We start from the raw sequence: 70,919 nt of genomic DNA, 5'->3' as shown, positions 1-70,919 counted from the left end.
TTTATGTCCCATTCAAAGAAGCTATGGTATAAGTTGCACTTAGTCTTAGATTTCCACTCTTTTCCCAGGGGCGGGAGCAGGTAATGAGCCCCGGAGCCCTAATGCACTCAGAGCTGCTGCTGCGTTTGGCAGGGAGGCTCTGCTGTTCTTCTGGAGCTAATCTGGGGTTTGGGGATGTGGCATTTAAGGGACAGTCAGAACAGCCGGGTCCTCAACCAGGGTGGCACAAATGCCAGGGAGCCAAAGGATGGACAAGGTGAGGAGAGCCTAACAGCCCTTCATCTCACACCACTGATGGGCAAACGGAGCTGAGTCAGGCGTGGATAGCAGAGACATCAGTGCTTTGGGGAAACTGACCAGAAATTCGTAAATAATGAAATCGTCGTGTTCCACCTGTTTTTCCATCTGCAACGTGCATTGTGTGTGGTTTTCATGAATACATTAATTAGGGGCTATGAGTCTCTGAACAATATTAACAAATCATCACTATGCATTTATCCATACTTCCTCTAAACGTTCAGTATTTGAAAATCTGATTAGGATTGGTTAATTTTAATCAGACAGCCAAGGAACACGGTATACCTCTCATTCCTAGCTGGCTGAGTGATGCAGGCACACGTGCTTGAATTCAAATTCAGCTCTCCATAGCCATTTCCTGGAAACTCATAAGAATTGGGGTGTGAACTTGGGCTCACCAGACCATCTCCCAGGAAGGGAGAAGGGAGAAGTTCATCCCAGGGAGAAGTTTTGGAGGCATTCAGTTCATGCTGGTCTTGAGTGGCAAGCGACGAAAAAGGAGACTAAGACAACAAACAGGAGGATAAAGTCCTCTCCCAGGCAGTGAGTCAGATGTAGCCGATGATCTAATGTGAGCCGGTGTCTCCAACAAACAGCTCCAGCGACAGGGAGAGGTTTCCCACCGTGTGCCTTCTATAGGTGTTTTTGCAAATGGCCTTTATCTCGAATGGCATCGCAGAGTCCATCTGACGAGATACAAGCACCCTGATCCAGACCAGATTTTTTACTTCACCTCTCCTGCCTGAAAATATGCTACTACCAAAGTGTCAGACAGGGAAGAGACTCCCTTTTGTCTCTTCATTCACCGGGAAGAATCCATCATCCAACAGTTTTCACCTGCCTCAGTCGCAGGTAAATCCCACACCAGATTTTTTTACACTCAAACCCTTCACGCTTCCTCTCACCTCCCGCAATGGGACAAATAAAGCCCAATAATATGCAAAACCCCTGATTTCTCGAATTCCTTCCACTCCAAGATGTCTTTTGGCAAGGAGCCCCCCGCAGAAGGGATGAGCCCCGTCTGTGCCAAAATGCAACTCAACCCCTCGCTTTCAGCTCTGTGTCGGATTTTTATCATAACTTCGCTTTGAATACATATATGCATTTAAAAAAAAAAAAAAAAAAAAAAAAAGAGGACATTCAATTTAAAAACAACAGCTTTGAAATGTGAGCTGGGCTTGGGCACCGCACCGCGGGCTGCTGCCGAGCGGCCTCGCCGGGCTCCCCGTGTCCCCCCCGGCCGCCGCCGGCCCCGCTGCCCCGCCGAGAAAGCCTTTTGTCTTCCCAGCACGCCGGGGCTGAGCGACGGAGGGCTGCTTCCCAGAGAGAAGGCAGCTTGTTTGCAAGAAAAAGGGGAGTTTTCTTTGGGTTTTTTGAAAAATAATCTGCTTTTATTTTTTTTTTTTTTTAATCTGCATAAATGCTGCAATTCTTTGTGGGATTTTTTTTTCCTCTCTCCGCTAACAAATGCTTCAGTGTCTTTACCAGGATAAAAGGGTGGGGGAGGGAGAGGCACAACCCCCTCCTCCCCAAACCAAACCAGCAACATATTTGCACTATTTAATTTAATAGGGAATTAATACCATTAGCGGATTAAATATGCCAGCAGCCTTAGCACTCAGCATTCATTCCAGCGAAGCAGACGGGTATGTGCATATCTATCACACGCTGACAATAAAGTGGGAACGAGCCAGGCTGGGCAACGTGACACGCACTGCCATGGCGGAGCCCGGTGTCCTCCTGCAACCCTGCCTTGTGCAAGGGTGCATGTGGCCCAGGGACAAGGTCAAACCAGTAGGCTGGTGCCCTACCAAAGGTGGCTGTGGGGCAGAGGCTGGATGGAGAGTCGGGAGATATGGCTTTGGGTGCATTGCTTTTGCCAAGCCTCAGTTTCCTCATCTGTAAGATGGGCACAAAGATACTGGTCCAGCATCTGCTGAAATCTCCTGATGAGAACCACTCCCGGAGAGCAAGATAGCAATGATGTTATCTGTAAGAGCTCACCAGTCACTGGGCACGTGCTGGAAGAGGGGACTGGGGAGGAACGAGGGGACTCGCACTCCCAATTAACACTCTTGGCGTTGATGCCCCATCCAGGTGACCGTGCAGCAGCATGACCGTGCCTCAGTGATGCGACTGCATGTCTCCCAGGCAGCGAGAAGTGGCTTTTTCTCCAGTTGCTGCCTTCACTGACCCTTACCACTCATTTTCTCATGATGAGCTCAAGTTTGTGACAACCTGTCCCCCCATCACTGGTGGGAAACACGGCTGCTTGCTCTCCTCTGCTCACTTCTTCTCAGAGCTATAGCCAAGTGTGGGGCATATTCTCACCTTGCTGGCCCCTGTGGCAGGTTTTCCCCTTTGCCCTTGCAGCAGCAAAGGGCTCTCAGCCCCTGCCTCCAGCAACTCCCATGCCAGACCGGAGGAACGGGAGGAACCAGAGGCTGGGCAGGAAGGGGCAGGGGTTTCGGGTGAGATGCTCTAAGAAAGACGTCATCGGGAGAATTGGGATTGCATGGAAAAAGTAGCAAAAGGGTAATTCTGCACATCGAGAAATGCCTCTGTGTGCAGGTGCTGCTCAGGGGCTGCATCAGGGAGAGATGGGGCACAGCATAAGACAAGAGGACCTGGGAGAGATGGGGAGGCTGCAGAAGAAGGATGAGCAGGAGGTGACGTGAAAGCAGTGTAGCGTGAGCAGGCGACTTTGAAGCAGAGGGAGAGAGAAAGGAAGGGAAAGAGGCCAACAGAAGCATCACTGGGGCTGGTCAAACATTTCATTTTTGGCAGCTGTGCTCCAAAATGTTCAAGGAGCCAAAAGAAAAAGAAATAAAGAGAAACCACTTCAATAAACACTAAAAATTACAAGAACCTTTTATTTTAATATGATTTGCACAGTATTTTTGTTAGCGATTGACAGGATTCCCTCCCTCTCTGGCGAGGCACCTGGGAGGAGAGGAGGGATGAATAGAGGAAGGACTAAATGAACAATGGGGAGACGCTGGCCCACGCCGCTGGCAGCGCTCCACCAGCTCCAGTGGGCTGAGCCGGCAGAGGATTTGGCCCATTGCTGACAGTCTGTGGAGAGATGAAGGAGCAGAGCAGAGCATGGGGGGTATTTGGGGAAGAATCCCTTTGCTGTGTCCGTTGTGACACCTCCGCAATCCCAATCCCATTTCATGGCCTCTTAGTGTGATGCTGGGGAAAGAGCACCCTCTGGTCCTGGGACATCACTCTTGGTTTCCATCTAAATGTGGAAGACAGGGATGAAACTGTCTTGCCTCCACCAGACATGGTGATGCATTGCCTCATTTCATGGGCTATGGTGGTGCCTGGCACCCTTAGGCCACCCACAGCCGGGACGTGGGGCTTGGGGGTGTCTCCCCATAGAGCCACCAGCCCACCAAAGCCCTTGCCCTCAAGGGGGTGATGATGGTAGTGAAACACTGGCACAGGTTGCCCAGAGAGGTGGTGGATGCCCCATCCCTGGAAACATTCAAGGTCAGGTTGGACGGGGCTCTGAACAACCTGATCTAGTTGAAGATGTCCCTGCTTATTGCAGGGGGGGTGGACTAGGTGGTTTTTAAAGGTCTCTTCTGACACAAACCATTCTATGCTTTTATGAAAGCTGCCCAGTAACCAAATTCCTGCTGGCATCAGTGAGCGCCCAGACCTGCAGATCCTGACTACGAGAGACGTTTCATTCCTGGATGCTTCCCTCCAGGATGGCTTGCTCCCCCTCCTCAGGAGGGGCGCAGAAAGCCGGGCGATGGGTGCTGAGGACAGAGGGCTCAGCATGGCCAACAGCACCCTGACACCTCCGGCGTTGCAGCCGGGCACCACGTGCACCTCTCCCGCCTGCATCCCCCTTCCTGGAGTACTCAGCCATCCTGGTTTACATTACGTGCTTTAACTTTTGGACTCTTAATCCCCTCCATTGAATAAATCACTCCTGCTAGCCTGATAACTTTTCTTCCCCTTAAGCTATCATCCTGGTCTTTCATTCCGTGCAGGATTTGAGACTCTCCCTGCTGTCTGCAATCAAGCTGCATTCTTTCAGCAATTATTTTGTGTCGCTGCTCTCCCCTCTAAAATTTCTGGGGCTAGCATCTTTTTTCGCTTGCAGGCTTCCTGTTGCCGCTTATCTCCAGCGTCTCCAGCCAAGAGGTCCTTTCATTCCACCTCCACTGTCTGACACTAGCCCTGGATATGGAACTTGGTCAAAAATGCTTTCTCAACACATGTTTGTCAGAACGGAGAGCTTGCATCTGTGCTTGGCGGTGCAGTGTCATGTTCCCTGTCAGCGGGGGGACATCGGGGGAGCGGGGCTGAGCTAATGGACTGGATCAGGTTCTCTTTGCTGACAAAGATAACAGAAGGAAGCTGTACGTGTGTGAGAGAGTAAGGGGGGGGGGCAGAAAGGAGAGGGGCTGAGTGCTGGGGGAATTCAATAGGGGAAGGGCAAAGATGCACAAAGGAGCCCTTGCTTCCCCGGGCTGTGGGGCCAAGGGCAAACTTGCTGCGATCCCTTTGAACTGTGTCCTGCCGTGGTGAGCCACCGCACCATGCAGTTCAACCCCGCGCCGGGGTACCCGATGCTTGCATGGCGTGCAGCGTCGGACATAACCGCCTTTCCTCTCCTAATGGAGAAGAGTCAGGAGGAGAGAGGACCGCAGCCCCCTCTCCCTGACCCAGCTGACAGGTGGAGGGATGCCATAAGTGTGGTTATGCGGGAGGCTCCGCTGGCGTGACAGCCGGGTTGGGTGATGGAGACCTGGAACGTGCTGGCTGCATGGCTTCTGGAAAGCAGACCGCAGTAGGAGTGATCAGATGTCGTGATACAGAGAATAAGGTGATTTACTGAGAGGTCAGGGAAGAGGTCATCCTCCACACTGCATGATTTATCTATTTATTTATTGCATGCTTCTAAGTGCTGGGCAAGGCTTCCACGGGGCCTCGGCAGGAGCTGATGGGGCCGGGGGGCCGATGTGAAGGGGCAGAGCCTGTGCCCGCTCGGCCCATCCATCCCCTCTGCGATGTGCCTGTCAGCATGGCACTCGCCCAGCGACTCTCCGTGGCCAGGGATCCCGAATACGACGCTGGTTTAAAAAACAATAAACTCAAAGGACAAAATCTTCCATTTTCCTTTGTTGTTGTTTTGGGGTTGGATCCGTCCCCTCTCTCTGAAGGAATTTTGATAGTAATCATCTTCATAAGCCACCCACGGTGCTGGTTCCCCTGCCACAGCCCTTTCCACGCAGACGCTCGCAGCGAGAAGGACCCTCTCAAGCACATGCACTGCAGCTACTCAAACAGCAACACTGGCTTGGGGTTGGATTTTTTGCTCTCCCAGGTGGTGGTGAAGGAAAAGGCAGGCTAATTTTACACTGATTTGTTATTTTGAATATTGGGTGAATGGTTAGATACCAATGGGGATGAGGGACATCAGTAGATGCGGGCAGCTTGTAGCATGCAGGTAGGTCTTGTTTCTACTGCTGGGATGGTCTGGAGGGACCATCCCATGATGTTAGCAGCTGTCTTGCAAGGATTAACCATACAGTGAACTTCACTGTACCTCCAGGAACTGGGACAGAGAGGAGGGAGCTGATGGGGGGGATGGAGAGATGTCTCAGGGAGGGCTGCAGGGGCACCAGCAGCCCCCCAGCCCTGTGCACCAGCTGCTACTCCCAGGAGCAGGGCTAAGGCACCTTGAACTTGGGGCTGGAGCAAGATGCTGCAGTGTGAAACAGAGAAGGCCAAGTGCAATGAAGATGTCCTGATGACTAGAACCAGATGATTAGTCTCTAGGCTCATACTACATTTCCCAAGGAAGGATTTCTAGGGAAAAGAACCCTGCAGCTACAAACCTGAAGGGGTTTTGGCCGGTCCTGAGCAGCCCCGTGCAGTGCAGCCTGGCGGACACCAGCAGCCATCCAGCTTGGGAAGCACAAAGAGTTATGGATGCTACGCAGGAGCGAGGAGCTGAAGTTCAGGTCCTGACGGGCAGGCAGGAGACCGAGTGGGAACAAGAAGGTGCTGGACTCTGCCCACCTCACGGCTGTGGCTCGTTAAAGGATAAACTGAGATTTATGCCTCCTTCCAAAAAGGGCAGGGGGTCTCACCCCAACTCGGGGCTCACTCAGTAAAGGCTGCGGTTAAAACAGGAAGGGTTTGCCTGCGCAGGGTGCAGCGGTGCCCGGGGTATGCCACGCTGTGCCGGGGCTGTGTGGCACCTGCCAGGGTCCTGCAGCCCCCGCTGAGCTTGCTGCAAGGAGCCCAGGCTTGGCACAACCCCCCCTTAAATCAGTCCCGGGGGATTAGCACTGCAGTGATTAGCAGGCTCGGTGCTTGAATAAATCTGTCTCTCCCCAAACTACAGGGAGCAGGAGTTAAATGCAGGAGGAAGAAAATCTCTTTTGGAAGAGGCACCTGGCAGTGGAGCGAGCCCACTCTCCGGCAGATTTACTCTGCGCAGTGGTTATTTGTTTAAGATGTGTCCTGAGTGCTCCCCCCATATTGTGAAGCCCACTTAAGTAAACACTTCACCTGAAGCAGTAAGTGGTTACCACCGTGAGCAGTATTTCCTGGGCGAGCGTCCCTGCCGCTCGGCAGCCCCCGCTCCCCTTCCCGCTCACGCACACCGGCACACGCGCACGGCCGGGTAATGCATCCATTAAATTCAGCCACATTCCTGAGACTACAAAGATAACACGAAGTATGAAAAAAGGAGCCCTTTTGTTCAGCCATTTCTCCGCTGCCGTGTGTGAATAAAACCATCTCAGGCAAGCGCCTGACAGAAGAATTAAACGTGAAAGGAGGAAAAACATTTCCTGTGAGCTCCCAGTCTCCCAGTTTTGTGCCTTGACAAACACTGTGTGACGCCAGTGCCGGGTGCTCTGGTGCCTCTGCTGCTCTTGGGCAGCCATCTGCTGTCACGACGTGTGTTGACGTCCCAGGTCCCTGCCTCTCCGGAGGGGTATGGATGGGGCCAAGAGATTGTTAGAAGCTGCAGAGCTGTCCTGTCCGGGCATGTCATGCCTGCGAGGATCTCCAAGCCCTGTGCTGGCTCCAGGGTCTGCAGAAAGCCGCTGCGCTGGGGTAATTAGGTGAGGCGAGTATGTGACACAAATTTGGTTCTGTCTCATCAAGTTAAGGGAAACTTTTCAGCTCAGCTGGTGGGGGTTTGGCCTTTGACCCAAAGCTCTTCCCTGGAGCCCCAGCCCTGGGACATTGACGATGCAGTGGAGCTGGAGCCATACCTCCATCCCCGTGGGGCCGACCCGCTGCTCTCCCCATCACCCACCACCCCGTGGCAGCGTGGCCAGGCAGGACTTGTCTGGGTGCTAGAGCCACTGTTGTTCAGCCATCCCTGGAACCGGGGAGGAATTTGGCCACCACAGCCTTCACCTGGTGGCTTTCATCTGCCCGCTGTGTGCAGCGGGTCCAGCGGCTGCACTGCAGGAGCTGCCTGCCTGCCAGGAAATATTTAGGATGCTCTGAAGGAGGCAGGAGCTGCAGATGATCCTCCTCTGTCCTGCTGCCAGCCCCAGTCCAAGCCACTGCGCCAGCTCCTGGGATGCTGCTGTGGAGCTGGGGACGTTAAAATAACTCAGTGAAGTGCTTTTACTGGGATTTGCAGCCCCAGGACCTGGCAGGGGGCGGTTTGGGGTGATGCGGCACCCCTTCACACCCGCCGAGGGATGGCATGGGTGCCCACTGTGGGCTCACCCTCCTGCTCCCAGTACCAGTGCAGGCACCGCGCTCCCATCGCAAGTCCTCTCGAGTCCACAGCGAGCCGGCGACCCAGGCTTTCAGCAGCCAGCCCCCAGCCAAACCGTGCTGACACCGTCTACGCTGTTCGTTACGGTAATGGTGCAGAAAACCCCTACAGAAAGCAGGTAAGATATGAGCTTTCCCTACTGGACTTTTAAATAAACAACTGCAAGGAGCCAGGGCCAGGAATAGGAACAAAAGTAAAGGGAAGTTGGAATGAAATCCTCCTCTTCTCTCCATCCCTCTCTGCTTTTTTTCACTGATGACATTTACTCTGCTTAATAAAAGGAGAATTTATGTTTGACTCCCATAATGGTGCCTTTTAATCTCTGAGACCTCGATACTTCAGGACTGCGTGTGCGCGTGTGCGCCCAAAAAAGCGAGTTTCAGTCCCAGGCAGGGGGAGGATTCGGCAGGAGGGTCTGGGGGGATTTGGGCTGTGAAGCTCAGCATTGCGAATGGCTTTAGGAACTTTGTTAACCCCTTGCAGCCGGTGTCCCTCTCTGCTAATTGCAAAGGGCTGGGAGGGCTCAGCACATCTTGGGGATCTGTGCGTTTGAGCAACGCAGATGGCTTCAGAGATCTGCTACTGGTGAGGGATGTCTGGGGCCACCCCGCAGCCTCTCTGCAAACCGGTTATCGCTTCTGGAAGGAGGAAGTGACAGAAGCCCCTGGAAATAAACCATCGAAGTTTCCATTAGTGACATCTCTGAGTTAGCCAGTGCTGATCGGCTCCAGATGGGATGTCAAGCTCCAATTATTGCTTCTCGCCCAGGGGAGAGCGAGAGGCTGGGGGGCTGTGCTGAAGATGGTCTCTGGGTTTGCGGGGAGTCTGGGCTGGGCCCGTGGATGAAGGGGCGCTGCAGGTGTAGGGCAGGCAGATGGTGGTGGGACGGTAAGGTGGTGGGACAACGAGCTGGTGGGATGGTGGGGACAGTGGGGTAGTGGGATGGTAGAGTGGTGGGACAGTGGGATGGCGGGGTGGTGGGATGGTGACGTGGTGGGTAGGGGGCCCATTTGCAGCCCCCAGGGTGCCGGCATAGGCCGGGTGATGGGACAGAGGAGAGGAAGGGCAAAGCCAGGTGGCAGAGCAGCCTGCCAGCTCTCCCACGGGGCTCTCCACAGCTTTGTCAAAAGAAAAAATAAAGCAGCCCCCAATTTACTGATGATGCCAGTCCCAGGGATGCAAATCCATCCTGTTTTAAAGGCGAAGAAATAGGGCAAGAAGGGGATTACCAGCCTGTGATCACACTGTGATGCAAGATGAGCCTGCAACGGCTGCCGGCACCTCCCCGTTCCCACCAGCCCGTCCCCTGCACCGAGGTCTCTGCAGAGGCACTTTCAGCCCGAGACTTGATCTCCTCCCAGCTTGCCCCGGACAAGGCTGTGCCCCGCCGGCTAGTGGGGCTGTGGGGTGGGCTGGTGGCCGCCAGTACTGAGGGGGTCCCGCTTCCAGGGGCGCCGGGACACGTCCCTGTGGGACCCGTATGGCTCCGGGGCTCCCCGCTCCCCCGCTGATTAATGGCTCCTTAAGCAGAGCCGGAGCTCCCCGTGGAAAAGAGAGTTTCCTTTTACCCAATTAGAGCTAAAGACATTATCTCATTTATTCTGGAGGCGGCAACATGTAAGAATTAATTTTTCGGGGTATTTCCCGGGACATTTTTCTCCCAAGGCTGCTTTTGGAGCTGCTCTTGTCAGCCAGGACATATGGTCTCCGGCGCACACTGCTTTCAGGGCGAGCGAGCAGGTCTGGCATCTCTTGTGTAGGTCCCACGCATGGTGTTTTCTTTGGCTCTGCAAACCGTCCCTTTCAAGTGGATCACGGCTGAAGAATGACGGGAGGCCAGTGACAAATTTTAAACATTATTTAGAAATCAGGGCAGAAAGCAAAGAGGTCAGACCCTAATGCCGGCGATGAGGGAAGCAGCGAGGGGGGGCTGCGCGTGTTTCTTCTCACATGTGCTCAGGGGCTGAAAACTGGGAAGAAAAATCGCACCCAAGTTCCTCAGCTCCCTCCAGAGCCTCTAATGGGGTAAATTAATGAGCTGGAACGTCACGGCGGAGACGGGCGCGGGGGGACCCGACAGGGCTGGCGTCTGCGGAGTGATGAGTTGTGGTCACCTCGAGAGATGGGCTGGCATCGGGGACGTGGGGGTGTACAAGTGCCGTATGTGCCCAGCTCTGTGCGTGGTGCCAAGGGGATTTTTCTGGCTCCTGCTTTCTCCCCCTGCCCGACCTGCTCTGCCTGGCTGCCAGGGGGCTCTGAGGTGGGCAGGAAAGGGGTGAAGGGGTGGCTGCTGATGCTGCAAACCTGCCTGCGGGTGAGAGATGGGAAGGAGCACGAAGTCTGATCACACAAGGAACAGCTCGGCTCCGCAGCCTCCGCTGGGTTTCACTTCAGCTGTTTTTCCCACAGCCTACCCCAACTTTTGGGGCTTCTCGTGGCATACCCTGGCTGGCAGCATCCCCCTGGCAGGGCTGCCCTGCCCTGCTTCGGCTCCACCGCCTGGCACTGGGTACAGCCGTGCAAAGGAGCACTCAGCCCAGGATACCAGCACCCATCCTGACCCTCAGCACCCTCTATGTGCTTTAAACAACCCCAATGGCCAGGGATGTGCAACTCCAAAAAATAACCCCGCTAGCTGGGGATATGCAACCCCATCAGACGCCTGGTCAGAGACAGAGCACACATTGCACATCACTTTCGCACAGGGTGCGAGTGCTCCGTGGCTGGAAGCAGGACCATGAAGGTGACCCATCGTCCCCGGTCTGCTGCATCCGCACGAGTGGCTGAATCAGCAGAAAGGGTGTGGGGAGGCACAGGCAGCGGTGCAGCGTGGCACGGCGCGGGGTGCGCACCATCGGCCGCTCAGCGCAGGGCATGTCGACAGGGCTGCCGCACCGTCGCGAAAGGGTCAGAGGAGTTTGGAGGGTGTTATCGGCCAAATAAAAAATAAATCAGTCTGGATCGCTATCAAATTTTTGTTTTCTTCATGCTTGGTGTTTTCCAGTTATTTCATCCTTTTAAATTGTTTTTCTTCCTTCTGAGATGTGCCCTGAAATTTTACTGAAAAACGCAACCTGCAAAGCAGTGTCAGAGAGTTCGCTCTGCCCGTGCAAGGCAAAAACTTCCAGGCTTTCTGAAATGCAGGACTTTTTTCGGAAAGGGCAAGTTAAGCTGTCGGGACTTTTATTTCCACTCTCATCTTTTGTTGTTGTTTTTCTGGACATAGTCCCCTCTCGAAACTCCAGTTTCCGGCTGATTTTCCGTTCATTAAATTTCAAACGCACCGGCTCTGCCCTTGCCTTCAGCAGGTGCCAGATCTGCTGAGCTGGCAGCGCGAGCATCGCTCTGCCGGGCACAGCTCCCTGCCAGCAGCCTGCCTCGCTCCGCTGAGATGGTCCCCGCAGCGGGAGGTGTCCCTGGAGCGTGGCCGTTCCCCCTCGCAGGAGCGTGCATCCTGAAGGACCCCTGGGGACATGCATCCTCCCGGGGGACGAGAGTGACCTTCTGCGCCGCAGCAGGCGGGCGCTTCCCAGCCGGCACAGCGCAGCCGGGGTGCCGACCCCAGGCTCCCCTTGTGCCGTGGGGTGTCACATCGGCGTCACCGTTGCCAGGACTCGACTGGCAGCAGCCGGGCAGGGTTCACCTTTGAAAGGGTTGCTAATAAATAACCAGCCCCAGCCTCCGCTCAGCCTCTTCGGAAAGCTGAAACAAACTTTGTGGTGCTGGGTGAACTAATTCCCCCTCTCGCAAACACGAGCTGCCCTCCCTGCTGCATTCACCCACTTTTCTGCTTTTCGTGACATGCCCCTCTTCCAACCAACAAAACAAAGCAGGTCCTCCAAGAACTCCTCCCAAATCTAATGAACCGGTCTGCATCCAAGCGCCATGGGTTAGATTCACCTGTGTTTCCATCCCTTTTGGCTTTATCTCTCTTTCTACCCACCAGCTCCTAGCTGAGCTGTCTCCTCTTCCAGTTCACCTCACCCTGGACCAGGGAGGGTTGTGCTTTACCTCCAGCACTGGTAATCAGGATTAAAAATGTTTTCCTTGTCACCTTTAATTCAAGGCACACAGGCAAAGCCAGTCTGATGAGCCCAGATGAGGTATTCAAGAGGGATCTGAAGACCCCAGCGAAAACACTGTGCTGTCCCCCTCCTCCTCCCTGCACCCCGAACCTCACCGGCTTCCTGCAGCTCATGTCTGATGGGGAAAACCCCGTCAGACCTGACAGTGATTTCTAGGTGCTGGTGGCGTGGTGATTTGATCAGGGGGAATGAATGGCTTGGCAAAAGGTCACTTTAGACACTCAGGCTGTTTTCCATCATGTGCACCAGGTGAGCATCCTCCCGTGCTGCCGGGACACGAGCTGTGCCCACCCGCGGCAGCCTGGCGGGATGCAGCTGCCCTGCAGTGGTACCCCAGGAGGTACCCCCGGGACAGGAGCGAGCATCCACTCATAGCCACAGCAGCGCGGGTAAATGCGCGGAGAAACGAACACGCAGAACAAACCGGCAGCACGTCTGCACGCACAAATGCTTCCACAGACACATTTCTAGGTAATAATCCTCCCCCCCCCCCCTCCCCCCCCCGCTGTTTTCTTTCCTTGATCAAAGCCCAGACGTGAGGGAAGTCCATCTGTGAAAGATTGAGCCATGCGTTTTTCGCGAAGGTATATGGGCTGGCAGCGAAATTTCTCTGACAAGTCCAACAGGGAAAAATGGAGAAATGAAAGCCTTTAAGATGTGTGCATTTCCCAGATGACTGGTGATGTGTGTGGGTAACATATGGGCAGTCTGTGCCCACTGTCCCACAAAACATGCTGATTTTACACTTGGATTTCTCAGATTCCCTGACAGCTTTGCAGACTGACTCCGACAGCCTGATATTAAATGCCATTCGGTTATATTGCTGCCTGTGCCTGGCGCAGCGCTGGCGATGGGCAAGGGATGCCCATAGCAGTGGGGCTGCAGCCGCAGCCGGTGCACGGTGCGCGCTCTGGCCAGGCGTCCGGCTTTCCAAGAGGTGTGGGAACGGGTGAGCACCGTGGCCAGCCACAGGCGTCAAACCCAGGCTTGAAACAGCTTGCGGGAATGCGAGTTTTGCCTCTTGCTGTCAAGTATTTCTATTTTTCATGAATTTTGCAGCTCTTGCTGTGACTGAAATAGCACAAAAGTTGCTGCTTTCCCTCCGACTGCCAGCCCGGCTCTGTGGGCTGCCAGTCAGCTTCAGGACCAGAGGGGTTTGTTCTGTGGCGTGCGGCTCCCAGTCCCACCCGGGTGATCGGTGCTGGGTGGGCTGGGGAGTAAAGATATTACCACATAGTGGGAAGTGGATCTCTTTTTGTCACCTGCTGGGTGGCTGGGAAGCAGCCCTGACGTGCCCCAGGAACACCTCCATCCATCGTGCCTTGCTTTTTCTTCTTCCAGGATGACAAGACCCAGAAAACACTGTTGCTGGGTCAGTCCATGGGTCCCCTTCGCCCACCCCAACCTGTCACAGAGCCCAAGGGTCGATTCTGAGATAACACAGCAATCAGACAGAATGGGATGAGCTTCGCTCTTTCACCTTCTGATCTATGGGCTCCCTGAGCAGAGAGAACATCCAGGCTGACACACCTAACAGCCTGGGAGGGACTTCTCTTCCATGAGTTTGTCTAGCACCTATCTGAGCCTATTTGTAGCCGTGCCACTGCTAAACCCTGTGGCAATAAATCCCAGAGGATAATCTTACCTGTGCGAGAAAAGCCAATTTATTAACCTTAATGGACTCCAGGGAAACCTGGGGCCTCCAGCTCAGTCCTGACAGCGGGAAAAGGTGAGTTTTGTGCAGCTCTCTCATTGTCCCCACGCCACAGCTTCTTCCTCTGCAAAACGAAGTTGCTTCTAACCCAGGCAAGGCAAACTAGAGAAACAGGGCAGGTGGGTTTTGCCCCGCTCCCTAAACTAGTTCTGTACAGAGAACCACAGAAAATACCTATGTAGAAACAGAGCTCTTTGGTTACCCACGGGGAAGGGAGGCAAAGTAAAATGAAATAAATTGCCCAAACTTATATTCCGGCTCAGGGACTAAGCCAGGCTGAGCTCCCCGCAGCTGGCTCTGGCCCTAGGAAGAGCCAGTCAGAGCGAGCACTCGCCCAGTGCCTCCGTGCCTGCTTGCTTTTAAAGCCTTGGAGATTTGATTCACGGTGTCTGAAGGGACTCGAGTGACAGATCACAGCGTCTCTCTGTTTAGCGATGCTCCTCGGTTGATGGGGTTTGTGATCTTCACCTCTGTGACCATAAAACATGCAGGTCCTGGAGGTGTGAAGCAGTCCTGCCTGGTGATATCAAAGTTTGGCATGATCAAGGGAAGTGCTGATTCTCCTCCAATTGCTTGGGAGCACAGAAGCAAAAACCTTACTGTCAAATTACTACGAAAGTGTCTTACTGAGACACTCTGAAAGGGTTCCCTTGAGTGCATCCATCAAAGGATGAAAATTTTGAGAATGGGGAAATTATAGTTGCATGCTCTATTCTTACATTAACTCACTAATTCTGGGTATTTGCGGAGCCCTAGGTGGAATTAATGCATGTTCTCCCTATATTTATTATTATCTGCATTGTTAAAGTGTGTACACTAATCCTGTGAGTAAGCCTAATTGGGGCTGGCTTTGAAAAGGTTCTGCTCAGCTGCAAGTCTCATTTGCTTGTGCAGTCGCCGTGATGGAGTGAGCAAACCAGGTAAAGCAGAGGGTGAACGCAGCCGAGAGACCTCTCAAGTGCACGTTTCTCCACTTACGCACCCAAGTGCCGTCAGTGGGCTTACAAATTTAACTTGTGGCTACCCACAGCTTGGTCTAGAAGGTCAGCGCTCCCATGGTTCAGTCTCCAAGGGAAGAGCCTTAAACCGTCCTGTAGCAGTCCTGGACTCTACATCTGGGGACGGAACGGATGGACGTGGCTGAGCGGTGTCACCTGCTTCCAGAAAGCTTCTCCCACTCCGCATCCCTCACCTGCCTGAGCTGCCGGTGGAGATGCTGCGTCTGGGAGAAGAGATGCTGCATTTCTGCGGGGAAGCAGTGACTGCACGCAATGTGAACATATGAAGAGTGCTTTGGGATCCTCCTGATGGGAAACGCAGCAGAAATGCAAACTGTTGCTATTAGTGTGATAGGAAGCTGGACATTTTCTCGGTGATCACCATACAATGTGTGTGGTGCAGCCCCATACTGTGTATTCAAACTCTATTTCTATATAGAAATATGTTTTTAATACTCCAATGATGGCATCTAATATTCAATAATTATTGTGGCTCAGTTTTTAAGATGCACTTTAGATTTCCCAGACCAGTTATTGAATGTGAGTGAGATGCAAATTAAACATTAAAAACATATTTATGGAGGGGTTAGCAGCGGCTACATAATGTTACATACAGAGCAGGCCGCAAGAATCAACTAGCCATCTGGGAGACCTCGGGGAGGATTTGTTGTAAAAGCAATTGGCACATCATTAGCCTAGAATGCAAATCCTGTTAGATGTGAAGGAAGTCCATGATCAGGCAGATTCTTCCCATGCTGGATCCTAAGGGCAGGTGCCATCTCTGAGCAGGACACGTGAAGCTGGTGCTGAGAAGGGGGACTGAGCTGTTGGCTGCCCTCTTGGTACATGCAGAGGCAGGTCAAACCTCGTTGGAGGGTCTGGTGGAGTTACTTAGCCCTGATGTGTCACCTTTGCCTCCAAGCTGCAATGTGCGAAGGCAGTGGGTGTAAGCTGGTGCATGAGGGAATCTGAATAATTCTGGTCTTCACAGAGCTCAGCAGGTAGAACTGAACAGGTAGAATTTGGAAATTGAGGCCTAAATTTTGTGTCTGGAGCCCACTGTTGAGCCATAAAGCCAAAACACGCATCAGCTGTGCTGGACAGGAGAGCAGAGGCACAGCACAAGCCACGAGGGCATGTATCGCTCGACCTCTCTCCCTAAAACCTTTCTTTCTCGTGGCCCCAGAGCTGTGCTCAGCTGCCCTGGGACCGCAACTTCTTGGAAGGCACCCAGCATATCTGCCAATGCACTGGTTTCTCTGTTGGGGTTGTCTTTGAACACACTGGTTCCTCTCCTGGAGTTATCTGCCAATGCACTGGTTCCCCTGCTGGAGCGTAAAACTGTTGGGGTAGGAAGGGGAAGGCAAGTGGCACCAGAAGATCGGTCTGAGCTCTTGGCTCAGGGCAGCTCTGGGGGCTCAGGGTCACCTCCACAGGGACACAGAGCAAGGCACAGCCCACCATACTCAGTACAGACATCCTGAAGGGCCATTCTTACCCATGTGGCAGGAGGAGGAACAGTTCAGTGAGGACAAACCTGCACAGTTGTCCTTCCAACAGCCTCACTATAGATTTGGAGGAGCCTTTGGAGAGCAGTGGAGGATGCAGTGGAGGCGAGCTGTACCATCTGGTGGTTGCCCTCATCTCCCTGAGATGCAGGCTTACAACAGACTTGGCATTCCCACCTCCTGGTCTGCCAACAGGATCCTGTCCCTTTGTGCAACATGACAGAGCTCTCTTCTTCCCTGGTCCCGCTCATTGCCTCTGGTCACTGGCCTGACTGAAAACCGGTGTGGAGAAAAGACCTGAGGATGGACCAGCCCATCCCTGCTGGGACCAGGAGCCTCTGGGGCTCAGCAGATCACGACTCATGGTGGAAATTGGAAAGATGCCTTCCCCAGGGGCTGAACACCGGCTGCAGCATGGCAGTAGGGCACTGCTCGGGGTTTCCTTTCACAAGTGGGAACCTTTCCTCAGGGCCACCTTCTCAGCAGTGATGTATGCCAGAGCTTCTGAAATCTGCTGAGCGGGCACAGCTGGGAGGCCACGCTGGGTAGGGAACAACCTCTCATCTGGTAGTGCTTGTGCCTCAGGTGTGAGCTGAAGTCCTATTGATTTCTAATCAGTGAGCTCATATCCCCCGTGGCTGCAGTGGGAGAGGGTCAGCAGCGGAGAGGAGAGTGGAGGAAATCAGCAGTTCGGGTGGTCCCGGGGTGGGACTGATGGAGCCGCTGACAGAGGCTGAGTTATGGCTCCGCATGCGCAGTGCTCAGGAGATGGTTTCGGAGGGCTTGCGGAGCCTCGCTTATTATCTGGCTGAGTCCCGTTCTGGGGAAACCACCGAGAGAAGAACGCGTGAGCCATAAAACATGTTGTTGTCTTTTAATGAAGGAGACTCACAGGGGACTAGGACTATTTTTTACTCCATCGTTATTCTTTCCTCAGCTCAGAGAAAGTTGCTGAGTGTTGTGTCTGCCAACTGCAGGCCAGACGCTACAGCAGACCCAGGCAGTCCTGTCCTGTCCAGCCTGGCCCGGACCAGCCTTGCCATGAAGTTCCCATCTGCTCCTACCCTGCCTCAGACCCACCAGTCAGGGCTGTGGTCACACAGATGCAGGCAATGGCAAGACCAGCCATCGGGGCTTTGATGTTCAAGAGATGTTCTCAGGAGAGCTGGGCTGTAACATGCCCTGGCCCCATGAGGAACCCCATTAATGCTACTGCTGAAGGAAAAGCAGTAATTAATCCTGAAACCCAAGCTTTGGAGGTTTTTACAAGAAAAGCCAGTATGTGCTCACTTTCCTGAATGTGGGGAAAGTGAATCACACAGAAAGTGTGGGGATGTCATTGTTGTCTTCTTCATGCAAAGCTGATCTGAAAGACCCATCTTGGGTGCCTGTGGCAATAGGTACCTCACTAATGACTCTGGGACTCAAGCACAGGAGGTGCAGGACCTTTCTTTAGGACGTGAAGAGCTCATACGACCCTTCTCATACCTCTCCCTTCAGTGACAGGGACCTGCTCCAGAGCTTGAGGATGCCATGAGAAAATATGGAGGGAAAAAAAAAAGACCTGAATTAACACCTGGGACCTAAATGACCCCATAAATGTTTGCTGAAGTCCAATTCCAGACTAACTACCCTTTGAGTAGAGGCAGATGTGACGGCACACCTTCATTCTGTTTTTTGTAGGACAGTATGACAGGGATGATGCAGCCATTGCATCTGAAGTCTCTTCTCCTTCACTTTAGCTGCTGCAAAGCCCTTCTGGAGTTAGAAGTGTCCCCTGAGGTGTGCTGGCTGGGACTGGGGTCTGAGCCCACGCTGCTGGGGAGGTTTCCTCTTTGGGGGGGAAGGTGCCTGGAAGTCACCAAAGGGTGACTGCTGGATGATGGTGCTGTGTTGAATGGGACTATTCAGTGCTCTGACTACTCCCCATCGCCCACAGCAAAACCAGGGGCACTCGGGGCGCTTGCGGGGGGCACAGCATCAGTGGTGTGGAAGGGCTTTAGCATGGTGACTACTGGGATTTTCTGGGGATGCCCAGGGTGGAGGGGATGCCACCACTGCCCCCACCAGCCTCGTCCCCTGCAGCGGGAACGTGGTTCATCCCTGCTCGTGGCTCCTCTGAGCATCAATAGGTCCTACTCTCCATCTTGTCCCTTTTCTTTGACATCAGAAAACCCAGCTGAGCTGCACCTGTGGCCGGCAGGGATCAAGGGATGTGCAGGGCCCCTTCTCTGCCCGGCAGTGGGGACCTAAATCATACCGCTCCGTCCCCTCGACAGAGACAAATGACATTTTACAGCACAGGTGCTTTAAAAAAGAACAATAAATTGGAAGCTCTTTGCTGAGCTCAGCCACAGGGCTAGGATCCCCTTTCAGAGTGTATTTTAGGACTGAAGGCACCACAGCTGTTTGTGGGCTAATCCCTCTGGCCTCCCCATCAACCTCGAAAAGGGCCTTCGCAGACCCACTTCAACCGCAAATAAATCAGGAAATGGCACTTTGTCCTGTCCAGAAATAGGCTCTCCTCAACCCTTTGAAACCGGCACCCGAGCCCAGCATCTGCTTAGGGGAAGACCCCGCTGCAGTCAGGCTGTTTGGCTCTCGGGGACCCGTGGGACACATACCGTCCCTGAACTTCCAAGGACATGGTGAGAGACCAGCGGCAAAACCTCCATTGGCAAAACCCCCATTGGCAAAACCTCTGCTTGGCTTATTGGGGTCAGAGCTGGGCTCCAGCAGGCTGGAACATTGGCTCCTCGCTGCAAGAAGGGGCTGTTAGTCGAAATCGGGGTGCAGAGCTGGCAGCGGGGATGGGGAGCAGCAGCAGAGGAGGAATGGGATACAGCCGAGGTGAGGGGCTCAACCACTGCGCAGCAGAGGATTTACATCTCCTGCCCAAGTGAATCGGAGCAGCTCTCTCCAAGGCTCATAGCCCCGACGTGGGCTGCCCGCACAGAAATGAGTGAGAGCATGAGGAGACCCTGGGTGTTACCCCAGGGATTTAATACAGGCTGTTATTAGCTGGGCCTGGACTTTGTGGTGGTCCAGGGCTGAGACCCAGGACAAGAGATGCCGCTGGAGTCCCCAGGCTGCAGCTGCTCTCTGAATCCCTGGTGCCAGGACCCATTTGCTGCTGGTATTTTTTCTGCCCCTGATTACGGGCCTCTTTTTCCAGCTCGGGACCCCAGCGGGGTGTGAATGGGAATAAAACGAGAACCAAAACTCTGTGACTGACACAAAACAATCCGGGGTAAGGAGCTGCTGGTGGGAGGAGGAGATGCCATGCACTGCTCTCCTTCGCAGAACGGTATTTCCAGCTTATTTTAAGCATCATTAAACAGATAATTAAACATTTCCTTGCAGTTTAATATTTCTCAAATATATGACCCAGCGTTACCTCATTTAAGGGGTGCTGGTGTTTTGTGTATAACGAGGGGGGTGATGCCCGGCGTGGTGGGATGCTCAGGGGCAGCAGCGGCTGTGGCTGCCTCGGTCCAGGCATCACCTCGCACCTTGGTGCTCCTCCTCACCTGATGTCTGAAAGGATTTCTTGGGCTGATCTGCTGCCCACTGCTCCTCTTACTGGTGTCACTCCCCCAGCCGAGGCTCTGCAGGGCATTGGGAAGGTTTTGAACTCAGCTGCAGCCCCCACAGTGCTCCCCAGCCCACCCTGCGCCCTGCGGCCGATGGTGCCCGATTTTGGCAAATGTCCTCACGATCAAGCCCTGGGATGGCTGCCCCGCCACGGCAAAGCCTCTGCTGTGACACACACCGAGCTGTTCATTTTTACGTGCTTTTAAGGAGCCCGAGTGAGGTGCGAGGTGCTGCCAGGGCTGACGCTGTGGCGGGGGCTCAGGGTGCACAGAAGTGCTCGGGCTGTGGGTCCGGGAGCCTCCACGGGCAGAGGGGATATCCCGGCAGCCGGAGGGGCTTCGGCAGGGTTTGCTACAGCTCTGCAAGTCACGGAGCTAATTGAATCCAAGTGTGGAGGCAAGGCTCTGCCCTCGCCGATGCGGCGGGCAGGGGGAGAGCGTTTTATTTCTCTTCTGTTCCCTGGTTGCTTTGAGTTTTCTCCCTTTGAAAAGTGAGGCCTCTCGTCTGTATTCACATAAAATGTGGCTTTTCTAAGTTTAAAAGCCTTTTGGTCTCTTCAGGGAGCGCTCTGCAGGAGGCTGGGCACGGCTCGGGCTGGCTTGCCCCCCCCCCTCCCCTTCCCCCCCCCCCAGCCTCCCTCCTTGCGGGCAGCAGCAGCGGAGAGATGCACCAGCCTGGAGCTGCCGGTCGCTGCCTGTCCCGCCAAGGACCCCCAGAGACAAAGTCAAAACTGCACCTGGAGGGATCGCCCCTCCTTCCCTGCCTGGCCCTGCGTGCCCAGGACACCCCCGTGGGCACCGCAGGGCTTTCCAGGGCTGGAGGTTGAGGGATGCCGCTCCGAGGAGGGCATGGGGCAGCTCTGGGCAGGACACGGCGGTGCCGGGAGCAGAGAGGGCACAGTCCAGCGACAAATGGCAAAACAGAGCCTGGGTAGCATGCTGGGTTTAAGGCAGAGCAGTGGATTCCCTGGCAATGCTGATCTAGCACAGAGCGGACCCAACACAGAACCTCTCCAGTCCCTCAGCCCTTTTTGTGATGTTCCTGCTCATTTTTCCACTTGAGACTTTGTCATCTTTGCAGAGGACCCGGCTGGTGCGGCACCAGACCTGAGCTCACCAGTTAAAGGCAGTGAGTGAGCATCATTTTGATTCGTTCTCCCACCGCTATTGACATAAGTAGGGATTTATAGCCAGCTATTGGCAGGAAGGACAGGCTGTCTCCCAGAGACGTTTGCAAGTCCAAGCAAACTGGTTAGCCCCGGTGATGACTGCGGCTGCCAGGCACGGTAATTAAGGGGCAATAACAGGGAGCCACGCAAAAAGACCCTCAGTCACGGGGGGGAAGCGTTTGCTCCGGCGCTGTCGGAGTGATGAGGTTCCTGCACACCTCGGGTGCCTTGTTTCAAACCTGCTGGAGCTGCAGTTCTTTAAGTGTGTCCCCGCTTCTACAAAACGTTGCTTGTTACAGGAGGGTTTGTAACCGCTGGCTAATGAGGCCCCAACCTGTGTCATGGCAGAGGTACCTGCCTGGCTGGAGCGGGAGCTCTCCGGATGCCCTCAGCCCTCCAATTATCCCGGGAGCCTTGCTGAGAGCATCCGAGGGGAGAGCGAGGGGGAGAGATCTGAGAGCCGAGGCGCAGGCTGGGAAGGCGACACGACCATGTCTCTGTGGGGATTTGAGGAATTAAAAGTGAAATTACAGCCTTAATCTATCAAAATATATATATTTTTTTGCTGGCATTTTAATGAAAACTCTTGTAAACAGGAGAAGGCCTATCTCAGTCCTGCATTCCCAGGCTCATGCTCTCCGAGGTTATTTATTGGGTTGCTACACAAGCTGGTTTTTTTCCTTCCCTTTTCTTTTCTCTTCCTTTTCTTCTCTGCTTTTGCAAATTGAATTATTTAAATGCATTGTTTGGCAGCCTTAAACCCAGGCGTTTCACTCTCTTTCCCCCTCGGCTGCCATTTCTTTCTCTCCTTTTTGCTCTTGTATTTTCAGGATCATTTACCGCGTTGTTCCAGTGGCATTTATTGAAATTTGCACAAAAAAAGATCTTTCTTCAATGACACGATTTCAGCCCATGCAAAAGATTTATGGGTGCAGGAAGACATCCGTGGCAGGGAGTCTTCGCTGGCAGAAAGAAAGGAAGGAGGGAAAGGAAAGGAAACATTCCGGAAAAGCAAAGGGTACCCCGAGCCACGAGTGGAGAGCAGCAAGGCATGACAGAGGCGAATCGCTGAGGATTGGGCTGGGCTGGGAGCCAACCTTGCTTCTCTGTGTGATAGCACATGCGTTCACATGGGTATGGATGCGTGCGCGGGCATGGAAAGCTTTCGGTCCCAGTGGCGTGTGGGCAGAAATGCATGCACGTGGAGGGAGCACAGACACCCCTGTGGGCCTTCAAACACCAGTGGCCTGGTGGGCATGTCCCAGAGAGGTGCTGGGGTTGCTTCGACACGCTTGGTGCACGCTCGCTGCGTGCTTGGAGCCCGTCCCCGGCTGTGGGCAGCCCAGCGCTGCTGCTGGGCTCCGGCTCCTGCTGGGAGAGACGCGGAGAAGTGGCACTTGGAGGACGTTTGAACACGCTCTGCAAGAAGCGTCACTCTTGATTCTCACTCCTATCTCTAATCCTGCTTCAAAGCCCGTTCCTTTTATTTACATATTGACGTATGATTCATTTAATTGACTTTCTCGCCTTGGAATTGTACTTACTTAATTAATCTGATTACATTTCTCCTTCTAGTTAAAGAGTTTCTGTGTTCCAGCCCAGAGGTGACTACGTTTCTGCGAAATGATGTGGCTCTGGTCGATCTAACCAGCAGATAGAGTCTGCAAAGCATTTTGGGATCCTTTGGTAGGGGAAGACAGGCAAAAGAAATGGAAAGTGCCGCAGCAATTTCCATTTTCACACACGCAGCATCTTTACTTGTGGCAGAAGTAAGACACATTCCTAGTCAGTGGGATTGAATTATCTCCATAAATTCATTACATTTTTAAAAATATGATAATCAGCACGAAATGAACATCCCGAGGGAGACAGAACATGTACATCTCAAGTATTGCTAATAATAAGCCTTTAATTTACAAACGCCCAAGGCTGGCTCAAAGCCTATGCATCCCGTGGCAGAGGGGCTGGTGCTACGTCCATGCCCGGACCTGCTGGGGAGACCATCCCCACTGCCCCCCCGCCCACTGGTCACCCGTCCCAGGGTGGTGGACAAGCCATGGTTGGGATGCGGGATGGGCAGTCTCCATCATTTCCCGGTGCTTCGAATGTGGCCCCGGGAGCTCTCTGCCCTGCTCTGCCCTGCAGGGTGCAGGGAGGGATGGAGGGTCCCCAGCGGGTGGTGGCCCTTGGTGGCCTCTGCATGGTGGCACGGCTTCTCCTGAGCCACCTCTCCTGGCCCCCGCTTGCAAATACCACCCTGCAAATATCAATATTTATGAAATGATTAGTGCCTGTTTAATACACAATTGAAGCAATTAGCAAGCATGCGGCAGCAAATGCTGTATCCATTTGTAATCATAAAGTATTCATGGGGGCTCGGCGGCGGGGTGGCCGGGGAGAGGGGCTGGCAGCGTGTCCTGGTTTAACTGCTTACGTGGAGGCGGCTCTTGGAGTAACGCAGAGCATCTCGCTTTCGGTGCCCTCGGTCAGGGCAAGGCTGACCAGGTCGCGAGGGGTCCCAGAGCAGCCTGGGGGGTGGCAGGGATGAGTCGGGGACAACGGGCTCCCACAGCCCTTTTTGCAGTAGTTCATCTCACAGCCTCAGAGTCCAAGAAAGCCAAAAAAAAAAAAAAAAAAATTTGGACGGCATCATTGTAAACTTTTTCTCTTTATTATTCCATTTTGGTGGCAGACAAGCTGCTCTTCTGCTCTCCGTTTGTTAAATACTAATTAATTATTAAATTATCCATTAACTATTAATAGCTGATTTCATGAGTGTTAACGACAGCCATGTGCAAAGAGATCTGTGTCTATGGCAAACCTCCTAAACCTCAGGGAATAAATCCTCAATAATCAATATGGCATCCACCCCATTTGCAATTCTTGTCTCATTCACTCTGCATTTAGGATGCACTTAAGTGTATTTTATACAAACGTAAAAGCAAATTTTACTGCTGGTGGAAATTACCAGCTCGCGGTGACAATGGCAGAGCCCTTCGCTTATCTTCAGTGCTGGAGGGGCTCAATGATGCAAGTTCTGCTTCTGCAAAGGGCCCACAGAAGTTACCTGAGCTGTGACCTTTCAGCACATCCCAAGTCCCCACTAGACCGCGGGCTGCTCCTGGTCCGGGGACACTTTCTCAGGAAAGCCTGAGCTCGGCAGCATGGATTTCAGAGCATCGATCTGATCGCAGCAGCCTACAGCACAACCCACCCCGGCCGGGGCTAAACCAGCAGCCTTTGGGCAAAAACATCTCTGCAGAGCATTTGTAGCCCCCTGAGGCAGGCAGCTCCTGGTTCACCAGCGTGCGAAGTGCTACCAACTTAATCACAAGCAAAGCCTAATGAGAAACACATTGAGGTTGGAAACAGGGAGAAGGGGGTGATGGGCTGGGAGGGGTGGAAAAGGAATGGGCCAACGGCCACGCTGCAGCTAATCCGCACAGAGGCGGCTGTCCTGTGGCTCTTGCTCCCACTCTTGGCCATGGATGCACACGGAGCCAGTTCCAGCCCTTGGTTCCTGCAGACTCCCTGGGGGCAGGTGTCCACGCTACTGGGAAGCCATTGGCTTCCTCACCCATCCTCTTCCTCCCGAGAGGAGGGAGCCTGGCCCCCCGTGGACCCCACCCCAGCGGCAGGGTGACAGGCTCGCAGGCAAACCCACATCGGGCACTCCAACCACACGTGCTCCTCTTGGGGCCCTCATGCTCTTTCGATATAGTTTTGGGGATCTACTAATATGTTGGTGGGAAGAAAGGAGGGAAGATTTATTTTTCCTGTAAAATGCCTCTGTTGCTTTTGCACCAGTAAGATAAGGCTGTTTCTAAGAATAACAAACTCCGGGCAGCCAACAAACAAGCAAGCGCCTTGCGAAACCTCCCGCGGGCTGATCCCCAGCTGTGCTGCCCCCCTTGTCCCCAAACTCCCCCAGTCCCTCCCTCCCTCCCTCTGTCACCATCACAGACAGCATTTCTTCCCCTTTCCCTCTCCCTTGGGACCTTCCCAGTGACTTCCAGGGTGTCACAACCTGGGCAGCGCAGGGCGGAGGTGACAGTGAGCCTCTTGCTGTCCCCAGGACGATGCCTGGGCACCTCCGCAGGTGCCATAGGGCAGGTGGGTGGTGGGCAGAGAGCTGCCGGCAGCATCCACACGCGGGGGATGTTCACCAGGGATGCTCTCGGGGGATGCTTACCGGGGAGGCTCACTGCAGAGCCGCTTTGGAGGCAGGGTGGAAGGGCAGCGGGATCCTGCACCCACCCAGAGGGATGGGCGAGCGAGCGGAGGGGACATGGGTGCCAGCAGGAGCAGGAAGGGGAGCGGAAAGGAACACGCGGCTGATGGGCTGGAGCCAGCCCACAGCGAGTCTGAAAAACAAGCGGCCACAGGCATCTCCGGAGCAAGTCTTTTGAAGCCGATGGCCTTGCCCCAGGGAAGAGTTTTGGCCCAGGGAGCGTTATTTTGACTGATGCATTTGCACAGTCCCCAAAAAGCAGTGCTGCTTTTCAAGACGCCCTGTGAGGAGAACCATTGCTGCTCGAGAGAGAAACAGGCTTGGATTATTTTCTCATGTCAATTAACGGTGCTTTCCAAAGGAAACCCGGGCTCCTCTGAATCCAGAGCACGGGACCCCGGCCAGGCTGCTCCCCCCGAATAGCTGGAGTTGGAGGGAGAAATCAAGGCTCTTTGGCCAGCGAGCTGCTGGGCTGAAGCCAGCAAATAAAATAGTCATAACGAGGCCTTTTGAGATAAGTTTGGAGGCTTGGGTTGCTTTTTTTTATTATTCTTTTTTTTTTTTTCTGTTAGAGAAACCACTTTGCCCGGGGGAAGCAGCAGCAGATTCAACATCAGTATCACCACTGGGCTCACCACAAAGTGCATTTTCTGCCCCAGAGCTGCCTGCTCTCCTGGTGAGGTTCATGCCAGGCTGGTGTGCCGGCACCTTGCCCAGACATCACACCATGGCCATGTTGGGTCCCAGCAAGGCTGAAGTGCCGGGGAGGGTCCGAGCTCCTTCCATGGATGATGAGGAGGAGATGCCCTGCCAGCAGCCACCTGCGCTGCTGTTTGCATGCGGGGCTGTGTCAAGTGCCACCAGTGTGGCACGGCGAACCCATTATGGGGAGAGGAGAGCAAGAGTGAACCCTTTGCATCAGGGCGCCTGAGTTGCCATGGGCTGGTGCTGCCGGTTGATAACAGGAGGAACTCAAGCCAAGGAAAACGAGGAGGTTGTCCGTTGTGGGGTGGGTTGGGGCTGGGAATTCAGTGCATTGGCACGAAGCTCTGCAATTTTTAGTCTTCCCTCTAAATGCTCACCCCCTCCTTACACCTGTGGAGGGCTCTGTGCCAGCAGAAGCGTGAGCCTTTTGCCCTGCTCGGCACAGCAAAGGCGGGTTTGCATCTGCTCGCGGCGCGCCGGGACCGTGGGGCCAGGAGAAGCACGGATGCTGTTTGAAGTCTGCAGCCCCCGGTTCAGCTGTGGGTTCAGGCATGGGTTACCTCCTGCCCCTTCCCTGGCTCCAGCTATTTTCCCAGAGCAATCTGGGAGCCCTCCAGTGGCGGGATGAGCATGGAGGGCCACGGTCCCGGGCTGGCTGCACCCGGGCTGGCTGCACCCAGGCTGGGGAAATTCCCAGGGGCTTCCCTGGGGATGCACTGAAATCCCTCAGGGGTGGTGATTTCTCAAATAGTCCCTCCTCGGACGGAGGCTGTGAGGTTCGCAGGGCCTTGCCATACAAGCAAGGCTCACAGAGCTGTACAAGCTGCCCACAAGGAGAGCACTTTTCCATTCTCAGTGACTTGGGACCACCTATAGATGTTGTTGGGAAGATGCTTTTTAAGAGGGAAGCAGGTGCCAGCTGGCACGGCACCCGGCAGTGCAGAGGGTGGCCATGGGCAGGGATCTCTGGTTCCCTTCTGCTCTTTGGGAAGGAAAGCAGGATGTTTTCCATGTCCACCGTCTCAGAGAGCCAGGGTTCCTGTACCGAAAGAGCAACTGCCCCCGCCATACCCCCCTCATCAGCTCTTCATGTTTCAAAGGCTCTCCCGCTCCCATCGCTCTCCCCAGCTGCTTCCCGAACACCCCGCTCCTTTGGGGTGGGCTGGGACACCGCTGCCTGCCAAGCTGCCAAACAGCAGGAACAGATGAGGCCGCCCAGGAGAGTGGCTCAGAAGAAGCGGGACGGGTCCCCCCCAGCCCTCACACCACCCCTGCCCCCCCCTCACACCATCCCCCCAGCTGTGCCGGGGGGGAAGCAGAGATGCTCCAAAGCGCTGGAGATGAGAGGGGCCACGGGAGGGCTGCGAACCCACCCACGTCGCTGGGACCGCCGCAGCTGACGCTGGTCCTCCGGGTGAGCTTGGGTGGGGAGCAAACCCCCCCCAACGGTGAATAAAGGCCTTGGGAAGAGGTGTGAAATCCTCCCACCCTTCCTGCTGAGGCTGCGTCCTCGCCGTCTCGCGAGACGCGGCAGATCCCGGGGGGGGTTGTGGGAGGGTCTGCAGGCAGGGGCTGAGCTGGAACCCCTCCGTCACCCGGGGACTTGCATGGGCTTCTCATAATGGGGAGCAAGCCCTGGTCAGCAGAAGGCTTTTCTGACTCAGTGCCACTTTCTTTCTCCCCGCTCTGTGGAATGCAGCACCAGGATAAGAAGAAAGGCATCGTGGTCGGCAGCAGAAATACTCACTTGAAAGATGACCCGGTTTAGGGTTTCAGACCAAATGGAGCAACAGATCAGCTCAACTCGGACCCCCCGAACCCTCTTCCTGCCACTGCCCCCGCTCCCAGCAAAACCTCTGATCTCTCTCCAACTCTGCATAGCTCTTGGGGCTTTTGTGGGTCTGAGCCGGGACTGTGAAGCTGGAGATGTCTATGGGGGCGGCAGGGCTTTGGAGCCTCCTGCCCGCCTCCGCTCGAGGCTTGCCAAAGTCCGTGACCTATTCGGATCAGGCTGCGCGGTTCCATAGCATCCTCACCAGACGAGCCGTGCTTGCTGGGGTGAGCAGCGCTGTGCAGGTGGCCCGGAGGTGCCCAGGAGATGGGTGCTGAGCTGGGATGCCCTGTACGCACCAGGAAAGGGGAAAGCGCAGGGTTTGACCCCGTGCATCGCCATCCCTTGTGAAGCACGGGCAAACCCCTCTCCCGCCTCAGGCAGGATGCCGGTGGCCGGGCAGAGGCGAGGGCAGAACAGCCTTTCTCCTCTCGCACCCATGGGCAGCAGAAGTTGGGGGCCGCTATTGGAAGCAGGTGTGCTGCTCTGCCAGGCGATGGGAGCCATTAAAGAGAAAGCCTCTAAATAAAATTTATGTCTGTCTCTCCTCACCCCTCTCTCCTGAAACAAATTACGCTGCGGTCCTGCCCCGTTCAGGGAGACCCACTCGGGTTCGGCCCCCCCGGGGTCTGCCGGCCCCTGGGACGTCCCAGCCCTCTGCTAGCAAAGCGGGGGCAAGCGGGATGAAAAATAGCCAGGCTTTTCTGGCGGCCCCCTAATTCATCTCCCTGTGAGTCCATCGGAAGGGATCCCGCAGCACCTGGGCTGCTGCCCCTCTCCCCTCCCCGCCGCCCTGCTTGGCAGCTACCCACTTGTTTGAAGCGGGGAGCGAGGGGGGGGACACACACAAATCGACCCCCCCCCTCCATCACCAGCGCTTACCCCGAGGTTTATTATTACACAAATGTGAATTCCAGAACCGGCATCTGGGGAGCAGCTGCTGGGAGTTAACCCCTTCGCCTGCCGCAGGCAAGCCGAGCCGGAGGAGCGGGTGCCTGGCCGGAGGGTGGCCACGCTCGGGGAGGACCTGGGCATGGGGACGTGGCTGGGACACCCCTCCTTGCACTGCAAGGTGGCCATCTGGCAGGTGCAAATGGCTTTTGCTGTGTAGGGGCACGTCTGTGAGCACGGACGGGAGGCAGGTTCCTCTCTCTCTTTCTTTCTTTTTTTTCTCTCTTTTTTCTTTTTTTTTCCTTTTTTTAATAACACGCACTTCTGTTTCCATTCAGAGGTTTTATGGGGATTTGCTCGGCCTCCTAGGCAAGGTCTGAATTTCCAGTTTGCTTTGGGACACAGCTCCAATGGATGCTGCACTTGGCTTTTGATGAGCGGCCTGGAGATACGGGGTGAGAGCGGGAGGCTGTCCTCCTGCTTAAAAGGAAGGGCTTGACTGCAAACGGTTGATCTGGACAGCACGTTTTTGCTGTAAGATGGGTGTTTGGGGAAGAAGGCAGGTCCTCACAACCTCCTCCTCTCCCTCTACCCTTTACAGCATCTTTGTGAGGCTTTAGGGTTTGGTCAAAAGACCAACTTTTCTTCCACCCAGAGTCCCCCTGACTCACTAAGCTCTTCCCAGGATCAAGAGCCTTGTGGCCCCACAGCAGGTCAGGGATGCTCAGGTGGTGCGTGACCAGGAGAAGCCTCTCCCTCTTCGGCTTCTTTGGGAAGTGATGCCCAGGCTGGCCCTGCAGCCCCTTCCCCAGGTGGCACGGGTGCATCCAGACCCTCCCCAGCCCTCTCCCGTGAATGCCAGCCCCATCCCAGCGCCCACACAGTGAGGATTCGGCCATCGCTCAAGTCTGCCACTGCTCACGGCTGTGCTTACTTCCAGGTGATGGAAATCTTCCAGGGGGTGATTCACTGGTGGCAGCTTTCCCCATGAGCCTGGAAGACTCCAGCTGCAGCCTTTCCAGTCCTGGGCAGGAAATGGCTCCTCTCCACCAGCCCTGAGAGGGCTCCGCAGGTCACAACCAACTCCTGAAATTCAACCTTGGAGTCTAATAGGAAGCCAGTGCTAACGGGGACAGAGACACCACATCTTCAGTGCAGGGCAGCTCGCTGCACCTCCAGGAGTTTCCAAATTTCTGCAGCCCCTGACCCCAGGGCAGGTGTCGAGAGGCAAGGCAAGGCAGAGGGGTGGCTGTCGGGAGGCAATAGCTGCCAGGCAGGGATGGAAAGAAGTTTTGCAAATCACGACTGCGAGACAGCCTGAGGCTGGTGGGGATGACGAAGCAGCTCCTTCTGGAGCAGCAGGCTCCGAGCTCGGCTGTCAGGGCTGTCCTCCCCGAGGAGGGCCACCACGGCAGGGTGTCCCATGGCTGCACACATCAGCACAGCCTTCGGTAAGCTGGGGAACACCCAGCAGCCGTGGGGGACGCTGGGTGCTTTTGAGCTATTTACAGTCATCCTTCCCCAGATTAGCATTGAGGATTTGAAATAAATGACCAACAACTGCAGTGATACCAGAGCTCCGCTGCCGGCCTGGTGGGTGACAGGGGAAGCAGCGTGTCACCTGCCCCAGCATGGGGTCCAACCTGGGAGGGACCTTCTGCTCTGCAGGAGAGGTGTGCAGGGGCCGTAGGGCGTTTTGGGGGAGAAAACACAATGAATGAGCAGACAGTCAGTGGGGGCTCCCCAGCAGGATGCCCACCAGGCAGCGGGGCTGCCCCTTGTCTGCAGGGGTCTGAAGCCCACCCAGCTCTCAGCCTGTGCCATGCTCTCCTCTTCCCCGTGCAGCCTCCTCTGGCAGCCAAACCCCGGCTCCCGGTGCTTGACTGGCAGCCAGAGGTGATTTCCCAGGACAGGAGGTTTGAGCGAGTTTAGCAGCCGATGGAGGCAGGCATCGACGTGCTCGCTCGGCGCTGGCAGCTCGACACGCGGCGCGATGTCGGCAGGCAAAGGTCATGAGCAGGCAGGTGACAGGTTCTGTCAAACACGGCCGAGCCTCCCGCCTGCACGCCGGCTGCCAGATACCACAGTGATGGGCAGAGCCGAGGCAGCAACAAGTGTCGTAAAGGCCAGGAAAGATTTCGGAGGAGGTTTCAGTGCCTGGATGAAAACCAGCTGTGAGTTTTGCTCCTGGGCTGACACAGGCACTGCCGCGGCTGCTCAGCCTGTGCTGGGAGAAGGGAGAGATGGGAGGTGGGGGGGCTCCGGCGGTGGCGTGGGCTCCGGGGGAGGCTTGAGATGGCCTCGGGACAGGTCACAGCGTAGAGCTGGGCTTGGGCAGGTGGACTCGCTCCCCTGGTCAACAGGTTTTCACTGCCTCCAGCTCACCCAGCTGGCTGACCCGCTAGGACTGGTGCAAGCATGGAAATCATCCCCTTGACTCCTCAGGAGGGGACCAGGGCACGATGGGATAACTCATCAGGCTGGGTCCCTCCTTAATTGCAGGCCTCCTGCTCCCTGCTGCTGCTTTGCCCGCAGACTCCCTCCAAGCCTGAACCGTACTGCTCCTGACACCAAAGTGGAGCTGACAGGGCGACTCGACAGACAAAATAACAGCAGCCAGAGCAATCACTGTCTCCTGAGGAGGTGTTTATAATGCGAGGAACCCCTGAAGGGATCTGAGCAGGAATGGGAACAGAAGCTCCTTTGCTTGGGCTTGAACTCCTGCCCGTAAGCCAGCGCGTGGAGCCCAGCCAGCGCAGCCGCCTGGATCCTCTGCCTGCAAAGCCCGTCTCCAGGCTCTTACCCCGAGCAGGAAGAGCAAGAAATAGAGCTGACAGGAGCTCCTGCAGCACCGGGAGCTCGGCAGCCCCCCACAGACTGCCATGCCATGCCAGAAAAGCCCTCTCTCCCCTTGTCAGCCAATGCCTTGCCTCTGCGAAGCCGGCTCCAACTTCTCTCGGCGTCTGCTCCTGCCCATAGCCCTCAGCCTCTTCCTTCCCTCCCCTCCTACCCCGACACTCACGCAGTTTGTTTTTCTCAGCTGGCAAAATCTTTGGGGCAGGGAATGAGCCTCCCACCAGGTTTCACGAACCAACCCCTCGGTGCGAGGGGGTTTGAGCTGTAATGAATCCCAGCGTGGGTCTGGCTGGGCTGGGCCGCCCCTGAGCACTGCGTCTCTGCCGGCTGCTCCGCTGGCAGCGCACACGGCGGTGAACGGGCTTCGCTTTCTCCCGCAGCAAGCTGAATCCCACTAGGCAGCAGGGGTAGGATGACAAATTGTTCTGACTAATAGTCTAAACAATGTGGAACAATGGAAGTCAGGGAGCAGCATATAAAATATGCAGCATGCAGGGGGCTTGGCTATTTTATTTGATTATCAGATGGATATTCCAGTGGCCGGGATCCATCAGGAATAGAACAACACATGTCAAACTCAATAAGGGCTCTCGAGGGGTGGTGGCGGGGGGCTTGAGAAGCTCCTTCTCTGGGGTGCAGCTGGGAAGCCTAACTTCGAGTCAACTGCTTGTGAAAATGAGACAGCTCTCCCTGCCCAACACACGGGAGCATCCACCACATCTTCACCGGGGGAGGCTGGGGCTTCGAAAGTGCCTGACCCTGGCCCAGGCCCACCGAAGAGCGGTAGGAACGCTGGGCAGACGGGAAGAGGCGTGGGAAGACTGCCCGGCTGATGTGGTTGAGCAGACGGGGGAAGCTTTCTGTCTTCTCTTAGAAATTCCTTTGCGTTCAGAGTCATTTTGAAAGTCAAAAGCTGTTAGATTCCCCAGGACTCCCAGGGAGGGATATTGACTGGGTTTGCTCTGACGATATTTCCCTGCACAGCTGTTTGTGCCATCAGCAGTAGGGTTTCTCTTTAAAAAGAAGATATTTTATCCATTAAAAAGAAATCCATAAATGATGAATATGTATTCAGTCTAAGACTGAGTGATGAAATCCTCTCAAAGGTGCAAAGATCCAGCTATCTGTCTGCTAGCCCTGCGAGGGACCGGTGGTGGGTTCCCTCGGAGACTCCTCAGCTCTTTGAAAGCCTTGGGGTTGGGAAGGCTGCGCAGGGCTCTCTGGCCAGGAAGTTTTCTCTCCAGAGACTCCTTTCACTTCCCGTGTCTGAGCAGGGCAGGAATGCTGCGAGAACAACCCATCAGAAGTTGTTTCAGGACCTCCAGCTGGAACAGAAAATGCAGGAGCAGCAGAAGGGGAAGGGGGGAAGCTATATGTGGGGAGGAGGGAGAAAGAGAGTTCTCCTCTCTGCCCTCTGCAAGGGGCCCCACTCCCCAACGTGCCCACCCAGGAGCAGATTACTGTGTGGGCTACTGCATGTCTGTGTTTTTCTGGGCGAGTCCTTATGTGGGACCTGCCTGGGGGATGCTGACCCAAGATTTCTGATGACCTGCAGCATGCTCAGAGAGTGGGACACCTGGGTCGCCTACACCCGTGGTGGTGCCGGCGGCCCGCAGGGACACGGTGATTCTGCTCCCAGCACGTCGGGGCTCTGCGCGTCTCCAGGTTGGCAGCACCTGAAGGACGCAGGAGGTCTGATGCTGTGCACAGGCACAGGGGCTTTTTTCTGATGCCCATCACTCCTCTATCTCAGCATTTCCTGGACACTCTTCGTGGGATCTAATAACTTCCCCATCCAAAATGGTGCTGGTTTATTCCCATTGCCGTAACACAGCTTCTAAAAGTCTGATGCTTCCTTCACGGGATGAATGCAAGTGACTTGGACCTTGTATACATGGTTGGCATGTGCCACCTCCTTCCTTATTTTACACTTCTCGAGTTCTCATTTATTTTTGCATTAGGTCATTTATTTTGTATGGAAAGACATTCCCTGGAGCTGGCAGAAGTGCTCGCTGTACTCTGCATGCCCTGCTGTGCCAGAGCCGATGGTGGCAAGGGCAACTGAAGTAATTTGGTTTGACCAGCATCCCCTCCTGCTTCCGCTTCCTAAGAGACAGATTAAATGTGAGCACCACTGCTCCCCCGGCTCCTCCTCCCTCCAGAGCGTGGTGGTGTGGATCGGCACCCCTGGTCATTCAGGTCGGGCAGGAACACCATGCCATGTGGCAGGTAAAATACCTGCTACCTGTCACCCCGGGTGCAATCCCATTTCCAGGCAGCGTCCGCACCTGCAATACCTGTATACCTGCCCCAGCCGATGGCATCTGCTGGAAGATGCGATCACATGCATCGGAGCCGGCTGCATCGCCGGGAGCAGAGGACTGAGCTGTGGCTGAGAGGGTCCTGCCTGAGAGACCCTTCTGGAGCACCTTTCCCCCGTCTTGAGCTTACAGTCCTTCCTACATAGACAACTTGGCTTTTTTTTTTTTTCTTCTTGGTCTTGCAAGTGTGTACACGGCCAGGGCGATAGGGTGAGAAGGCAGAGAACAAGGTGGACCTGGAGAGAAGCAGGCAGAGAGAGCAGCACGCCGAATCACCAAGGCAGGAGGGAAATTTCTCAGCTGAAATTAGGAACAACGGCTCAAAGTATGTCACTGTCTGCACCTGATGCAAATCCGTTTGCCAGGGGATGTTGGGAGCAAAGAGCAGAACATTCCTGATTTCACAGGTTTGTGTTGCGCACTGGAAGATCCCAGACAGGGAGAGAGATCGGAAGAAAAATAAAAAGGAGAAAAAACGACCAAAACAAAATGATGCAAACGTCGGCAGTCTTGGAGGGGGAGCACTCCCCTGAAAGGAGCGGGGCAGGCAGCACGGCCCAGCCAAAATGCTTTAAAAGCCTCCCTTTTATATGGCATTTGTTCTTCAAAGACATTAGGGCTTGTAAAAAACCCCTGCCATTTACCTCTGCCTCTGACATGTTAATGGTTGTATTTTTGAATCATTAAAAATTGAAATGCGTAACACTTTCAGCAGCTGCCAAACCTCTCCGCAGCCCGGCTCTCCCCCTTCTGCTCTCCTCCATCAGCCTTCTCCCCTCTGTTTTCTCCATGCGCTCTCTCCTCTGGCGTTCCCCCCTCCATCCTCTTTTTCCCTCCTTTGCCTCCCTCCCTCGCTCCCCCGGTCTTCTCCCCGCTCTGCAGTTTACCCCCCAGCCTCCCTCCCTGTTATTGCTGCGCTGGAGTCTCAATTCACGGGAAGCGCTCGATAATCTGCAGCTTTAATATTCTCACCTTGCCATTCTCCTATTCGGTGGGACTTGGAGAATTAGAAAATGTATTTATCTAGGTACACTGGAGAGCAAGAGAAACAAAGAAACCAGCAGGGCTTTTCTAACGAGGAATGACTAATTTGACCCAGGAGAGCCCGTCCTCTTCCAAGCACTCAATTTTCCCCAGGTTTCGCATCCAAAGATAACATTGGCAATGCCAGTGGCGACGATGGGGCACCTGCCAGCCCGCAGCTACCGCGGGTGCTGTGCTCCCCGCAGGGGCGGCCGCCAGCTGCAGAGCGCGGCAGTGTTTGCTTTACCTGCTCGCTCAGATGTGACATAACCTGCTGCAGCCAGAGCAAGCAGCGCAGAGCCAGCAGACCGGCAGGATTTGAAGAAGCTGCTCTTCGTCTGCTGACCGCCCTGCTAGGGGCTCCTGAGCTCTGAGAAGTTCAGGTCCCGAAGAGCATCCTTCCTGAGACCGGGCTGGAATGGGGACGGGGTCTCTGCAGATTTCCCATGGCGTCGAGCAGCTTCTGACAGCTCGGGGAGCGGAAAGGAAACACCTAGGGGTTGTCTCAGGTCTGTGCCCGTGACAAATGCCTCGGCACGGCCTCTGCAAGTGCTCTCAGCAGTCATTACATGCTCTGGGCGCAGACAGCTCTCAGCTGGGGTTGGAAGCCTTGGGAGATGTATCTTGGCCAGGACTTAGTTGCAGAGGGCTTCTATGAACAGCCCCAAGAGGGTGGAGAGAAGAAGACTGTTGTGGACTTGCATCCCTGTGCTATGGGAGGTCCCTAACATGCTGCTGTGTTACCAGAGCCTTGGGCTCAGAGGAGTGTGGGATCATCCTCAGGTTCTCGGGAAGGGGGGGGTTGCTGGAAAGCACCCTTAGGGAGACAAGCAATGGTGCCATCACCCTCCTGACTCCCCAGACGCCGGTGGGAGTGCTGGGGATGCAGGCAAGGAGCACTGGGAGTGGGGGGGAGATGCAGAGGGTACCCCAGGGGCAGTGCCGGGGGGACGACAGCCATCCATGGCACCACCGCAACCTGGCGCTGCCTCCCTGGCTGACCCCGGCCAGGTGAGGCAGGCAGGGGTGTCTGGTCCTTCACAGCACTCCGAAATAAATGCCAGCCTCATCCCCTGCCTTGGCTGGTGTGAGCTGCACAGTTTCTGCCACCTTCCTGTGTCCTGGGAGACAGCACCCATCCTCCTCGTGCTGCTGCAATGGCCATTGCCCAGCTCCTCATCCAAGCCCACACAGCAGGGCCTTAGAATCATAGAATCAAGGAATCATAGAATAGTTTGAGTTGGAAGGGACATTTAAAGGCCACCTAGTCCAAGCCCATGCAACGAGCAGGGATATCTTCAATTAGATCAGGTTGCTCAGAACCTCGTCCAACCTGACCTTGAATGTTTCCAGGGATGGGGCATCCACCACCTCTCTGGGCAACCTGGGCCAGTGTTTCCCCACCCTCATTGTAAAAAATTTCTTCCTTATGTCCAACCTAAATCTACCCTCATTCAGTTTAAAAACAATACCCCTTGTCCTATCACTACAGGCCCTACTAAAGAGTCTGTCCCCGTCTTTCTTATAAGCCCCCTTTAAATACTGAAAGGCCACAATAAGGTCTCCCCGGAGATTTCTCTTCTCCAGGCTGAACCACCCCGACTCTCTCAGCCTGTCCTCGTAGGAGAGGTGTTCCCTTCCAAGAGAGCCTTTCTTCTGCTGGGCCTGGCTACTCCAACGTGGATGGGCTAAATGCCTGCTCAACCCGATGACCTTACTGGAAACAGGCTCTCTGCCTTCTGGTTGGTCTGTTCAGTTCTCATCTTACTCTGAATGGGCTTGAAAAGGATAGTGGATATCCTGGTTTGCTGGTTAGAAAAGAGTACTTAGGCCAACGGGTTTGGGATTTTTACTGAAAACAAGGAGGCGGGATGAGACTTACTGATTTGAGGCTGACACAAGTCATCTGTGGATTTTTTTCCTAAATAGAGGAGCAAACGTGGTTTAGTGGGCACAGTCAGGGCAACAGGTTCTGAAAGAGTTTTGCTTGTGTAGTACAGAAACAAAACAGAGGCTGTTTATGATTGCTGCCTATAAATACATTGGAGAGGAAACACCCAGGAATGCAAGGAACTCTGTAAGTGGAAGGACACTGTTGGCATAAGCATAAATTGGTAGAAACCTGTCGTGAATAAACGTCAGCTAAAAATTGAAGGAGGTTTCTCCTAATCATCAGATGAAGGAGTTTATAAAATAGCTTTCCAGCAGGGTAATTGAGGGAAGAAACATAACGAGTTCAAGATGGGAGTCTGACAAATTTCTGAATTTCATTTTAGGATGGGGCTGAATTTGACAGTCTAGCCCCTCTCGACTAACTCCCGCCTCAGCCCAAGGCTCTCTGCACTTGCGTGAGGTGGAGAGCCCTTCTGCTCCCTTCACATCCCGCTCACCTCCTCCTCCCGGCCCCGTCGCACAGGCACAGGCCACGTGCAGCCCTGCACTGCGCACACACACACACACACACACACACACACCTCACCTGTCCCTGACACAGAAGCTTTTCAGCTGGTTAATAAGCCGTGACATGCCAGACATAGAAAGTATGAAAATTGGCCAATTTTTTAATGTTTTAAGCCCCATCACATATATTTTGCTGGTCTGAGCAAAGCGCTTTATGATGCCTTAGCAAGGAAATGGAAACTATCATTTTGTATAATCTGCCTGAGCTGGATTGACCCCCTGATCCCTGCCGGACCCCTCCTCCTCCCAGCAGCCACCTCCCCCTGCCCCCACCTCTGCTGCCCAGATGGGGAAAGTACCCAGAGAACGGCCACCATCGCTAACACGGAGGATGGTGGCAGCAAACCGGCTGATGTCCTGCCTGGCAGGATGAGGGCCAGAGGAAGGGACGGGCAGGAAACATGGGAGCCAGGGGAAAGCCTGAGCAAGGAGCAGGGAGTCTCTTTCTTTTCTCCTTTGGTGACCTGCCCCTCTGGACCTGTGCGCGCTGCAGAAACCGGGGCAGTAAGTGCTGCTTGTGCAGAGACAAATGGTGCAGTAGATGCACAAAGTTGTAAGCAGTGGGAAAATCCTGTCTTCATCACGTCTTTTGGTGCAGTCCCTTTGGGAATAGCTGAAGGGGTACCAGGAAAGGAAGGCGGGAGCTCCCTGTTTCTCCCCCACCCACTTGTCCCCCTGTCCGGGTAACCTGGCACCTGGGCTCGTCCAGCGGGTGCTGCGGCGTGGTGGCCTCACCGGCTGAGCAGCGGCTATTGGAGCTGCTCATGATGAGGTGTCTGATTTGCAGCCTGTGAGCACAGCTTGCTTTCATTTCTCTGTAACGAGAAAAAGCGGTCGCTTCCTGGGAGGACTTCTATAATAGGGTGTAAAAGAGACTGGAGAGGGGGCTGAAAATGCTGTAAGGTGCCCCTGTGCTCCTTGGAAATGGTCTTCGGGCAAAGATGGCTGCGGGGTCCCCTTGCCTTCAGTGTATGGAGGATCAGCAGGGTGAATATCCCACAGTTTTAAGAGACCTCTGTGTCTCAGGAATGGGGGAAGAAGGGAAACATCTGACTACCTGGAGAGACGGGGGGAGAAAGAGGGACAGAAAAGCAGATGTCTCTGGGCAGCCTTTTGCACCGTGCTCACTGCATCCATCCTCCCATTCTCGTGTCAGCATCTTTCCAGAGTGGTTCCCCCCTCGGAGGGGCTGTGATTTAAGCAGGTTGATGTGCAGAAGCAGGATGGGGAGAGGATGCTGGGCAGAGGATGTGGAGCCGGAGCACTGCTCCGCCTCTCAGCTCCCCCTCCAGCAGTGCCTGCACGCTGCTGCCCCATCCCAGGCCACACTGGGAAGGGCTGAGCGAGATACGGGCTTCTGCACGGGCTCCTTTCTTAATTTAAATCAGGGAAAGGTATTTTTTCTTCTCCCTTTTATTCCGCTCTGAGTGTTGTGCGTTTCCACTGACAAAGGAGCAGGAATTCCGTGCATTTCTTTGGCTGTTTAGCAGAGCTGCTGCCCTACTCTCCCCTGTCAGACACTAATCTCTCCTAATATTTAACAGTCCCAGTAGGCAGCAGGATTTATCCTCTGGCCTTTCTACCTGTCATTTCATCCCTTCTCACTAAGGAGCCCTTTGATTCTCTTCCGAAAAGAGGTGCCAGGACCAGCGTGATGGATTGGCTCATGCTGGCAGTTAGAGAACCAGCTCCATTTTTCTCTGTTCCAGCTGTCGGGTATTTATCTGGGGCAGCTCCGTACAGCTGGGGAAGGTCCTTGTGCCTCCGCGCAGGGAGACATGCGGATGGGCAGGCTTACCGAGTGGGAAGGTGGTGTGGGTGTTAATGCTCCAGCTCCTACAGGGCCCGGCTCCAAACCGCAGACTTGAGCTGTGGACGTTTTAGCTCCTGGGTTGATCTGGATCTAATACCATCATCCATTTCAGGGAGGAATTCCTCCCCCACCACTCCGCAGACATCTTCATCCCTTCCCATTGCTCAGCCTCCACGTTTTCCCCTTCCTCAGCATCCCAGCTGCCATTTCCTTGGATGCACAACCCAGAGGACAAACAGCATCAGATGGGAATAAGGACCCACGCACTGTGCCGTGGGGCTGCTGCCAGCAGAGCTGTCCTCTCGGTCCCTGTCCCGCAGCAGTCTGTTCCTGCGAGATGCATGGCTGGTGGCAGGGTGGAGGCAGCCCGCATCCCAACAAGGATGCTCTGTTGTTGAGCAGGGATGCTGCATCCCACTAACAGGACCAGGAGAGACCCAGTGCCTGCGAGCCAGTGCCGTACCAAAGCCTCTCCTCGCTCCCCAGGCAGGTGGTTAAGCAGTTCAAGAGCTGAAGGTGTCAGGGCAGCACAGTAGCTCTTTATATCAGTAACAAGCCCTTTGATTGCTGTTTCCTTAGTCCGGGAGTTGGAAGTCATTAGGCTCCAACCTGTCCTCCTGCCTGGGCTCCGGTTACAGGGCTGGGCTGGTGTTTGGTGGCGGTGAGGGCTGCTCTGCAGGGCATTTCTCCGTCAGGGGACCATGAGAAGGGCAGAAACCCTACTCCCTCGCTAATGACCCTTCCCATTGTCACCTGCCACGCCAGGCTGCCGATCCCGGCCCCGATAAGCAGCAGCAGGGTCCGGGTAAGGGGCAGCCTGTGCGAAGGCGGCGGAGGCAGGGTCCTGTGCTTCCTCCGGCTGCCGCCTCTCCGCTCCTTTGCTCACTTTGTTTCTTCCCCTCGTGCCTAAATTGTGGCAACTTCAGAGCTCTGCAGGGCACCATTAAAAGACAGATGATACTGCCAGAGCACAGCTGTCCGAGGCCGTGGAAAACAGGCTCCATATAATCTTTCTGAAGGGGCATGTGTTTAACATTGACCTGGCGAGGCAGCCCGCAGCCGGGCCTCTCCCATATGCACATGCCATTTCAGACAGAAACAGCGGGGCTAAATTCGGCAGCCGGAGTGCTGACTCGGCTGCCTCCCTGCCGGCCAGGCCGTATCTCCTGCTGCCTCCATCTGAGGTGGAGCGAAGAAGAAGAGGAGCAGGGGCAGGATGAACTCTGCTTGCTGGGAATCTCCTGGTTTAAAGAGCAGCCAGACAACAACCACCGTCAGTAACCTCCAGGTGCTAATACCACGCACATGACAGCACAGGCTGTCAGGGTGTGAAGGACTCGCTGATTGTCCCCTGGGAGGAAGAAGCCCAGGTCCCACCGAGATGCTCCTGCGATGCTCCTCCCTGAGCAGCCTCAGCACAGGACAGCGCTTCCCCCCAAATGCTGTGTGCACTTGAACATGTCCTGACCCAGGTGCTCACACACCTCTCCACCACCTCCTACACACATGCACGCTCCCGGGGCCAGCCCTGGCTCCGGATAGTCTGGCCACGTGTGCGTGATCCCTGTGGAAGCCTCTGGGGCAGCACAGGTAGGAGTCACCCCTCCGTCCGTCTGTGCAGGGGCAAGGTTGTGCCTGGGGTTGGAGATGACCCACAGGGCATCAGATGAAGATGCCTGCCTTTGGGTGTGGGGCTTAAATGCTCAAAGGGTGAGGAGCAGATATTAGAGAGTCATGCTCGACTTGTCTTGCTCTTCTCGCAGAATAGGAGGAAGTTTCGAGTAAAAATACGGCTGGACCAAGAAAAGCTCGAGGACTTGGCTGTTTCATGTTTGGAAATAACCAAGAACAACTATAGGTGACAGCCTTCCAAGCCCTCATAGCTCAAACATCAATACTGAAGTGCAAAAATGAGTCCCAGCTGGGGATGAACCACTGTTCCCAGCCGGAGCAGCTGACCACCATCCCCAGCCCAGCCCAGTCCTGAGTGGCTGTGACTCCCCAGAGTCAGGAGGAACACCAAAAGCTGATCATTTTTCCTGATTTTTTTTGTTGGGGAAAGCAGAACACCCTAAATTCTGGGTTTGGCCCCATTTCAGGTGCTTTATGTAGAGCTCTGTGCATGCTGGATCTTTGGGTAAGTGTTGGACCCACAGCATTTGGGGTCTGACACAGCCCCAGAGTGCAGGGGTAAGTGGAGGCATGCTGAGCAGGAGGTGGGACCAGGTGACCCCTGGGGTCCCTTTCTACCCGACCTTGTCCCGTAATCCTGTGCAGGGGTGATGTGATTTCCCAGGGACAAAGGCAGAGCCAGGGACAAGGACTCGGATCATCCTGCGGGAGGGAGATGCTCTGCGCATGGTCCCAGCTATTAAGGATTTCTCTGCTTTCCCCAAACAGGGTAAAGGCAGGTGCTGGCAGGACAGACATCCCCATCGCCCTCTTCTGCCCTGCTGCACATCTCTGTCCTGGCCTAACGCAGCCACCGCTCGTGCTAATATTTTGGTTGCAGCTCGGTGTGATGAGAATATATCCACGGAGGAAAGAGTTTGCAACATCAGCGCCCATGTGCAGCTATGTCACAGACAGTGCCAGCGGGGACGGGCAGCACGGTGCCCGGGCGGCAGCAGCACCATGGCCGGGAAGCCTTTGGACACAGCCGGCTTTGTCGGGAGGAAGGGAATAATCATGACTTTTGTCCGAAGCCCAGCGCCGGAGCTGCCGCTGTTCCACGCCGATCAGATTTAAATCCGCGTGCAGACAGCTGGCAAGCCACACCGCGCACACTAAATCCGACACTGACTTAACAGCCTGAGAGGGCCCCTTCTAAAAAGTCATTAGTGAGGCTTTCGGGGAAGGAGCGTGCACCATTGTGCCGAGGCACTGAGCTTGTTTAAACAGAGCCGGTGCGAAAGGAAAAGCTCCCCGGGGGCCGCGTGGGAACGTTTCCGGGAAGCTGAGGGAGGTTCGTTTGCTCCAAGCTTTGGCTCTGTCTTCGGCGTGCTCTTGGTGATGCGCTCCCTGTCCTGCCCCCACGAGAAGTTGCACCAGGGGGTTGCACCCCTCGCCTTTGTGTTGGTGCCGCAGGAGAGCCCCGGAATGGGTTAGTGAGCTGTAGGACGGTGAGGGGCTGTCGCTCCTTCCCCTCTGGCAGCACCATCTCCGGCTCAGGGATGAGAGGCAGGACCCCCGTCTCTCCTCCAGCACGGGGAGCACCATTGCCTTCCTCGCACAAGCGCTGGGGTTGCGCCTGGGCTGGGCTCAGCCCGGCATCGCTCAGCCCGGACCCTTTGTGCCCCCACCCTGTGCTCCCCCAGGGCTCGGCTGAGGTGGGACCCCCCCATGTGCTCCGGCTGCAGCGGGGAGCCGGGAACCAGCCCACTCCTCGGCACCGCCGGCACCGTCCCGGTGAGGCGCAGACAGCGCTGAGAGAGCGGAAACGTTGCTGAAAGACATTAAACTTTTATGAATCTCCAAGCAGGCTTGGCGTGAACTCGACTTTGTGGGGTTAAGCCCAACATGATTGGATGCAAACCAGCATGTTTTCCACTAAAAATAAACTCCTGGCCTATGGAACGGGGCTATCCCTACGTACAGCTTGTACACCCAGAACGCGGTGCCGTAGGTGCCGTGCGGGGGCTGTTGGCGGCCCCGGGGAGGTCAGGGAGGCTGAACGGCGGTTGCTGGAGGACAGCCGGGTCACCCGGCCCGGGACAGCAGCTCGGGCTCTGCTCCCCATTCCTGCAGGTGCTGGTGGGTGAGTCAGACCTCAGCCTTGTGCCTCAGTTTCCCCATCTGAAAATTAAGGATAAAAGAAATATTGGAAAGGTAGTGATTCGAATTAATTGCTGTTTGTAAAGTGCTTTGAGGCCCTTGGGTGAAAGACTCCAGAGGAGCATGATTGCGATGGTGCTGTGCAATCTGCCTGGAGGGCTTTGGTGTGTCGGGTAGCAAGGGATTATTTACTCGAGTTAACAACAGATGTATGCTCGCACGTGGATGTTTATTACGCAGTTACGCATCCTCGCTGAGTTTGCAGTAATCACTTGGAATGTATTTTGTCTGCCCTAACTACGCAGTTAGTTGCAGGTTCCACCTGCCATGGACACTCAGATGCCAATGCTTCCCTTCTCCTCCTCCATGTCCTGTATACAGGGTCCCACAGCATGGGAGGTGAGAAGCCCATGGAGACTTCTGAGTCCACGAGAGATCAATCTTTGACCCACTGCCCAGGCAACCCCCAAATTTCTTTGCCCAGCTTCCATCAAACCCAAGCCTGAGGTGTTACATCCCTCTCCATCCCCATCAGCATCCTTCCCCATCCCCATCAGCATCCTTCCCCATCCCGCTGCTGGGCTTCCCCGCCGGCTGCCGCCTGCCACTCCCCCGCCGCTGCCCAGACCCACGCCGTGATGGATGTGATTAATATATGCTTGGAGAGCAGTCGATCCTTCCGTGCTTGCTTTGAACCTCTGATCATTAATGTCTCCATATGGGCACCATTTTTCCTTGTCACGCCGCAGCTGTATCTGGAGAGAGAGGGAAGAGAGTCAGCTTCCCAGTGGCAAAACCCCCAAGAGCCACAGCTCCGGAGGTTTACCCACCTTTGGGAAAGGTCACAAATATAAATAGCTGTTGCCAGGAGGTCCTCAGGCGCAGAGCGGGAATGGAGATCACTGCTTGGCTGCTGCTCGGGTCCAGTGGGGAGGCTTTAATAGCCTTTTTCTGCCTGTTTTTGAACTCTCTTGCTGCTCTCTGCTCCTTTCCCCTCCGTCGCTCACTCCCTCCCTGCCTCCCCCCGGCTCATTTCATTTTTTTGAAGGGCCGCAATTTCTTTTCAGTTTTATTTCTCATTAAAAATAAATACCGTTGCTATAATTTACAGTGAGTTTAATTAGAAATGAGTTACGTGATCTAAGCATTAGGATTTAATTGCTCGTTCCTAAAACAATTTTCTCATCTGAAATGTCCCCAGTTAATGATCATTCATTAAATAGGATTTGAGTCTCTTAAGTGGAGTTAGAAGGGCTGCAGATTTCCTCTGATAGCTGCTGTGACTAGCCCAGCACCGGGCACGGAGGCCCCTCCATCCCCTGGACCTGGGGGACAGCCGGGGTGAAGGGGAGCTGGCTGGGCAGGGTGCAGGCGAGAGCCGCTGTGGGGCATCTCCCCGAATTCCCCACTGTGCTTCTCTGCTGGGACTGACCATTAAACTTTCCCTTTGCAAATAACTAATTTGAATTGGGTCTCTGTTGCCCACGCTGTGGCAGCTCCCACTCCTCCAAGCACGGGGGGATGCAAGGCATTGATGGGCTGTGGTCAGAGATGCCGTGAGGTTGTATTTCACTGGACAAAAGCCGTGTGCTGACACCCACACCTTCCTTTTGGGAGGTTAAACCCATCACCTTGCTTTGCGGTGAGGGCAATCTTCACCAGCTCTAACTGGTTTTTTTTTTGGGGGGGGGACACGACAGGAGATGATTTTCAAGAGGAATGTTGATTAATCAAAACAAAAACATTTACAGGAAGCATAGAGCGATGTCAGTGAGACTGTTTTGTGCTTTACTTGCTCATTTTTATTCCAAAAATTTCTAATCAAAACCACATCTGGAGAGAGCAACCCTTCTCCTGCCCCCAGCCCCGTGCTCAGACAGCCAGGCTCCCGGCAGAGCCCACAGGGCACTGGCCCGGGCAAGACTTGTCCTTGCTGCCCCCGATCTGTGCCCCCCTGGGGCTGGAAGCTCAAAGTGGGGGGGCACAGCTGGCAGGGCAGCAGGGATGGGATGGGATGGGATGGGATGGGATGGGACGGGATGGGATGGAATGGGATGGGATGGGATGGGATGGGATGGGATGGGATGGGATGGGATGGGACAGGATGGGATGGGATGGAATGGGACGGGACGGGACGGGACGGGATGGGATGGGACGGGACGGGACGGGACGGGACGGGATGGGATGGGATGGGATGGGACGGGATGGGAGAGGATGGGACAGGATAGGATGGGATGGGACAGGATGGGATGGGATGGAATGGAACGGGACGGGATGGGACAGGATGGGATGGGATGGGATGGGATGGGATGGGATGGGATGGGATGGGATGGGATGGGATGGGATGGGATGGGACGGGACAGGATGGGACGGGACAGGATGGGATGGGATGGGATGGGACGGGATGGGATGGGACAGGATGGGATGGGATGGGATGGGATGGGATGGGATGGGATGGGATGGGATGGGAGAGGATGGGATGGGACGGGACGGGATGGGATGGGACGGGATGGGATGGGATGGGATGGGACGGGACGGGACGGGACAGGATGGGACGGGATGGGATGGGATGGGACAGGACAGAAGTGTTCTCTTGCTTCTCAGTTTTGAGCAGCAACTCCTGAAAAGAGTTAAGCCGAAACTAGCACATTCCTGTAAAAATACTTTGTTTTGACTCATCAGCATTTTTCCAGGGGAAAAAAAAAAGACACAACAAAACCAACCCCAAACTCTCTTCATTCAGTTGGAAAAGTGCGGCCCATCTCCTGCTCTGAGGTTCCCTGCTCTGCTCTGCTTTCCCGGGAGCAGCAGGAGGCAGCGACTGGGCTGGGCTGGGCTGGGCTGACCTGCCGGGACGGATGCGGCAGCGTGTGCCGTAGGTGCTCGAGCACAGGGCAGGACCCTCGTGGGCCACCGGTGCCTTGGCCCCTGCTTGCCCGAGGGGGCAGCGGCTTTCCTGCACCCCCAGCTCTGCGGGCAGGTCTGGTCCAAGCTCTCACATGCAGCACATGGCTGTCCTCAGTGAGGCTCTGCTCGAGGGGCCGGTCCCACAGGGCCCTCGGGGATGTGCTTTTGGGTTAATTCAGCAGGATTCCTACTAGAGTTTTCTTGCAGAGCTGGTGGGCAGAGCCTCACCTGTAAGCACGGGTCTGCTGTGCGCAGAGCAAACTGCACGTGCACCTTCCTCTGCGCCGGGCTGCAGGCTTGTGCTGGGAGGTGGCCTCATGGTTCCACTATTTACACCTTGCTGGGACCGCTCCTCTCACGGCTCTTCATCTCTCTTCTTTCTCTCTCCCTCCACTCCCCCTTTCTTGCTTTCTCTGACTGTGCATTCCTGGAGCAAGAGATTTCTTTCCGTCTCTCAGGGCTTTATTTACATATACATATTTATTTATTTACCCACAATACAAGGATACTGGAGCAATGAATTTGGAAGACGATGGTGATACGTAAGAGCTGAAGCACAGAGGGAGGGCTAGAGCCCCGTCCACCCTGGCTCCTCGGAGCAGCAGCCCCTGCACGGAGCAGGGGACCGGCGGGAGGGATGGCATCCCTGGGACACGCATGATGGAGCGCAGCCCACAGCAGGAGGACACTGTCACCTAGCAACTAGTAAGCAATGACTAACACTTCCTTGGGTGTCAAACATACCATGTCACAGATCTCTTTCCAAGGAAGCGTAAAATGGGGAAGAGCAGGATTTGGAGAGAGAGAGAATGAGAGAGACACAAGCGTGAGTCAGCCCCTGGATAACCTTGAACGCATTAACAGATGGCTGAGACCCAATGAACGGCGTTTGCAAAAGCACCACCGTTCAATCAGCAATCCTTGTTTTCTACTGGAAAAAAAAAAAAAAAAAAAGACTGTTAAAAGGAAGCGGCAAAGCCGGGGCGGAGGGGTGTCTGATTGCATTGCAAGGGGGCGGCCGCTTCCAGCATCTGTCAGTGCATGGCTTTCAGGAATGTATATATATAAATAAATGCAATGAAAAGGTCCCCAGTTCCAGTGAAAGGAAATGATTTCCTCCTCAAGTGATTATGGGCACCATTATGCAAATAGTAGCCGGGCCAACAAAGCAGCCTCATAAGGAAAGGGGAATAGAGCCAGCAAAAGCGGCTCTGGGATCTCCAGGCAGGGGAGAGCAAGATATTACCTGTGTAATGACACTGCCAGCAAATAGTGGGGTGCTATCCACAGGAGGGGCAAAGTCTGTGAAAGAAGCTATGAAGATGGGTAAGAGTGATTTTCTTGATGGTGATGGGACAAAGAAGAGAAGAACAAATGAGAGAGAGGAGAGGAGAGGAGAGGAGAGGAGAGGAGAGGAGAGGAGAGGAGAGGAGAGGAGAGGAGAGGAGAAGAGAAGAGAAGAGAAGAGAAGAGAAGAGAAGAGAAGAGAAGAGAAGAGAAGAGAAGAGAAGAGAAGAGAAGAGAAGAGAAGAGAAGAGAAGAGAAGAGAAGAGAAGAGAAGAGAAGAGAAGAGAAGAGAAGAGAAGAGAAGAGAAGAGAAGAGAAGAGAAGAGAGAGAAGAGAAGAGAAGAGAAGAGAAGAGAAGAGAAGAGAAGAGAAGAGAAGAGAAGAGAAGAGAAGAGAAGAGAAGAGAAGAGAAGAGAAGAGAAGAGAAGAGAAGAGAAGAGAAGAGAAGAGAAGAGAAGAGAAGAGAAGAGAAGAGAAGAGAAGAGAAGATGAGAAGGAAAAAGAAAGAAGGAAAAACAAAAAAGGAAAAAGGAAAAAAGAACAGGGAGAGGCCCAGGGTCTGCACTGTAGAAGTCCAAGAGCATTGATTCAGTTTGTGCTGTACAGGGCAGTCACCGTGGCTGATGAGGGCTGCCCAGTGCTCGTCTTGGACATTGCCAAAATTGCTGGAGCTGCGCCTGACCCGCAGAGCTCAGCTGTGTTCTTTTCTTCTCTCCTTTGCAAGCATTTAGTGGTAGCAGATAAATAAACTGACATCAATCATCTGTGCATAGCAGCATGATCACCTTACGGGACTCATTTCCTCTCAAAATACACAAGTTTAATTTCTATTTAACTTTCCTTAAATTTTAATGTCTACTTTTGACCTAAATATTTTAGTGTTTGGGGAGGGGCAAAGTGGAAACGGGTGATAGGAGATACCATGGGGCTTTCCCTCTGGCTGCAGAGCAGGAGCATCCACTTCTCTACCCCTGCACAAGTGGTAGACACCCCGGGGTCTGGGGATGTCCTGGACCAGCAGGTCCATCCCTGAGCTCAGGCTGGTTTGTAAAGCCAATGCCAGCTGCTGAGGTGGACTGGGAGCCCCTGAGCCCCCCAGTACATGCCCCATCATGTGTGCTGGGCAGAGCTGGCCTTAGCAGCGGGGCAAATCCAAGCATGTAGTCCTTCCTAGCAGCACCTAATCCATGCTATCGCTTGCTGCACCTTCCAGGGCACAGCAGGGTGAGGAAAAACCTGCCTGGGGGGTGGCAGGCATTGCATGGAGTTCCTGCTGAATGGTTGGAGGGTCATGCCAGCCTGGGGCTGCTGAGAGCCCCCAGCACGGCCCGAGGGGCTGCCTGGTGCTGGGGCTGAAGGTACCCTGGTGGTGCTGCTCTCCTACCCCTGCCCTTGGAGCGGGGCCTCGGGAGGTGGACGGGTGCTCCAGCTCTTCCAGTGCCATGCGCTTGCACCAGGAGAGCAAACGCGTGTTGGCTTTTCTTCAGCATTAAGCAAATCAGTTTGGCTCGTTATTTCTGCAAGACCTTTAAAAAAGAGCGACCTCCAACTGCAAAAAAGTCAGCCAAAGTGTGAGTCTCAGCAAATCCTCCTCGGGCACGGCAGGGTTAAGGGGGCTCTGCCCGCACGCAGCCCCCCAGTGAGGCAGGTTTGGCTTCAGGGCAGGAGCCTGCCAGCTGTGGGGGTCCTCCAGCAGCGCCCACAGTGGCATCGCTCTGCCCCTCTGCCCACTGCTGGCAGCTCGTCTGTGCCAGGGAGATGCGCTCAGGACAGTGGCATCCCTAAACAGCGCAGACATTGGAGCCGTAACTCCTCCTCAGCCGGCAGCAGCCCCAGCCCCAGCCTGCGCCTCATCTGCCATGTTTATGCAGAGCTCTGTAAACTCATCCCAGAGATTCCTGGGGCTGCAGTTTCTATAGGTTAGCGACAGTTTATTTCCTTATGGAAATTTATGTTCCCTAGAAGAAAACAGATTGCAAGAGCAAAGCGGCTCCCAAGCTCCTTTCCTCTTCCCCCTTCCCTTAATGGATATCGGGCACTTGGCTCTCCTACCGATGGTGGTGGCAGAGGGGGCTTCGGTCCCCTGGCCAGGCAGGTTTCCTTCGGCAGGCACAGTCCCTGTCCCCGTGAGACGCCCCAGCCAGGCTGCTGCATTGCTCCTGATGGCAGCTTGGGGCAGGACTTGGCAGTGTCCCCTGGGGGACTTCTGCATGGCTTAGGGTTTGTTCCTTGGGGCATCGAACCACCAAGGACCTCTCCAGGTCCAGCAGCTCCATAAGGGAGAAGCATCGCTCCAGCAGCCCCGCCTGGCCCAGCCTTGAGGAGCCCTGTGAAGCACCAGCCACCCCCGAGGCTCGCCAAGGCTGGCGTTGTGATTTATTTGTACATGCACACTTACACGCAGCCCTGCCTCTCCATCACGCTGTACCACATGTGGTTATCGACGGTGGAAAACAGGTGCAGCGTGCTATCGAATCCATATGGTAACCGTTTAGTCTCACTTTGCTGCGGGATAAATTACGGCAGAAGGAGCAAGGCAAGAGAGTCAGACCCAGCCAGGGCTGCTGGTCTGGAGGTTCTGCAGATGAACCTTTTTCAGCCCCAAACCTAGTCACGCCCTGGTCTGCTCCTGCTGTTATTTCAGGGATGTTATCTCCCTCAATCCTGAGCCTCCATCCTCATGACAAATACCCTGAGCCCTTTGACCAGAAGGTCCAGCCCTGGCCAGGAGCTACTTCTAGGTGGGTGACACCATGCAGGCAGGTTCAGGAGGATGGGAGGTTGCGTGGTTTGTTCATTTATGCAGCAGTGCTGACCATTTCATGTGCTTCTCAGCCTGCTTTGGGTGAGAAAACACTCCTGGAGGACTGACCTGTCCTCATGTGGGGACCTCGCAGATGCATAAAACCCCACAGTGGGAAGATGTAGGCTCCTCACATCGGCTGCGAGGTGACCCCACTGTGTGCACTGCAGAGTGGATACTGCTTTGGCTTTCTCTTTTCAGTTCTGCAGCATGGCCCTGGTTGCTCTGATCTCCCACAAACTCACTCTCTTGCATTTGATGGCTGGTGAAATGACTGCCTAAAAGAGAAGCGATCTACACCATGGGATTTACCTGGGAGAGGAATCCTAAAGCACACAGGGACCTCCAGCCAGATGTCAATAATCCCTCTTGAGGAGAAACTCTCTTGCTGGTACTGCTGGAGTGAACAACAGACGGACCAGTGCCTGTGCTGGTCACGGTTTGTAAATAAAGCACTGTGTCAACCAGGCTGTAGAAACTGATGAGCAGCACTGGGCTCGACAGGCCAGGACAGATCATCCCTCTGAGCTATTAGCAAATTTAGGGATGGGACTTGTCTCAGCACAACTCCTCATGCTGGACACCAGCTCAATAGCAAACAGCCATCCATCACCAAACCATCTTGACCCCTCCTGAAAAGCCACCAGGATCCTGCTGTTCCCATATTCCTTCCTTTCCTCTTCTTCCTTTGTATTATTTCCATCCTGGTTCGGGTCCTTTTAACCCCCGGCCTCATGGGCTTACCTTCGTCTCAAAGAAGTTTATGGTATAAGATACATACCCTTGCCCTTTTCAGCCCAGAGAAAGCTTCTCATGACATGACAGAAATCCAAGAAATCAACAACTGTGAAGGTTTGTAATAAGTCTGAATCCTTCCTAAACCCAGACACTCAGCACGAAGAGGGGTCAGTGATCCCCAAGCTCCTTCCCCTCTGCCTCCTGCCATCCGTCTCTGGGTGGATGAAGGGAAGCAGATGAGGCACACTTGGGACACCCAGCTGTTTCAAGGTATGTTCATGGTTTGTGTCTCTGCAGCAGGCGCTGGGCAGGACGGTGCTCCGGCTGCTTCTTGTGCAGGAGACACAGACCTCCCACTCGGAGACCCCGGGAGCTCCCAAATCTCCTGCTTCCTCCTGGATTCCTCTTCCCACCTCTGGCGCATGCAGCAGCATTTGCAGGGAGCGAAATTCGGTCCGTGCAAGATTCATGTCACATGTATGTGCGTGTGCATGCATGTCTGTCCTGGCAGGCACACGCGTGTCCACGCGGGAAGGGTTCAGGCTGTCTCACCGACCTTCTATGGAAGCCTCTCTGAGCCAGGACTCTCTCCCCCTGCTGAAAGGAATGGCTCCGCACTGACGTTTAACCCTTCGGGGGGTTTCACCACGCTGACATACTGCATGAAAGGGCCCCTGGGACTGTCAGGGAACCAGACCAGCATATGCATCCATCTTCCCTACTTCTAGCCTGCAGGTAAAATAAACACAACTTCAAAAACACCCATGCAATGTCACTTTACTTGCTCCTGCAAATTCAGACTCTCACACTCTCCCTCTCTCTGTCACTCACACTTACTCCCTGTTCCCCCTGCCTTTGGCCTCACATTCCCTATCCGCTTCTTTGCTTCCCACCCGCCGGTTCCCCACCTCTCCCCGGCGCGGTGGCAGCACCCTGCGGAGCAGCCGGCGCGGCCGGGGTGCACGGCAGGGGCTCAGCCCCATCTGGGGCGCGGAGAGGACGGAAACGCTGCGGAGCCGCCTGAGGAGTCTGCTGCCAAGGGCCATAAATAAGGGAACCCTGTTTGCTTTCTCCTTGTCCGGCCCTGTGCAAATATTTACTGCCCCGGTGACCCGTGGAGGCAGCACAGGCAGTAGTGGATGGGAAGCAGCGGCATCTGCCTTGCTCCAGCTCTGGGGACCTCCAGTCTTAGCACAACTGTAGCAATTAGCAGGGAATATTACAGCCTCGCTGGCTGATTCGAGGACCTCATCCTGAGTCCATCAGATTCTTTCCTAATGACTTTAGGCTGTGATTTTCCAGGTTGCAGCGTCTGGAGAGGAACACCGTCGGGCTGATGAAGGAGCAGGGCACACAGACTGGGCACGCAGCCTCCTACCATCCTCTCCCCGGCTTGGGAGTTGGGCAGCACTCAGCGCTGGCGTTAGTGAAGCACGTTAGCTCTCCACGCAGCCCCAGAGTTGTACCGGTGAGCGATTCACATCCTTTGTGCCACAGGGCGAGAGAAGTCTGTCAAAACCGATGTAGTGCACTCGTAGCAGGAGATGTGCGTGTAAGCCTCTGTCTGGGGAGGTTCCTCAGTTTTACCCAGGGCTCCGCACGTCTCGTCGTCCCTCACTTGCTCGCTCAGTCTGCACGTGTCTCTCCCTCGCTCAGTCACTCTGGGCATATGTTTTCTCTCCTGCCCTGTTGTTGGCCAGTGGCCCGCTTTTTAATGTAAAGATAAGCCTGCGCATCTGCTCAGCTTCACAAGGGAGTGCAGTACCCACGGAGAGCAGTGCCAGCCCCCCAGACAGCGACAGGCATGTCACGCCTCAGAGCATCTCCCACCTTTTGAGATGAAGCGTGAGCAGCAGGTCGGACAGGCGGGCAGAGCCGTGCTCCCAGTTGCTTTTCCTGTCATCACCCTACGGTGGGTACATAGCTCTGGGGCGGTGGTGGAAGGGAAAGTGTTAGTTGCCACCCTCTGGCTAAGAAATGCTGAAATCAACTGGCCCAGCTGGGATTTGCTGGTGGGAGGGTTGAGTGAGCTTCAGGCTGTGTATTTATTGCAGGGAGGGGGCTGATGGGTGGTTTGGCTTTTGGTCACCTAAGGGTTGTAGGTGGGGTGTTGGGACTAGGGTTGGTGTGAGCCCCTTTCCAGCTGAAGGAGATCTGTCTGATTTGCTTTGCCTTTGGGTAAAGGTGTCCTTTTAGCTTGATTTTTCCGTTTAGTCCTGCAACCAGATTTCTTTGTGGATAAACAGGGGCTACATACAGCACCAATGGTGACTGCAGTTCAGATGGTACCAATGGAGGGGTGGAGATGTCTTGTCCGTCCTGGTAAGTCTGCCCTTGGTCTGTCTTTCTTCTGACCCACTGCATTATGTGTGTTTCTCTGTAATCTGCCTACAAGGAAGTTGGGAATTCATGAAAATATGAAATGTCCTCCTTGCCCTTTCAGTGTCCCCAGTGCTGGCAAGCTCCACGTCCAGCCAGACCTGTGGCTGAACAGATTCACTAACAGCTTTCTTTTGTAATATCTCAGCTTGGAGAAGTTAATTATCTCCAAATATTGAAAAGGGCAGATGGATTTTGTAGGATTTACTTGGCTGTGTAATTTTGGTGCCCCAGAGATGCTATTTGGTCTGGCTGCGATGAGTGACACATCATTGCACCCGGGCGCAAATGTCACTTGAGTATATTACTTCCTCCCTCTCCTGTTATTTGCCCACCAGGGAGAACTGTCTCTTCCAGGCTGGCCTGGCTGTGCTGAGACTGCTAATGCTCTTGCCCAGCCCTCCCCGCTCTGCGCTGCCGGTGTGGCTATCTGAGGACGTACCAGAGGCAGCTTTGCAAACTTGCACCCTGTGTTTAATAGCCAAAGTCCGGGACTGGAAGGCAGAGCTGCAAATCGAGTGCTTCTGGCTCAAGCTGAAGTACAAATGTTGGGAAAAGCTTCTGAGCGCATCCTGTGTGTGGATGCAGTGAGAGGCCGGTTATTCCCTGGGGGCTGATGAGGAGTCCTTGCTCCAGCTGGCTGGAAGGTGACCCTCCTCAGCCCCTCTTTCATCACTCCCGTTCCTCGAACCTCCTCTCAAGGGTTTTGGGAAAGACTGTGCTAATCCTCTGGCAGAAAAATGAGGGGTGGGGTGTGAAGGCTTTCTTTCCCTGGGGGGAGTGTGTTCCCCCTCTCTGGATCTGGGGAACGCTCGCTGCAGGACCCAGGCTTGGCTCTCCTCTCCCTGCCCGCTGCTCCTGCCGTAGTGGTGCAGGACCCACATGTGTCCAGCTGCCCAGCCTGGGTTGCATTTAGGGGCCAGGGATTTTTTTGGTGCGATGTTCAGACCAGAGATAAAGTCTCCTTTATTTTCACATCTCGTCCATCTCTTTGTGCTTTGTTTCAAGCAGCAAAAAGTTAAATGCGCCATCGCATTATCAGCATGCTCAGCCCAGAAACTAAATAGAGATGTTCCCAGTGAACTCACTTTAATCTCAGTTTGTTTGCCAAGCAAAGCAATCTCCCCATGCAGTTATGGCTCTCAGAAGTTGTCGAGGTGGTGACTGCTAAAAAGGAGACAGGCACATAGATTTTCTTGTGTGCTTGGGTTTAATGCAGGAGGTGAACTTTGGGGGACCTTTGCAACACTCCACTTCTGTTTATAGGCAGAGGTTGACTTTTGTGTTTGGGGGATCTGGGTCAAATAGCTAAAGGGCCTGTCTTTGAGGGTTTACCAATTGTTGGAGCTGATTGAATTGGACTGGGGAGGGCAGTGACCACAATGCTTCCCTCCTAGCCTCCAGCTGGTTTGACTTGCAATGCAAATGTTTTCTCCTGTCACCTCTTAATGATCCTTTTTCCCCTTGCGGGTGTATAATTTCCCCTGGAAGTCTCCAGAGAATGGTTTCCATCACAGTTATTTGTCCCTTTCTTTTCAAGTCTACTGAAACTTCTATAGAATTGCAGACCTGGCATGATTTGGGGTGGGAGTAGATTGAATTGCAGTATTTCATCTCTGGCTGTCAAGTGAGCCTGCATTACCTTCCGTGGGGCTGACAGCGAGGAGACATCAAACCTGCTGGAATATATAAAGCAAGCTGACAAGTGGCCTAGTTTGCAGAGTGGAGCGTTCGCTCCGAAGCATGTTCTGGGTGAGCAGCATCGCTCCCCAGCCCAGCGGAGAGGGGCCTGGGATGGAGGAGGAGAAAGGAATGCTTGGCTCGGTGGAGCCAGGGAGGAAGGGGAGAGCAAATGCTCTTCTGGGGGATACCATTGGAAAGACATCATAGAGAAGTTCATAAATCCACGGGGCTTCTCACGGCTGAGGCTTGATTCATCTGCACATCAAAGGAGACCAACAGCCCCTCGGTGAGGCTGCAGGAGTCAGGGGGAAGAGGGGGTGGCTGAAGGACCCGGCCCCCACACCTCACCCCGAACCACATGTGCTTCGAAACCCCTCGTGGGCAACAGGCAGCGGTGGAAAACACATCCCCTGCAGTCTGCGATGTGCCGTGTGTACCTACACATGCTTGGGATCTACTCCGTGCCTCGGATGACGGATATTGTAGCGCTGGCTGGAAAACACTGCTGGCATCGGTGTGCTCTGTACCGTGCTCTTTCGCTGCCTGTGCAGAGACGCAAACCCAGCCTGCTGGCTGCGGAGGCAGGGCTCTGGAGAAAAGTCTGCGTCCCAGTCAGTGACAACTGTGTGGCTGAGTTCTTTGGGCAGGTCTGCCCACTCCTTAGCTGAAAGGTCCCTTCTGGTGAGGGAGCTGTGGGATCCTACCCCTGGGAACTGGGGGGTTGTGTACTGCCAGCTTAATTCAAAATTCAAAGGGTCATGTGGGTTTATGGAGAATATGGGGCATGGCTGAGCAGGACATCAACCCTAGGCTGACATATCGCTATTCCCATGTGTATTATACTGAATTATTGAGCATCAGAGCTACCGTCTTCCCTATATGCTGTGTGGGCAGAGATGAGGCGCCCCAGACTTCTTAGCTTAATGTGAGAAAAAATACTAAGAAAACCTTTACTGCATCACTTCAGACCCTAAAGCTGGTCAGTCTGAGGCTGTGCCTTGTTGAGCAGGGCCTGGGCTCTGTGAGGTGGTCTTTCTCCCAGGACACCCTTGAGCTGCATCAGCTCAGGGATCTGCTTTGCTGCTTTCCTTCATGTGCAGGACAGGCGCCTCTCCTCCCCATGACATCTGCTGTTGCCTCGTGGGAGACAGGACCTGCTCACAGCTCTGTTCCTGCTGAAATGAGGTGGAACGGTTCGTCACTGATGGGCATAGGGCTCCTGCCTCCTCTCCTGTCTCAGGGCCGGTGTCAGGTCTGTCGATAGGAGAGGGCAGCCTTGACAGGAGATAAAGTACGTGCCATGTTTATTGACCACTGCTTCTACAGGGGAACTAAACCTTTCCTCCCCGGGGGACTGTACCACTGATTGATACTTAGGCAGCCTCTTGCTGTGTGTTTTTCTCCTCTCTGACAGTGTTTCTGGACCAGGCGGTGTGGGCAGAGGGAGCTGCTGAACAAAACAGCTGCTTTTCCTGAGCCCCAGCCTGGGCACAGAAATCTTAGCGGCATTTGAGAGCATGGGGTATCTTGCTTTCCCTTCTGGAGGGCAATGGGAAGCGGGGTTTGTGCAGCAAGGTGTGGGCCCCACAGTGGGAATGGAGCCACAGGGGCTGTGCACGATGTCTTCAGTGCGGTCCTGCAGGTTAGGAAGGTCCAGACATACTGTGACACTTGTGCAAGGACTGGGTTTCCAACATCTTCAGCTTCTTTGGACCTAGATGCAGCAGGCTGGCATCCCTTTGCTCCCATGGAAAATATAGCTCAGCTTTTTTGCATGGCTAGATCTTGAGAGGACAGCTTTATGGGTACAGGAGATTTCAGAGCCGCTCCCATCCCATTTCCCTAATTCACAGAATCACAGAATGGTCAGGGTTGGAAGGGACCTCTGGAGACCATCTAGGCCAACCCCCCCGCCAGAGCAGGGCCACCTACAGCAGTTGCACAGTTGCATCCAGGCGGTTTTGGAATGTCTCCAGAGTGGGAGACTCCACCACCTCTCTGGGCAGCCTGTGCCAGTGCTTTGCCACCCTCTAAGTAAAGAAGTTCCTCCTCATGTTAAGATGGAACTATGGAACTTCCTATGTTCAAGTTGTGCCTGTTACCTCTTGTCCTATCACTCGGCACCACTGAAAAAAGCCTGTTCCCACCCCCCTGGCACCCTCCCTTTAAGTATTTGTACGTGTTAATAAGATCCCCCCTCAATCTTCTTTTCTCTAGACTAAAAAGACCCAAGTCCCTCTGTCTTTCCTCATAAGAGAGATGTTCTAATCCCCTAATCATCTTTGTAGCCCTTTGCTGGACCCTCTCCAGCAGATCCCTGGGGAAGATCCCAATGGGAAGAGCTGAGCAGGGAGTGCGGCAGCTTTCCAGTGTCTTTGGTGTCCCCTTGACTGTCTCCCATCATCCATCAGATGAAAGACAGGAAGGTATTCTCGCTCCTGCCAGACCATGATGCCCTATAATCCTACTGGGGGTGCAAGGCAGGGTTTGAACCCAGGAGTTTCTGTAACTTTGAGTGTTAATGATGGTTTATGATCCTTTAAAACCTTTGAGCCTCAAAGGCTCCCAGAGAATTTGACACAGCACAGTCCTCCAGGGTTCACCTTGTTGCCAAAATACAGCCAGTTCTGGGGATGGAGCGACATGGGGATTAGTGTACATGCTCTGCCATGAGAGGAAAACAGCTGTCTCAACACAGAGCAAGCAGCTAGGGGAATATGGGGAAGGATCCACCTGAAATATCCCTTGTCAGAGTTTGGGTCAAAGCATGAAGAACTTGTAGTCTTCAAGGTGGTTCCTCCCACAGCATCTGCAAAACACGCTGTTGTAGCAGTTGGGGACCCCGTGAGCCATCACTGATGTGACTTCGCCTGTTCCAGCCCCAACCTTCGGGTACAAAGCTGCCCAGAGCCACCGGAGCTGCTGTCCCATGGGCTGCGGCGAGATGCTGGAGGCCCTGGCAGGAGCTTAGCACATCTTCCAGCAGTTTTTCTCTTCTCTTCTCTCCTCTTAAACTTTCCTCAAGTAGAGAAAACATCACTGGAGGAGAAGGCTCTATAAATCAGCCTGCTTTATTGCCATGCACTGTTAAACTACTGCTGCATTTCACCCTGGAGATGGCTGCATTTCAGTGCAGGATGAATTGATTTTTGTATACCAAAGGTCAAATCTTGAGCTTCTGACTTAGTTCTTACTTAGTCCGTACAAAGACAAAATCCCCATTGAAGCAAGCATTTGGATATCAGCTGCTCTATAAATAACACAGAACTAAGTGAAAACTAAGCCAGGCTCTGAAGCTTGCAAAGTGCTTGGAGATCCTTGGAAATGGATGGTCCCGGGGTAACTTCTGATTTTAGCAGCAAAGGAAAGAACAGAGGCTCAGATCACAAAGTGGGGAGGTTTTTGTTGGGTTTTTTTTTTTTTTTTTTTCCTTTTTCAGCTCTTCTGCAGCCTGACTTCCTCTTTTTGACAGAGGAATCCCTGAGAAGTGCAGCCTTGCTCCGAGCTGTTTGGTCTGATCACCTCACAGGAGCGTTTTAGCACTGGGAGGATTCAAACGGAAGGGAGTGCAGCAGGCAGATGAAATCTCACATTCCCGCTGCCCTCTGCATTCTCCTGCTCTTTGTTTCACTGCATCCAGCTCTTTTTCCGAGTTTGGTTTTCTTTCCCCCGAGGGAGGCAGTTAGCTTAATGAGCTAACGCTCCTCTGATTGTTTCTGGAGATGCAGGCAGTGCCCCATCTCCACTGCTGGCCTTGCTCGGATCCTGCCAGATAAATCATGCTGATTTAAAATTGATCGTTCTGGGATGTGGAAGAAAGTGGAGTGGGCGGATTTACCCCATTAGGGTGCATTGATCACCATTACTGCGTGTAATCAGGGTTAATCTCAGGATTAATTGGGGGGATTTGCTGATGGAAACGATCGGCAATTTGTGTTAGTTACTGCTCTATTCGCCTCTAATGGCTTAATCAGATTACAAATTAAAAGTGGCTTCTTCCAGAGAATCTCCCTGGACTTCAGCAGGAGCCGGAGCAAGAGGAGAGAGGCGCATCCAGAGCATATGGTTTGCAACTCTGAGCTCAATTACCCAGACAGGAGGATGGATGGGAGAGCTCGGCAGCGCCCGCGGGAGCCCTGCGCCGGGGCAGGGAGAGCACCCACGGGCCGCAGCGGGCTCCGGGCGCCTGCTCTGCCCTTGCTCATTGTGAGCTGGGGACACAAAAAGGGCATGCGGGGAGTTGATATTAATGCATTTTCTTTAAGAATTTCACGGGGGTGGGGGGGAGTTAAGGAAAAAAACAACCCTTGGTTTGACTCATGGATATGGGATTCAGAGCTGGCACGGGTGGCTCTCTGCCCCATGGCACCAGCAGAAGTAGCACTTGTGCTGTCTTGTCATGAGAAAACATTTTAGGAGGGAGCAGGAAGAATTTAAACTTAGAGTAAACCATTAAAACAGTGATTCTGCAGCAAATAAATTAAGGCTGATGAGCTGAGACTGGTTAAACTAATGATGGAAAGGGGTCCTGTATTGGAAAGAGATTCATCTAGCAGGAGCTGAGCTGAAAGCATCTGAACTCTATTAGTTTAGTAGATTACAAAGCCAGAAGGGTCTGCCCGTGAACATCTCGGTTGAAAGGATGCAGGAGAGGGGCCTTGCAGCAGTGGCAGTCACCCAGGGATCCACCACACACAGAACAGGCCATAGCTGGGAGAAATTAGGAACTGTCAAGCCCAGCTCTCCTGTGAGAAGGCAACTCCCCCTCCCCCTTTTATTTGGAAGTGCACTCCCATCAATTTACCTGAACAGATGGGGCTGGTTATAAGTGGGGAGGGATCAGTCTCACCTCATTCCTAATCTGTGCTGATATCGATTGAGTTTTTGATACATGACAATCAGATATAAGTGCCGGGGATCTATTTATTCAGCTATTTATAAAGACATTAGCAAATGTGAAGGAAAAAAAGGAAAGTGAATGTTTCAAGTGGCTGCTGACAAGTTAGAGCAGTTTAATAAATCACTTATAATAAACTGCTTTACGTGTGCTGAGAAATGCCACTGAGTTCTTTAATAAGCCATTCATGATGAAACAGGCAACACTTAAAGAACAGAAATTCATTTGCGGGGCTTGTTGATGTGTTCTGATGGTTCCCTGCTGTAAATTACTCGCCAGGTATGTCTGCATTAACGTGTGCTATCCAGACTGTGTATAAATCTGTTGGGAAGTCTGTAACTCATGGGGAGGGCATCTTTGCCAGGAGTTGCTCCTCATCAATTAAGAGCTGAGCAGGAAGAGGTAGCACATTCCTCATTCCTGGCTAACACTCCCCTCTCCACAGCATCCTTATCTCCCATCCAGCTAGCAAAGACAAAGCCCTTTTCTAGGAAGTGTATCAGGTGGCCGTGTGTTTTTGCTGCTGCTCTGAAAAACACTTCTCATTTAGGATTAGGTAATGCCACTCCCTGCTTTTAGCAAACCCAGCAGAGATGGCTGTTGCTTGTCCCTTTTTCCAAGCCTTTGGAATGCAGCAGCTCAAGCTGTGGCAGGACCGTGGAGGCCAAAGGACTTACATTGGTGGAGGGAAGAGCTAAATACCAAGGATGGATTTAAATGAACCCCAAAGGTGTGTTTAGACTACCAGGAGGGAAGTGGGAGGTGGGTCTGCCGAGGTGCAGGTTACTGGTGCCGAGCAGGTCTATCAGCAGAGCCAAGCAGCAGCTCAGGCGCTGAAGCTTAAGGAGTTTCAGATGTGTTTCCCCACAGCCTGGCAGCCCTGGAGTCCTCCTGCCTCCGAAATCGGGCAGGCAGCTGACGGAGGTGAGCCCTGCTATGGTGGGGCCACAGCATCACTGGGCGGGCCACACCGGAAAGCTGAGGAGAAAGCTGTCTGAGGGGGGGAAAGCAAAACTTTCCTTTTTTCCCTCTTTTTTTTTTTTTTTTTTTTTCCCTCTTCTGACTTGGCTTAGATTTGGGGATCTGCAGGCTAGGCTTTGAAAGCGACCTGATGCCGGCTTCGAAAATGTCAGGCATTGTTCTGTCTATCCCAGAACATTCATATGAAAAGGTGAAAAAAAAACCGCTGTTCAAATAGAGGCACGACTATCCGACCTGACTTTGAACACTGCTTTTGTTGTTGTGCTCCTCAGGCTATGTGGTGTTACAGGAAAGCTTTTCAAGAAATTGCCATAAATATAATCTTCCTGCTCTAATGTACACTTCTTTGAAAATGCAAACAGAGAAGGGAGGAGATAGTGGTCATTCCTTATTTTTATTTAGATGCAAACTAAGTAGCCTAGTGACACAGTACAACAGGATCTGTGGAGTTAGATATTATTTCCTGAGTGAAAAAGTATGCAGTTCTAAAAAAAGACGACATTAGTTTGGTTTTTTTTTTTTGCATTTACACCCTGACATATGGGGTATATGAGAGAGAACGGTACCTTTCTCTCAAAGCATTGGCTCCGAGGAGACTCAACTGTGCCTGAGCTGCTTTCCTCTGCCAGGTGCAATTCCTAAACCCCTTTGGCAAGAGTTAGCGGGGCTGCTCTGCTATTTGTTTTTTACTGTTTCTTTATTAAAAAGCTCCAGATACAGACAGGCTTGCTTTGTTCAGTGCTTTCCTGGTGCCTCTGCTCACCCTGTCTGATAAATGGATTGTTTAACGTTTGAATTGGGTGCTCCTGACTTTCCCACTCCTGTGCATTTCCAAGTGATCCTGCCTGGATCTGCATCCAGCTTGCTGCATGTCTTCCCACATCCTCCTCCTCCTGCAAATAACTGACAACTCCACGGTTTTAATCTTCTAATCTACCGTGCAGTCAGCCAGGTAGCCTGCCACCGCACGCTGATGCCGACTGCCAACCCGTGCCTGAAGACTCCTTGCCATGCAATTAAGCAAACCCACAGCAGCGTGTCTGGGGAGGCAGCTGGAGATGATTTGCCCTCAAGAAGAGGGTTTGCTGGATATTGGGAAAATCCCCAAAACTGTCGGTGAAGTTTTCTCCTGCAAGCGGTTCCAAAGTCACCCCCTGCAGCTTGAAGCACTGCTCTCTCTCAGGAGACTCAGGGTTTTTCAGGACAGCAGTTTGGTCATTGTGTGTCAGTGTATCTTCATGTCCGAGACCACCCCTGCTGATGCTGGAAGATTCCCCCCAAGCTGTTCAAGTGCTTTGCTGCCTCTCCCCCTCCTCTGCCTCACAGAAGACTGTGATGTTTTTTGTGGCATAGGTGGGTCAAAAGCTCTCTTTCCTCTCTTTCCTGTTGTTTCTGTGGTCGCAGTAGATGGGGAGGAGCAGGGCTGGGGGTGGCTCAGCACCGCTCTTGCTGCCAGGGAATCATTTCCCTGGCCAAGGGAGCCCTCAGCCGCTCTTGGGGCAGAGGAGCCGTGCCGCCTGCCCGCTTAGTGGGTAAGCCACACATTTTTATGGTTGTGATTATCGCCCTCTCCCTTTTGGAGGAGGTTTAAGAGAAAGCACTCAGAAAACAGTTTTGGTGCTTGGCAAGGCAACTGGAGACTCCATCTGTTGCTTCTTACATTGTTAAGCTGCTCTCTGCTTCCCATGCCAGCCTGGTTTCTGTTAAATGAAGCCTCACCAGGTCACGAGAGCCAAGCAGCTCCTAAATTAGCTAAGACATTAATCAGGTCCCATTTGGATTAGCGCAGGGTGTCTACACCCTCCCCTCCATAAATTAAGCAGGTTTTATATCTTCAAGGTTTCTCTGGAATCGTGTCCTCTCTACCCTCCACCCCCTTCCCAGTTGCCGGTGACAAGTATACACAGCTTAATTGGTTGGCATGGGAAAGGGCTGACATTAATTGGCTGTGTTTGGCATGCAGACTTCCCCTTTTGCAGTGCCTCCCAGGGATCGTATCAATCCCATCTCGGAGACCAGCAGCTCCTGAGCACGGCTGCCAGTTAGATGGGTTTTGATTCTTTGCTGCTGATGATTGAAATTTTTTTTGGCTTTTATGGTGCTTTGGCTGGGGAAGAGCAGTTTTCACACCGCAGCTGGCAATCCCTGCAGTGAATACGCAAGGGTGGAAGGGATCTGCAGGCATCACCTCCCCATGTATGGGATGGGTGGGAGAGGACACCGTGCTCATTGTAGCATTATGGTTTAGCAAGGAGAATCAGGATCCCCTTGGTTACAGGATGCTGCTCCTGGAAGGAGATGGTGGATGTAGATACCCCACCCTGGCTCCCCAACAGCCTTTGCAGATGGCTGAGATCCCTTTTCACCCGCATTTCTCCTGTGTCTGTGGCAGCTTGGGGCGAAGGCTGGGGGTGGCACAGCTGAACTGTCACCTCCCAGAGGGAAAGGTCCTTCCCTCTCCCTCCCTGAGTGGCTGCTACTGCTCTGCAGGGCCACTGTCTTCTCCTGCCTTACAGCTTTGCCTGTGAGCCCTTCCTGGGTGTGTAGCCTAATTTAATTTTAATCTGTCCTGCATACTTACATGTGGAGGGTTCGAAAGTGAGCTGTAAATTAACGTTTTGAGAGCTGTGGATTTGTGTGGGAATCTTTGTATTTGGTCTCTGACAAGTTTCAATAGCCAGTTAACTTATTTTAAGGGACAAATTTAGTTCCTGGTCCTGATTATTTTCACATCCCGCCCTTTACCTGATTAATTCTTAACCCATCTTCATAATTAACTGTGAAAGACAGCAGCTGTCCCTTCTCTCCAAACAATCTTTTCACCATCGGGAAACAGTACTTGTGCTGGGATGAACAGGAAGTTTCTGGTAGCTCTAACTATAAAATATAATTTGATGCTTTTTTTATTACCTGGTTATGACTGCCTGCTTTCACTGTATTTACTTAATAGGGTCCTAAACGGCCATGCATCCCTCCTTGGTGCAGTCAGCGATGCTGTATCAGTGTTGGTGTCTGTGCTGAATGGTGTTTAAAGAGCAGGACTGCAAAGCAAAAGGATAAGCCAGCCCAGGACTCTGACAGCAGGGCCCGGGCAGGCGAGTGGCTCAGGATGATGGGTTAATGCGGATTTGCTGTTGTGCATGTTTTCGCATCGCTAATTTCCACTGATCGCCTCTGGGAAGTGGTGGGGATTCCCTAATCCGAACGTGCACGTTTTTTTCCTTCAATTTTGTTTTAAGCTGAGCTAGTAGTTTATCAAAATAATTTGGGGCTGAAAATGAAAAACTCGGCAGAAGAGGGAAAGGGAACATTGTCACCGCAGCCTTCGGATCTTCAAGCACTTGCAATTATACCTGGGTTTCTGATGGGCTGTTATTGAGGAGAAGCACCTTCCTGCCCTCAGGCACTCCCTCGGCCCTGGCTCTTCCCTTTGTCTGCATCTTTGCCCACTAACATCGAGTGAATTGGTGGCAGATTTGGAACAAAACCCTCAGCAGCCTAGAAGAGTGGAAGATAATTAGGCTTTTATACCTTTTTATAAAAGCGGTAGTTTGGGTGAAGAGAGGAAGAAAGGAGCTCTTGACTGCTCGTAAAAGCTGTGGCCTGGCTTTACCCTTCCTTAGAAGCTGTGAAGGAGATGGATGTTAGAAATGCCCAGCCAGGAGCAAAGGTTCACTTCAAGGGTTAATTTCGTTCTTATATGCCAAAGTCAAAGGAATGCAAGACTGTGCTGTGGCACTGGAGTTTACCATGGGATTACAAGTGAATTTTCAGAGGGAATAGAGCATCCCTCAATGCATTGCAATGACAATATTACCTGATGCCATCTACTAAAATGACAAATGAGTACTTTGGTCATAAAAACTCATCTCCACTGTCAGCAGCAGGACTGCTGCAGGTTAGGAGCACACCTGAAACCCTTCAGCTCCCTCCTAGACCTGCAGCATCCCTGCCGAGCTATGGAGGTCTCTTGTCTTGCCTCACCTCTGCGATGGCTGAAGATGTAGCATGCTGTTCAGCAAACCTCAAAATACCCTCTTCTCATGCGGCTTTCCCTGAGGAGATGGTATCTCGGCATAACTTCGCTGTCAGGAAGTTTAGCAATATTCAGCTTAAGTTTTCTTTTATTAACATGATCCCCTTGCTCTTAGCAGCCTGTACCATAAGCCTCCTTTCTCTGCAGTGTTTATGTACTCAAGCTATTTGCAGGATGCTGTCATCTCTCCCCTTAGCTGCCGCTTGCTTGAAGTAGACAGATGCTGCTCTTAAAACATTTCTGCCTGGATTCTTCCAGCCTCTAGATCATTATGGCCTCCCCTTAAACTCCTCTCAGTGTATCAATATCTTTTCTAGTAATTACATGCTTAAAGAGCATGCAATGTTCCCCTGTTTTAATACACCCTCTCCAGCCCAGTATAAACACACAGCAACATGTATACAGAAAACAAACCAAAAGCCTCACTCGGAAAGCTTTCCACTCCATCCACAATTATCTCTCTTGGGGAGCGAATGAGAAAGAGCACATGCTGCAAGTGACAAGCTCTCGGCATCTCTCAGAGTGCTGTTGGACCGCGTTCAACAGCTAATGGCAAAGACGGTGGAAGGACGCGTGAGCAGGAGGATGGACTTGCCTTGCTGTCGCAGCCCTGGTTTGAGGCTGAAGGTTTTGTGTGAGCAGCCTTTCTGGAGATGCGGCATGCAATAGGAACTGATTTTTTGTTTTGAAAGTTGAACTGTGCTGTAGGAACATCTACCAAAGGAAAAAAGTTGTCCCCAGCATCTCCCCGTAACCCTGAGGCTGTGATTGCAGGTTGACGAGGCACCACTGCTTCCCTGCGCTGTCGTTGGAGGGAACTCTGACACGGGGCTGTCCTGTGCGCTGGGCCGGAGAAAGCCGGATTTACAAATTAAAGATGTGGAGTTCAAGGTGTTTCCTGACCAGAGCTCTTCTTCCTGCTGTGCTCTGTCACCAGCCGTGTGTCAGGAGAGACTTTTTGAAATAAGATGGATGGCTGCCCTCCGGTTTGTGCAACACTGGGTGACAGGGGAATTTGTTTTTGAAGGCAGCCTGTTTTCATCATTTTAGCAGAAAAGATAGCATCCATGACACTTGATCCTTTGCCATGGGTCGGTGAGGGTTGCACCTGTGTGCTCACAGCCAGGACCGGTGAGTGCCAGTAATGTCCTTCATTGCTGGTCTGTCGCCTTTCTCCAGCATTAATTTCTTGCCCAGACGAAGGAAAGGACAGTGTGGGGGGAAAATACCCCTTGGTGCTTGCAAATACTGGGGCTCACTGGAGGGCTGGTCTTCAGCAAGATAACATTGTGGTTTACTGTGGGTTTCAGTTTCCTCTGAGCATAACTCAGGTTTTGCCATTAAGACCTGAACTTTTGCTGATAAAAGGAGATTGAGCTCACAAGAATATAAAATTTCTAGAAGGTAATTGGAGTACCAATCCTTCCCTCACACTCATCGTCAGCAGGTCGGGTCCTGCTCCCACGGGGGCCCTGCTGTGGCACTCGGTGAGGCAGGGAGGGCTCCAGGGGTGCTCACAGCCCAATCCCTTCTCAGACGGCAGCCATGGTAAATGTTTTTTTGAGGACGGCAGTGCCATACTGACAGAGACAAAAATCTCCAAAAGCCCGGGGGATGCTCTGTGACTTTGCATATCTCAGGTTTTGCCAGCAAGAATGGGAACTTGGGGTGACCCCTTCCTTCTTTGGCACACACATGCAGTGCTCAGGTGAGTTTTACTAAAAAACAAATGCTTCCTTTTATATGGTATCCCTTCTTAATATAGTTTTTTAACCTATATCCTTAACTAGTGTGATATAAAAGATAGATACTATCTGTTTTTATTATACTATTAATTTTTTTCTATCAGATGTTAGTTATTAAACTGCACTGCTTTTGCAATGCAGAGACATTATTGCAGATGAGTTACCAGGCCTAAGCATTCCAAATGTCTGGCTAATTAGAAATGAAAATGGTTCCCAATAGGAGAACCGAAGGCACAAGAGGGGAGTTAAATCAGAGGGCAGAGAGGAAAGGAGACATCACCGAGTGTGTGACTGCACTGACTTTGTCCATCTGACACAGAGAAGTGGATCTTTATTTCCTCTTGCAAATCTCTCCCTTTTGGAATAAGCAATACTTTCCCCTTCCACACGTGTGCAACAGGTGAGATGCAGGGAATGAGGCTGCTGGGAGGTAGACAAAGGGTCTGCTAATTTTTGAGTCGAGTTGTTCACTTGACTTTGTAAGCAAAGCTTTCAGAATGGCCTATTTTTTTTTTTTTTTGAAAGATTCACGCTGATCCAGGGGAAAAAAATCACAACAGAGGGCAAATCTCTCCCTCTCCCTCAGCTTGTGCAATTAGGGAGATTTTTATTCTGAGCCTTGGTAATGTGGGGCCATCTGTATTGGCTCCAGCAGGTCCCATTCCCCAGCTCCTGTGCTTAATTGCACTTCCATTGGCAACTTAAGCAGTCACTGCATGTGTTTCAAATGAACTCTCCACTTCAGGCTGGTTTTACTGATCACCTTTGTGTGATTGGCAATTAAAGCCCTTTTCAGCTGAGGGAGAATTATTGCCTGTTTTTTAGCTCGTATCTCCCTCCTTTAGCTTGCTCTGCCTTTTGCATTTTCTAATATTCCCTCAGTTCCTTATCTATTGCAAAAGCCCCGCTGTGGAGCCATTTGTCTCTTCCCTTGATGAGAACCATGCCTTTTGGGAGACCATCTGGGTTTTTCCCTGCCGACCAGGACAGTCTCCAGTGTTGCAGCAGATCTGCCCAGTTTTTTAGGTGCTTATGGGGAATAAAGGAGGTGGTGAGCAAAAAAAAAAACCAAAAAAATTAAGAAAGCAAAGGAGGGTGAACTTAGCCCAGTGGTAAATCCATCCCCAAAGCTGCGGTGCAAACAGGAAATGATCTCTTAACACCGTGCACCTGCATCCCCGGGAAGAGCATCCAAAAGGGGCCCAAGCCCGCGGCAGGGTCCGGATGGAGGAATGGCGTTTGTGAGTCCAACTGCGGGGATTTTTAAGACTCCTTGGCCAGCTTCAGTCCTCGCTCGGCTTCTGGTTCCTGCCTCCTTGTGCCTCTGCCAGATGCGCTCTCCCTTTCCCTTATCCTACAGTAAATGAATCCGGTGCTGTTGAAAAGTATCGAGGCGGCAGCTCTGGAAGCTGGGGGGCAGCTAAATGCTGGGATGCTGACGGCACCCCAGTGCCCTGCACAAAGACACTGGTGCTTTTAACGCCTGGTGGAAGGCTGGCACTCAGAGAGAGTGATGCTGCTGATGGGGTTTTAGCAACCAAATCTGGTCTGAAACCATCAAATCTGGGATCTCGCAGGTCTCCAGCTACCCCGTGCCAAACTTCTCATCAGAAAGAAATGTGTGCACAGCTGAAAATGTGCTTATCCGGAGCCTGGGATGGCTGTGCCCAGCCCCGGTGTGGAGCCTCCCTGGCTTAACCCCACACGGCAACAGGGTGTAAGCGGCTGAGACAGAGGAACATCAACAGGACCGAAACCAGAGCAGGAGGGAAATCTCCTGCCCAGCCAGGAATCCAGTCAGGCTGCTGGGAGGCGGGGTGGGTGTCAGCGTCCATACTCTCATTAAAACCCGGATGAGGTTGAGGGCATGTCTGGCCAAGGTGCCTCCTGAAGCACAGGTCTTACCAGGTTTGCTGGCTCTTCCATTCAGGAGTGACACAAATTAAAGCATCCTTAAGGATCCAGCGCTGAGGGTTTCCCCTGACCTTGGAGGATGTGATGGGACTTGAAAGGCTAGGAAGCTGCAAGTAAAATTGCAACAGAAAAGTGGTTCCCAGTAAAGCAGACTCACCCATTCAGAGACAAATACACTCCCGTCTAATGACAGTTTTGCCAGGGAATTCACTTTTTCTTTACAATACAGGCAGTGTCGTATCAAGCAGCGCCTGACCTTCCCAGGGAAGCACGCCTTGCTCCCGGCTCATCAAGCACTCGAAAGATGCAACCACTTGCAAACCAGTGTCCTGCCCCGGCTCAGCGCTGTATGTACGGAGTCAGGTCAGTGTTCCCAAATTCATTGCCCTCACCTCCCCACCCTACAGATGCGGAGGAAGAAAGGGGTCAGAGAGCCTTTGGCAGCGGAGACCGAAAGCTTGGAAAAGCCTGAAAGAAATTGCCTGCAGCTGCTGCAGCAGCACGCTAAAACCCAAGCCATGACAGTACTTTTTGGATTCCAGTGGGATGGGAGAGGTGTTTTCTCGACTTGCTTCCCCCTGCCCCGCGGGGGGTCATAACAAGGCGATTGTGGGATTTAAGCCCATGATGGTGGGATTAGGCGTTCCTCAGCCGAGACGGTTCCACATTCTTTCCCCCTGATTTGCCACTCGGTGCTCTTGTTTCCCCGACAAGAAACCGGCTCGCTCAGCTCCGTTCCAGTTACAGCACTGGAAGCTTACAGCACAGCCTCAGCCCAGCATCCCTTCCTAGCGTATGTGCCTTGATTTAATGCTTTGATTTGAAAGTTATTTTTTACAATAAGAGAAAGATGGTCCATGCCAAAAAAAGCAGTTTCATAAAATGCTGAACATGACTTGCATTCTGTAATTGCAAACCTGAGAGACTTGGAGTAATTGACATTTTGGATGTATTGCAGAGTATCGTATTTAATCTTGAAAAGCAGGTTCCAGGCAAAGGAGGCAACTGCCAAGCCAAACTCAGACTCCTCGCCGGGTTCCTACCATAACTCATTTTCAAATCCATTCAACACAGTCCTGAACCTAAATGTTTACGTTTTTGATTTACTAAGATAACATTCCTGGGTCACCGAAACTGTTTGTCAGGGAAGGTCTCAAAGAGACAGCAGGAATTAGTGATGCGCCGGCTCAAGCCTCAGGGATGTGTGAAGGGCACTGGCACTTTCCAGTGCTTCGTGGAGACGTGTCCATCTCTCATGATCCGGGGATGGCAGCGAGGTCTCGCCAGCTGCCCATAGGTCTTGATGCCAGTTTGGGTGATGCAAGAGTAAGTGTGCACCCCATTTCGTAGAGGTTATGCTTGAAGATAAGTGTTGTAAATGCATGAGTTGCAAGCGGCGTGGAGAGGTCTGCTCCAGCTCCTGTGCGATGGATTCTGTGCTGCCAGGATCTCCATTCACGAGTGTGTGAAATTGCATAAATGTGGGACCGGACGCAAATTAAATTTCACAGGAGTGTGACTCAGTGCGTGTGTATTTTTGTCGGTGCATGACTTCAGTGTGTGTGTCATTTTATGAATGTGTGGGATGTGACTGATGCTCGGTAAGTGCGTCTAAAGCGGGAGCAGTGTTGCAGAGGCAAGCCAAACTTTCAAGCTAACCCACGGGTTCTACTTTTCCTTTGTCTATGAGTGCAGCTTCTGTAAAGTATCTGTCCCACATTATCGTGGTTTACAGCCTGGCTATAAACATTTGCTTCTGTTTGAAATACAACAAATATATGCGGAAATCTGCTCTCTGCTTTATGCATCCTGGTAAAAGATACCAGTTGAAGTTTTTAAAACGGCCAGCCCTCTTCTTGCAAATAGAGTGTTTACACTGCTACAGATTTCAGCGGAGCAAATACTAATTTACAATGGTGCAAATGAAAAGAAAGCAGAAAACCCAGGAATGTAAGAGGGAATTATATACCCCTGACCATGGAAATGAAGACGCAGCTCTGGCACAGCTCTTAAAAGCATCGACGGAGCTACATTTATATTGGGCCAAGTTTTGAGTCGGTGATTCACGGTGGATAGGGCCAGACATTTGAAGTAGTCTTAAAGGGTTCCTGGGAGCCTAAGTTGCTTCTCATGAGCGAGGCTAGCAGCATCATGCTGGGCTTGTTTGTTAAATTTGTTATAGCTGCTCCCAGGACTCAGCCAGGATTAGGACTGTGTTGAATTTAGTGCTATATTCATGTGCTAGAAATACTGCCCTTCTACCTAGGAGGGTATGGGGGGAAGGAGCTTCCCTTCTCTTCTGGGGTGGGTTTTCCAGCAGGGCTGCCAGCCCAGTTTGAGGATGATTTGGGGGTCAAGGCTGGCATCAATTGGAAAGGGGTTATTATTTGCCCAGCTGCACATCTTTATTCATAACGTGCCCATTGTTCTTAACATTTTGCATATTTCATTGTGAGAAATGGGGTGGGGAGGGAGGGGGGAAGCAATAGCCACGTCTCTGGGA

The sequence above is a fragment of the Vanellus vanellus genome (assembly GCF_965231255.1).
Source record: "Vanellus vanellus genome assembly, chromosome: 10".
NCBI classification, from domain to species: Eukaryota; Metazoa; Chordata; class Aves; order Charadriiformes; family Charadriidae; genus Vanellus; species Vanellus vanellus.
This window is presented reverse-complemented; position numbering follows the sequence as displayed.